Source organism: Elaeis guineensis, chromosome 5 (genome assembly GCF_000442705.2).
Source record: "Elaeis guineensis isolate ETL-2024a chromosome 5, EG11, whole genome shotgun sequence".
NCBI classification, from domain to species: domain Eukaryota; kingdom Viridiplantae; phylum Streptophyta; class Magnoliopsida; order Arecales; family Arecaceae; genus Elaeis; species Elaeis guineensis.
In genome coordinates, this window is record NC_025997.2 from 82,606,748 (window position 1) to 82,678,836 (window position 72,089).

Sequence of the window (72,089 nt, forward strand, 5' to 3'; positions counted from 1 at the left end):
CAATTAGAATCTTTTCTAATTTATGATCGAATTAAACTCTTTAATTTGATTAAACTTACAAGTCAAGATTGATGTCTAGCAATGTATCATAACTATCCAGAAGATGTAAAATTTGATAGAACTACCAAATATATCCTTCAGTGGTAAGTTACTATGCAATTCAATCCTGCACCCTAAATATGTTCATGAGTATGGATTTATGTCAAACTCAAACACATATTCATATTGATTCTCAATCAACTAATGATGACTCTGATAAAGAAGCATTAGAAACTCTTTCTAATCTCCTTTCTGCTTTTTGTCAAAAGATTTTTTTCGAGTCATCTAAGAATGAGAATACACAGGATGCGATCTCCTCTTACTAGGAATGATCGATTCCATGTTGACCTACTCACAATCTTCATACACACTCTACCATATCCAAAATATCCCATACATATCTTAATGCCATGCCTGAATATGAACTAAAATATGGGTTCATGTGCATAAGATTCCATGGTGATCTCAGGTCTAAGGATCACTTGCACCACTCTCACTTAGAGAACCATCTTTAACATGCAAGTAAGGCTTCCATAAGATGTTCCCTTTCATCGAGTCAATTCAATAGACTCATCTCCAAATGAGTACCCACATTCTTGTATTAGTGTCCCACATAAGTGGCTAGTGAGATCTGTCATCCTTTTTGTCGAGCATATATAGGATGTACCGGTCTGTCTGGAATATTGATCTCCGACTCAATACTCCTACGATTAGGAATATTTAAGATTAAGATTTTAGGATTTTATGTCTCACTAGCATGACCCATTCATGTCTCCTCAAACCATTATCCTAATTTTTGAGATTTATTATAATCTTAAACATAATAAGATACAGCTAAAATGATGAATCAATATCTTATTTTATTATCAAATAATAAATATCATTACATGAGTTAAAAAATTATAAAAAAAAGTTTCATCGCAACATACTTGCGATTGGCTTATAGGGCACTCTTCTTTCAATCTCCTACTTGCACTAAAGCCAATCACCTTTGTATCTCATACAATCTAGATGACGATCAAATAGTTGCGGTAGTATGGCCTTAGTAAATGGATCTGCTATATCATTCTTTGTGTCTACTCATTCAAAGACAACATCTTGTCTCTCTACAATTTTTTGAATAAAATGAAAGTGTCTGAGGATGTGCTTGGATCTTTGATGAGACCTAGGTTCCTTAACGGTCCCAGTGTTATCACAATAGAGTGACACCAGTCCTTCAATCTCAGGAATGATTTCTAACTCCATGATGAATTTTTTCATCCAGATAACTTTCTTAGCGGCTTTACTGGCAGCGATGTATTCTGCCTCAGTAGTTGAGTCAGCTACTGTCTGCTACTTGAAACTCTTCCAACTGACTGTTCAACTATTTAGGATAAATATGTATCCTAATATTGACTTACTATCATCCAGATCAAATTGAAAACTAGAATATGTATATCCCTCTAGTTTCAACTCTGACCCTCCTCCACATAAGAGAAAAATATCCTTAGTCTTCTTATGTACTTCAGAATATTTTTCACAGCTTTTCAATAATCCTCTCCTAGATCAGCCTGAAATCTACTAGCTACGCCCAAAGCATAAGCTACATCAGGCCTGGTACATAGCATGGCATACATAATTGATCTCACAACCGAAGCATAAGGGATTTTATTTATCCTCTTCCTCTCTTCTGGTGTCTTAGGACATATTTTCTTAGAGAGTCGTATACTATGACTTACAGGCAGGTAATCTCTCTTACTTGCCTCCATATTAAATCTCTTTAATATGAGATTTATATACTGTGACTGGGTTAAGCATAACATCCTTTTAGATCTATCTCTATTGATCTTTATACTTAGTATATAGGATGCTTCATCCAAGTCTTTCATGGAAAACTTATTTGATAGCCAAGTCTTGACCGATTGCATCATTGGGATATCATTTTCAATGAGCAGTATGTCATCAACATACAGAATCAAGAAGATAATAGCACTCCCACTTATCTTCTTATATACATATGGTTCATCCTTATTTTTGATTAAGCGAAACTCTTTGACTGTCATATCAAATCGAATATTCCAGCTCCTCGAAGCCTGCTTCAATCCATAGATAGATCTCTTTAGCTTGCATACTTGATTTGTCCTCCTACTTGAGATAAATCCCTCTGGCTGAGTCATATAGACCTCTTCCTCTAGATTACCATTGAGAAAAATGGTCTTGACATCTATCTGCTAACTCTCATAATCGTAGTATGCCACTATAGCAAGCAAAATCCTGATGGATTTGAATATAGCCACTGGTGAGAAGATTTTATCATAGTTAATTTCTGACCTTTGTTTGAAATTCTTTACCACCAACCTAGCTTTATAAATTTCTATTTGGCCATCTGCTTCAATCTTCTTTTTGAAGATCCACTTGTACCCTATTAGGGTCACACCCTCAGGCACATCAACCAAAGTCCACATTTGGTTAGTATACATCGAGTCCATCTCTGATTCATGGCTTCCAGCCATTTGTCTGAGTCTCTACTCATAACAGCTTCCAAATAGATCAGTGGATCATCATTCTGAATGATGTTGATTGAATTATCATTCTCAATAACAAAACCATATCTCAGAGATGCTTGACGCACTCTATCTGATCTTTAGAGAGAAAGTGTGTGATATGGATGTACCTCATCTTTGGGTACTTCTGATTGAGGATCTTCTTGTGGTTCAACCATAGGTATTTCTAGATTGATTTGTAGATCTTGAACTTTCATAAGTTCAATATTCTTTCCACTGCCTCCTTCTTGGATGAATTTATTTTCCAAGAGAGTGGCATGCCTACTAACAAAAAATTTTTTGTTCAGTAGAGTGGTAGAAGTAGTATCCATTAGTTTTCTTAGGATACCCTACAAATCTACACTTGTCTGATCTAGCACTAGGCTTATGTCCAAAAATATTTTTGACATGAGCAAGATAGCCCCAAATCTTAAGATATTTAAGATTAGGCTTCCTTCCCTTCCATATCTCATATGGAGTACTTGCAACAGACTTTGAAGGCACCTTGTTTAAAATATATACGGTAGTATCTAGGGTATATCCCCAGAAAGATATTGAGAGATCAGTGAAACACATCATGGACCGCACCATATCCATTAAAGTGTGATTCCTCCTTTTTGCTACACTATTTAACTAGAGTGTATAAGGAGAGGTCCATTCAGAGAGAATACCTTTACTTTTAAGATGATCAAGAAATTCATTGGATAAGTATTCTCCTCCTCGATCAGATCGAAGAATCTTGATACTTTTTTCAGTTTATTTCTCGATCATACTTTGATACTCCTTGAACTTATCAAAGGCTTCGGATTTATATTTCATAAGATACATATTTTCGAACCTTAATAGATCATCTGTAAAGGTGATAAAATAGAAATATCTTCCTCTGACCTAAGTTGTCATCGGTCCATATACATCCGTATGTACTAGGGCTAACAACTCATTTGCCCTCTCTCTATGTCCAAAAAATGGAGTCTTGGTCATCTTACCCATAAGATAAGATTCATAAGTTCCCAATGATTCGTAATCATATGGGTCAAAAAATTCTTCTTTGTATAACTTGTTTATCCTTGACTCACTAATATGATCAAGACGAAAATATCAAAGATATGTGATATTCACATCTTCTTTCTTTTTTTTTATATTTCTTTCAATATGAAAAATATTTTCGTTGAGTGCAAGAATTAAAAGATTATTATCAATATAACCATTGTCATAAAATTTATTAAAAAAGAAAATGGAGCATCCATTTCCTATCAACCTTATTTTATAACCTTGTTTTAACAACAAAAGTATAGAAATAATGTTTCTAATGACCTTTGGCATGTAATAACAATCTTTCTATTTAAAATTTTGTCCGAAGACAAATCAAGCACACAGGTTCCCACAGCCTCTGTACTAATAGAATCTCCATTTGTGTCATAAAGCTTAAGGTCATCTCTTTTCAGACCTTTGATATTCTGTAGTCACTGTAATGAATTACAAATTTGCGATCCACTGACGATATCTAATATCCAAGTATCAGAGTCTGAGCCACTCAATGAAAAATAGATCTGTATCATATACACATCTTTTGGTGCTATACTTGCACCCTACTTCAATCTTACAAGATAATTCTTGCAATTATTTTTTCAATATCCAAATTTACCATAAATAATATCCATGGGGACTTCTTTTGCCTTCTTATTATTGCTAACTGATCTAGGATCAAAAATATCCAGAACATCAGAATTTTTCTCCAATATGAGCCTAATTTGCATATTCCTCAACCAATCTACATAGTTTGGATCGGTCAACATAGTTTCATGCAGTGAAAATAAAGAAGCCGTAATACAGATTTAAAGAATAATAGTATAAGCAGATCACTCATATTTGACATGCATAACTAGATGAGGTCTTTTAGATAGTTATATCTCCCACTATTTTATCGGATACTATAGCCCTCTCCTATGATAAACGAGAAATCTTAATCTAATTTTTTAATGGAGTTGAGATCCTAATCCCTCAATGAAGTCTTATGGATATCACAATAAATCTCAATGAGTTTAAAAGTAGGAAAACCTATCCAATTTTATCTCATGCAATTCTCAACATAAACCTTACCTCTAAAAATACTCATAACCTTGTGGATATCATAATAAATTATAGTATTTTTAGTTAAATTAGACCCTTTATTTTCATACAGCCATATCTGAAAAATACTACTCTTGTGGATATCACAACAAAGCAACATATCTAAATATATCATAAAGCATCTAGTATGCACTAAGACAAACCCACATCAATCCCCATAGCAAGCTTTGTAGATATCACAACAAACCTACTATGATTTTTGATAAGATATTAACTAGGCATAAAAAAAAGCAAATGTAGTATTCAAAATATTGAGCAACCTTTATTCAAGATTTGAACTAATCTAATTGGCCAGAAAAGTGTTAAGATTGGTGGGGGTCCCTCGTTGCTTTTCTTAGACATCAATAAATATTGGTCAGGCTAGCAAACGGAACTAATTAAATAACCACCACACTTGAAATACTCCTTAGATATCAAATGATTAATCGATTCAAAAAATAAGTCAGCTGTTGGTTCATAACACTATGACTTAATATAATTTTTATGAGGGCTTTAATGGTCTCATGCACATCCTAATTCAATCAATTACAATGATGCACTATTATAGTTGTATCTTAATAAACATAACAACTAATCATGGCATCTAATCATATCTCTAAGATATAAAATCATAATCATACAATATGATTATATCATAGCATATCATATGCATGAATATAAAATACTTTTTTTATGGTTCTTCTTCTTGGGACATCACAGTGGCACTCCTACACGCCATAAGAGTACCCAATGGAATAGGAAGAGAGGGTCTTTAAACTCTACTTGCTCTTATGACCGGACGGCCTAGTGATGAACTCTAATTTGATTACTAAGCTACTAAAAAAGATTCTATACATACATCATGTATTTAATATTATGTATCTAAAATCTATCTCTAAGTCATGTTAGGGTTTGGATGTTCAATTGGGTTCAACCCTTGATCCATCTTGAGCCTAACCAAAAATTTATGCTTGATCACAATCAAGATAATAATTTAACTTTTGATTGTATAAATCAAGATAGACTCTGATACCACTGTTGGATTTCGGAGGCATAGCAGAAGGGTTAGATGTTTAAAATTTTTATTCAAAATACCGATGCTTTGGCAACCCTAATACCCAGAAACCCTTGACTATAATAATCAAAGCATAATTAAATTAAATTTGGATAAGAAGAATATCTATAGCACTAATCTAATTTTTACAAGGTGTCTAAGTGTCCGCCTTTCAACAGTGATCCACATAAAAATTAGACTAAAGATAGTGCTCTTTCTTCACCTTGCTTCAAGAGTTCTAGCCCCTAAAACTCGACTAGCCCTGTATCAGTCAGGTTTTTCTAAAAATCTGACTCGATCCTCTTAGAACTTCCTCTGAACTTCTGATTCTCCTTCTTTAGGATCCTCACAACCTTTGTTTGGATCAGATAAGGCTTTGTCTTAAATCTCAAAGCCTTGTCCTAAAACTAAGATAGGTTGTAAGAAAGAAGGGAGAGCAACAGAGAGAAATTGGAAAGTCAATCTGAATACCTCAAACACCCAATGCCCATGCCTTTTTATAGCCACTAGAGGGATGCCAAAAGGGAGGGACAAGCCCCATAAAAAATTCTTATCTAATCCGATTATCAGAGATAAGAGTTCCTTCAAGCAGAAGGACTCTTATCAATGATATGTTGATCAACACCTTCACCTGTGTGCGCGACCAGAGAAGGGATATTTTCGTGTCTCTTCTCAAATTAAAAAAATCCAAAAAAATCCATGTGGATAGGGAACTTGTTTTTGATTCTAGAAAACTTGATAAGATGATAAAAATCTCATGAAAGGATGTTATCCTTGCACCTCTTCATGCAAGTTCTGATCACTGCATGCACGCACGTGAGAGAAGTTTTGGCATCCATTTGACCCCCTGATAAATTTGAAAAAATTCTAGGTAATTCACCAAAAATAGCTGATCAAATGTAGAACATTATTAAAAAAAATCATTCCAATTTGAATGAGTTTGTCTAGGAGAAGAACTCTCCAAAATATGAGAAAATGCGATGCTTCAACGCACGCACGATAGACCCTTCTCGTTTCCAATTTTTCTCCACCCCATATTAATCCAGAAAAATCCATCCCATACTTTAAGATGTGCAGAGAAAGGAGGGTGATTAGGGCTACCACACGTATCTTAATCCCATGCCAGAAAGACTCCTCCTTCTGCTCATGCCAACATGCGTATGCAAAATCTGTTTTGCACCAAGAGTCCTCCATAATTTGGACTCTTCATTTTTGGCGTTAATTTGAGATGTGGCACCTCACTTTGGGTTGCTTCCAGGTAGCATGACCTGACCCAATTGTTCACCAAATTGGACTAGCTAATTAGTAAGGGATGAGACCAAATTGAACTCCCAAAGAGCTAAGGTTTTCATATGTGCTAGCATGCTTATCGAAAACCCTGATTGAATCTAAAATTCTAATCAACCTTATCAAAAAGATCTTTGGCCAATTTTTATATGTGTGTAATCCATTGGGTTCCATATCTAGCTAGCAGTAGATTCGGATGCAAGTTGATTGAATTTGATTAGATTTCAATCTAACCGATTTAGGTCGAATCGAGCTAACTCGAGTTTAACAATTAGAATTCTGTTTAATTTATGATCAAATTAAATTCTTTAATTCAATCTAACTTACAAGTCAAAATTGACATCTAGCAACGTATCATGACGATCTAGAAGATGTGAAATTTGATGAAAATACTAAATATATCCTTCAATGAAAGTTACCATGTAATTCAATCCTTCGATCATCCCTGCATCCTGAATATGTTCATGAGTATGGAATTATGTCAAACTCAAATATATATTCATATCGATTCTAAATCAACTAATGATGACTCTGATAAAGAAGTATTAGAAATTTTTTTTAATCTCCTTCCTGCTTTTGACCAAAAATTTTTTTTTGAGTCATCTAAAAATGAGAATACATAGGATGCAATCTCTTCTTACTATGAGTGATCGATTCTATATTGATCTACTCACAACCTTCATACACACTTCACCATATCTAGAATACCCTATACATATCTTAATGCCATACCTAGGTATAAACCAAAATATGAGTTCATGTGCACAAGATTTCATGGTGATCTCAGGTCTAAGGATCACTTATACCACTCCCACTTAGAGAACCATCTTTGACATACAAGTAAGGATTCCATAAGATGTTTCCTTTCATCGAGTCAATTCAGTGGACTCATCTCTAAATGAGTATCCACATCTTTGTATTAGTGCCCACACAAGTGGCTAGTGAGATCTGCCATCCTCTTCATCGAGCATACATAGAATGTACCAGTCTATCCAGAATATTAATCTCCGACTCAATGCTCCTACGATCAAAAATATTTAAGATTAGAGTTTTAGAGTTTTAGGTCTCACTAGCATAATCCATTCATATCTCCTAAAATCATTGTCCTAATCTTTGAGATTCATCATAATCTTAAACATAATAAGATGTAGCTAAAATGATGAATCAATATCTCATTTTATTATCAAATAATAAATATCATTATATGAGTTGAAAAATTATAAAGAAAAGTCCCATCGCAACATACTTGCGATTGGCTTATAGGACATTCTTCTTTCACTTCTTTTCTACCATGATCGATGATTCCATCTAAATGCATCCTACTCTAACAGCAAACCTGAACATACTATAGCCAACATACACAGTAAGGATCCGAATGGCTAGGGACCAAGAGAATGTACAGTTAAACTCAGTAGTCTCGCTGTAAATAGCCAATGACACTATAGGTAAAGGACCACTCAAACCACTGTAGTATCGAGAAGATCACTGATAAGTAAGTAGATATCCAAGTGATTTCTCATGTTGGTCATGCTTAGTGTAAGTTATTCTCTAACAACCACCTGCACTCTCATCCTAGTGTCACCACACCATAGACTTAAGACTCGTCTGCCCATAAGGAAGGTGATCCATGCATCGATCTTAAATAGATTGATCACTATCCTCCGTGAGGATCCTACAATCAGAATTATTTAGAAATTAACCACTAATAATATATGTCTCAAATTCTCAATACTTTGAGAATATAGAATATCATCTTTATTAATTTTTAGGATAAATCATAGACACATAAATATGATTGAAAATGAAAATATCTTTTTATGAATAATAAAGTTTTATAAGTATAAGAAAAGATCTTGGAAATATAAATATATCAGCCAACAATTGACTTCTAAGGCACACATCTAACATTGATAAGGGCAGAGCACCGGAGGCCAAGGGGCTAGTCGCGTAGAGGCTGAGTGCAGACCGCTAGAGCCCGAGGGAGAGGGGACGGCTGTTGGGGCCAAGGATGGAGGACCAGTTGACACTGGTATCAACCCGTGATCAATTGGACATGCCATTTCTCGACTGATACCCCCAATAAGCAGCAGTAGAACTACCCTGAAAATACTCCATATCACTGCCTCACTGAATGCTTGCATTATTGGCATTCACCAATGGGCTCGCTCTAGTAGTAGAAGGCTCCACCTGCAAAGTCCCATGGCCCCTCCTAAAGCATCTAGCTTGATTCAAGTTATTGGTTTTATGGCCTGGATTAATAACAGGCACCTCAGCAACAAAACCTCTTCCCCTGCCACTGCTACCCCAACTAGAACCAGCACCTCTCCACGTTACTTGGGTAGGCTTCAGCTGAGTCACATCTTCCAATTTAGTTGCTTATCTTTGCTAGCTGTTACTCAAATTTATACAAGTTAGTATTGAAAAATTAACTAGAGTTCTCAATAGTAATATGTACATAGCATTGTATAATTTCATCATGAGAGAGATCAGCAAGATGGAGAGAGGAGGGTGAGTTATATAGAAGAAGCAAACATACTAGTATATCTGTGGTTGTCGCGAACTCTTATATTCATGCCACAGCTTTCTTTCCACAATATCTACTTCTTTGGATTTTAGGTTTCAACCTAAAATCTGAACTCGATTTGCTTCATTAGGTTATGTTTAGTCCCTATTGTTTCATGCATGTTGCTTTTGCTTGTTATAATTTAATATTTTTGCTTATTTAGTCCTTGTATTTTATTGTGATTATGATTTAATGTTTTAACTAGCATTAGCCAAATCCTTCAGTGAATTTTTAATGCATATGAACTGTTGTTATTGATGAATTTATTTGAACTATTGTTATTGATGAATTTATATTTTATAATTATAGTATGATAATGTTGAGCTTAGATCCCAGCTTGCAGTATTTAGGGTAAAGCTCGACGAGTTAGTTGTTGAAAAATATATCTCAAAGCCAATTGTTAGATGATTGTACTCATGTTGTAAATTGTATATAAATTTTTATTAACAAAAGTTACTTGATATTTTTATTACAAATTATCCATCTTTGAACTCCTGTGTTGTAATGAAGTCCTTAGGACTATAATTAATTGACAAAGGAGAATTTATCATTAAGTCCTTAAAAATATTCGCGACCAAACGATATGCTATTATTAGGACGATAGCGATATCAAGTATAGGTCATTATGTGCCATATGAGTCGATTGTCCTCTTAACCAAGGAGTATGGAGACACTGTTATGGCATGTAGATGAAATATAGAAGTACATTCGCATTGAACGTGATCATGTATCGAGCACTCTGCGGTCAAGAGTAGCTCATGAAGGGTATGGGTATAAGTATCCCACCGATCTGAGACCACCACGGTGACTTGTAAGCAACTCACTATACTTTAGTACCAGACCATCTGAGTTTTTAACTCAATAATGAAAGACTACTGGATGCAGTCAAGTACTTGTCAAGTCAGTGTGTGAGTCAAGATGGAATTGACCCCTCTGAATTAGTAAGAGATATACATCTGTGTATTTCAATTCAGTAAAACTTTGGTCAGGATAATTCATGAGATGGATTTGAAAAGTTAAAATATAATATGGTCGATTAAATTAGGATTGACAGTTAAACCCTAGGTCACCTTGAGCATTTGGGTCAAAGGGATGAATTATATGGTAACCATACGCCAGTAGGTTCTAGAATATTGCTTTGCAATACTTCGACCTATCTGGTCATCGGGTCATCATTACTAGATGGTTACATCGATTGGTATGAAAAATTATTTCTATACTATCGACTTAGGTTCGAACCTATTGGATCACACATATTAGAAGATTTGATTAGATCAGATGGCTGAAGAGTCCAATTGAATTGTGATTTTGATGAAAATTCTTACTCGAACTAAGACTCTGGAGAAGAGTCTCAATGAAACTAGGACTCTACTATTTTTGAAGAATTTATTAGTAATTAGATTATTAATTGACTCAATTTGATTGAGTAAAGAGCTTTGAAATAAGTCTAATTAAATTAGATTCAATTCGACTCTGATTGGGTTTGATATGATTGAGTCCGATTATAAGAAAATTTTGATCTTGATTCGATCAAGATTTTGACTCAACTAATTCTTAATTAGATTAAAAATTTGATGAGATATTTGAGTTTCTAATTGAATTAGGTTCATTTCTATTAGTGGGCTTAATCCAAATTTGATTTGGATTAGAATCATAATTGAAAATGAAGAGTACTTATCAACTAGGACTCTATCCTTATCTTTTGCGCCACACCTAGATCCATGCCAATTTTTTCATGCTAAATTGTGATTTTTGGTATCATGATAGTGGATCTAATAAGGGTGGACAGCAATAGCTGATGAGTCATAATATTATCTCTTGTCTAATTCAAACGCGATCCGAATTAGAGATAAGAGGTAAACTAGAAAAAAGATTTTTCGTATATAAAATATTATTGATACCATATTATTTTTTTTATTTTTCTTAAAGAATTCTTTGGCATGTGAGACTTCAGAATCCTTCTCCACATTATAATGATTTTTCTAAAATTTTTTGGAATGCCAAAAAGGATGTTTTGGCATTGACTCTTGGTGCCCTTCTTTGGAAAACCCTAATTCCTAGTCTATAAAAAGGGGTCCTCTCTCTTGGATGTCCAATGATCATTTTCTTTGGTGTTTTTATTTTTTAGAGCTTCTTCTCCTCCTTCTCTATTCCTTCTCTTGATCGTCTCTTGCTTTGGAGTATCCAAGGTATTTGAAGAAGGAAAAACAAATCAGCTATCGAAGTTGCTTGCAGGCTAGCACCTCCAAATCTCTAATCTACATCTGTCTTCACATGGATCTTTTTGTAGAGGCCAAATGACTCCATATGGCTGTGAGTGACCTGAAGAACACCTTTTCCAACTATTGGATTAGAGGAGATCAAGATCAAATTTGTTTGGTAACGATCTCTTACTTATTTTGATTCCTATGGTAGATCTAATAATTAGATCTAGAATTTCAGCATTGATGAGATCGATGTAATTTTTTATTTTTAGTTCTATAGTACATATTTTCATATCAAAGATTATGATGTGGTAATCTAAGATAGAATCTTATATATATGATTAGGATTAAATCATTTAATCTATTATTTTTGCTGCACAGAATTTTAAAATTACATGTACTGCACTACCGCATATTTCTTTCATTAGTTCGCCGCATGCCTCCCAATATACCTCCCCCATAGGCTCCCGACATCCCTGCTGATGCTTATGATGATGATTCCACCGATGATGATGATGGGTGTCCTCCTGCGATCGATATTATTTTATATTATTTTTAATCTATATATTTTCATCATTTAGTTAAATAATTAGTTTACTAACTTAATTTTTTTAATCTATTATAGGTCTGTGATATGGCTTGGCATGTGTAGTTTTATTTTGTATGGATGTATATATTTTTATATGATATTTTATACAGTTACATATATATTTATTTTGCTATATGTGTGGTTGTAAAAATGAACACAATATTTTGATATATATATATATATATATATATATATATATATATATATATATTGTTGTTGTTGTTGTTGTTGTTAAAGTAAAATGAATTTGATTCTGGCATATGTGTGAATGAAAAAGGTAGTGTATATATTATGTATATATTATATATATTTGTTTGTCTACAGATTTACAAGAAAAATTATAAAAAATTATCATGAAAGTAATTTTTTTTTTGTTAAAAGGATAATTAGCGACATAAAATAAGCATAGATAAAAATTTTTAACGATGCTAATGAGCATCGACAAATAATATGCAGTATCGTCAAAGGGTGTGCCGGGGTGCCGACATGCCACCATTAGCGATGCTATGCTCTATTTACCAATGCTACTTAACGTCGCTAAAAATTTTTACCTATGTTTGTTTTCTATCGTCAAACAACCTAATTGGTGATGCCAAATAAGTATAGGCAAAACCTAAATTTTTTATGATAAAAATTTAGCATCGCTAATTATTTTTTCAATAAAAACTTAACATCACAAAAATTAAATTATTTTTTCAATAAAAATTTAGCATCGCAAAAAATTAATTTTTGCGATGCTTATTTTAGTGTAGGTAAACCATTGGTGTTGCTAAATAGAGTTACTGACGCTTTTGAAGCATAGGTAAATTACTATTTTCGATACTAATTGTGCATCACTAAAAAGTGTCAATGCTTGTTTTAAACGTAGGTAAATAATCAACGACGCTTAAAAAAGCATCGATAAATGTTAAGATTTACCAACGAAAATTTCTTTCCATCAACAGAAGGGATCAACAACCCCCTTTTTGCTGATGCATATTTGCCAACATATTTTACGTCGTATTTAGCTATGCTTTTTTGATATTTAGCTATGCTTTTTTTGTGTAGCTAATTGTCTTATTTCTTGCAGTATTTCTTTCTACTTTATCTCTTTAAAAATTTTGTCTCTGTAGATTTCTTCTCTCTCTTCATGATTTTTCCTCTCTAGGGATCTTATGGACCAATGGAGGGTCCAGATACTTAGACAAATCTAGATCTTAGTTGATTCTAAGAGAGGTTCTAAATTTTTATTATATTAGGGGCATTTACTGTAATTTTTTTATCATTCCAAATCATCCATAATTTTTATATTTGATCCTGATCATGTAGAGGTGCAATTGTTTGTACAAGGTGTCAAGTGGAATATCTTATTCCAGAGTTCATCGATTTATGTATATAAGACGATCATTGATAGAGATAAGAATTCTTAGACATAAACACTGGTGTGTGTGTGTATCTAGTTTTGTACTATATGATCTGGTTTCTCATGGCTGATATTTATTTTATATTTGTCGGTATGATTATCTGTATATTCTGTATCATATGTTTGTATCAAATAATGATGATTTTTTGGATAGTTTGGATTATGATACCGATTATTGAGAATTTTGAAAAAAATATAATATGATATAATATTTTTTCTTACATAATTAAGACTTAATAAATTGATGATCAAAAAAGAATATTTGAACTAACCATGTTAAACTGAGAATAGCCCCACCTTGAGCAGAAACATAGTACTTGAGATTGCCACCGTAGGCTAAAGCGCAGCTAGTATGGTTCGCCACCACATGCTAGAGCATGGCTAGTATGGTTCACCACCTTGGGCTGGATCGCGGATATTCTGAGATTGCCACCATGGATGGAAGCATGGCTAGTATGGTTTGCCACCATAAGCGGGGTCGCAAATATTCTAATTTGCTAGTTATGGGCTGGAACGTGACCGTGACTAGTCCATGATCCTAAAGACAACTATTAATTGATTTGAATTATGTTAATAAGACATGGATGATAAGATATGAAACTATAATTAAGTATGAAGTTTTGCTCGATAATATATGTATAGTATATGACTTTTGAAAAAAATGGACATTCGATGGAATATGACATATGTTTTTACATATATCAATAGTTGTATTAGATACTTGACATGAGGTTTTGCAGCTTATGTTTTCTTTCGATACTATCCATATATTATTTTCAAATTGTATTATTATTATGCTGATGTGAGTATGTAGGGATTCTTACTGGACTGTAAAACTTAGCATCCCTTTTTTTTTTCTTTTCTTTTTCAGAGTTGTAGGGTATTTATACTTAGCTAAGGTTGGAATCACAATTGAAAGGATCGATTAAATAAAGCATCATTGATACCTAATCGGATGATTGAAAAAATTAAATTTATAATTATAGAAGTTTTATCAATTATTATAAAAATTAGATTAGTATGGATGTTGAGATATATAAGGAATTTTATAGGCCTTGTATATTCTTTAAGGCTTGCCCTAGGAGTGTGCGGTCAATACTATCCATATGTTATTTTCAAATTATATTATTATTATGTTGGTGTGAGTATGTGAGGATTCTTATTAGGCTGTAAAGTTCACCACCCCTCTTTTTTCTCTTTTCTTTTTCAGAATTGCAGAGTACTTGTATTTGGTTAAGATTGGAATCACGACTGAAAGGATCAATTAGATAAACTGTTATTAATATATGATCGGATGATTGAAGGAATTGAATTTGTAATTATACAAATTTTATCAATTGTTATAAAAATTAGATCATTATGGATGTTGAAATATGTAAGAGATTTTATAGGCCTTATATATTTCTTAGGATTTGTCCTAAAAAATATGCGGCCATCATGTATCCTATCCATTTGCTAGGTTTAAGGTGTGACAGATCTATTTAGCTACTCTAACAATAAAGTGGCTCCCCTCATATTTTGCCTTGAAAATAGTGGTGCAAAAGGGAATAGCGCCGCTTCTTCTCTTCATGCAAAGATATGAAGAGTACCAACAATATGAAGTTCTTCTTTTGTCAATCCACAATCCACAAGCCAACGCTTATCAGGATCCTATCATCGCCTCTGCCTCATATCCACTCTTTTTTCTTTCTTAACTTTTGCCTAGCTTTTCTTCCTCCTTCTCTCCTCCTCCACCATCACCTCACTACCAAACCTCTTTACCTCTGCCTCCCATCCTCTTCCCCTATTATCCTCTTTTTTTAGTGTGCTTCTCTTCTATGACACCTCATCCTCCACCATCATACTACATGATCGACTTGTGTACGGTCACTACTATCTTTTATTGCCATACCCCATGGAAGCTCCTTGTCTTCGACCTCAGCCACGAGTCTTTCCTCTAGCTCGCCCTCAACTATGATGGTTATACTATCTTTCTCAACCAAAACAGCATCCATACCTCCTAGTTCAAGGATAAGGGCTCTAGCTACTTGGGCCTCAAGGTCCATGTTGTAGCCTTCCCCACCTATGTCACCAAACCCCATCCCATCTCATTACTGCTCACACTGAGGAGGCACATTGCCACCCCATTCAGGACCTCCTCTTCTATGATTGTCCCTTCACACTCACCAATCTCCTAGCTACCTCTATTGCCTGTCTAAAATATTGTCCTCATCAGCATGTCCAGAGACACCACCCGGACACATTAGGGAGTGCTGCTACCATCTTCTCAATAGCGATGCTAGTAAAGTTGGCTAGCAAGGAGGAAACTATGGAAGCATTGGTCCATGATCATGATAATGAGGTGGAGAGGATGTTCAACTAAGAGTTCTTTTACCTAAACAATATGATGGGCTCTACCAAGTAGTTCACCAACATGGTGGTGATGCAAGTCACAATAGAAACTTTTGTGAGAACCACAACTCCATCTCTTTGGCGATCTTAAAGAGCCAGCAACACAAGATGGACTAGAGGTGGATGAGGCAGAGCCATTTGATAATAGAAGGGATGGATATTGTAGAAGAATGCTAAACAACTGTTCATCGGACAAGGGTTGCCAAATAATGACCTCAATAGAGAATGATACTAGTTGATGATGGATGGGATATATGAGGCAGATGGGGAAGTGGACTTAGGGATTTTGCTATCTCTATCGATCCTCATCATCTTGAGAGCAATTCCATTGTTCAGCATCCCCAATTAACAGCTTTGTTGATCAAACAAATAAATGAGCCACATTGACAAAAATCGAAAAGTAAGGCGCTTAACTGAAACCTTTCAAAGTCCATGGGATGTATGTGCAAAATGGTGAAAGTCAATGGGTGTAAGTGTAATTTGTCCAAAAACTAGAAAAAGAAACACTTCCCGTAGTTTCTATCTTTGCGCTTCCAATCTTCGCATCTTTCTTCGTCAGACGTAGTCGACGTGGCCGTCTCCGACCGTCGCCAACGTCACCGTCCTCCCGATTCTGGTGAGACTGTAGCGGCCTTTTCTTGATTTTTTTTTTAAAAAAAAAATTAGTGCTGTCATGTTTTTTCCGCAATTTCTCCGACGGTTTCTGACGGTGATTCCATCTCTTCCTGTGTTTATTCTTGTCTCCTTAACAGCACATGATCTCTCTTTTGTTTTTGCTAGATCTCATCGGCTGGCCAATCAAACTTTGCATCACCATTACCATCTTTTAACAATATGCATCATCAGCGTTCGAAGAAATGCCTAACCCTATTTGTTATCACTAGCTTGTCCTATAATAGCTACGATTCTGCGAAGCTGTTCTCCCGACCTTTTTCATATTCCAATCTTATTCTAATGTTCTTCAGAAATTCTTTCACCTCTTTAAATAAAATCGTTGGAATTCATTGACTGACTTAGCATTGTAAAATGGCAGGACTGGTCTGTAACCTGTCAATTTTTCTAGGGCATAACATGCATTCTGCCTGTTTGGAGAAATGCCTTACTAACTCTACCCGTTCTACTGGCTTTGTTCATTTAAATTTTTAGTTTTAGTGATCAATGACTCGCATCACTTTTTGTATCTTTGCTGCCTCATGCCTGAATTGGCTACCAATTTGCTCCACTCTCATAGATTTGTGTACTTGTTTAATGAATGGAATAGTTATGCTCCTAATTTGAATTTCAACATCCAAGACATGTTCAAACATCAGTATATCCTTGTTATTTAGGGTGTAATTTAGTCTTAAAGCTAATCAGATTGTCTTACATTCAATCTTTGGACTTTTAAACAAAATGAATAAGACATTTATATGGTTAAAAATCCTTGCAATTTTACAAAGAAATTTTTTGAGAATAATTATGTCTTAATGTTTCCTTAGGATTTTATCTATCCATTTATTATATCACATTCAAACATAGTTGAACAGACATTTTGTGCTTTCTGAAATCAGTTCCTTAAACCAGTTCTTTACTAGTTTTCTCTTGTTTTTTCTCATCAGGCGGTCTATTTTTCTTTTATTTGATTCAGAGTTTTGATTTGGTTCAGCAGTTATGCAAGTTGCTGCAAGAAGAGCTTTGAAGGCCTTCCAATTGCTATCTGAAAGAGGCTGCACTTTGGGTCAGCTCGTGGTCTCTCGTTCTAATCACCGGCTCTTGGCCACAAGTCCTGGTATGTTTTGCCATTGGCCCCTTTAAACTAGCTTATGGAGTTAATATTATGCTATAGCTATTGCTCCAGATAGCTTGAAGGGACATACTGATTTTTTTTTTTTTTAAAAGCTTTTAGTTAATGTTGGTGGAATTCCGCTTGTATTGAAGCAGTGCTGAGCTTGCCATCTTATAAAGCTATAAATGTGATGGAGATGTATCAACATGTTTGAGTGTTCAACATTGGCATTACTGTATTTATCAAGCCTATTAGAATTCTTTACAATCAAGAATCTTTAGATCCTATCTCTAATGCCCACTCGTTTGTGGAAGCATAAGATAATTTGTTTTCCACTAGATTGACCCTCTGATTAGTTTTTATTATGCATTCAGAGCCAAATGCTGATACTTATTGAACATGAGTCAGTACCTCCTACCTAGATCATCTATCATGAATGTGACAGAAAATCATGTTGGTGAAGGAACTAATATCATCTAATCAAGGTAATTTTTGTTTGATCGATGAGGCAAGGCATAAGTGCAATCTGGATGAGGTTGTGAATGGAGAGCCAAGAGCATAGACTCATTGACGGTTGTTGATGGCCAATTGAACAAATGCATTTTAATAAAACAGGTAGAGTCCACAGACAATTTGAGTAGTAGGCTTCACCAGTGATGATGAAATATAAACTTAGCTCTTGGTATATAAAGTTAAAACATTTTTTTGGGCATCTAGAAAAAACAGAGAAGTTATTTTCCATCCATCAGGTGTTTTGTCTGCAGTGAAAGAACCTTTTTGTCGTCGTGAGACAAAAATGTCACTCTAGGTCAATGGAATTACTCCTTTTTTTGCATTGTTTATCATGCTGATGTTTACTTTTAATGTTACTTCAACCAGATGAAGGGACTTCTATGGATTCCTTGGAGTTTGTGCGATGGCATAATGGAGGTGGACTTTTTCACAAGTCTGCACACATTGATCCAACTGTACGTATAGAAACTGGTGCAGTAGTACATCCAGACTCTGTCCTTGATGCAGATGTTCATGTTGGATCTGGAACTATTGTTGGGCCTTCTGTGTCTATTGGGAAGTCAACAAAAGTAGGGTATGCTTTCTGCTTTCAACTGCAAAGGTTATAGCCCTTTGAATTTTGTTAATTGTGTTTCCATGGTTACTCTTTGAATTTTCTTGTGATTAAAAGTCTTGTGATGAGTAACTGAATAATTTTCAACCTTATGATGTATGTTGATTGGTAAGGAAGGAAGCAAGTTGCTGTTGTTGCTTACATGTTTTTGGCTTCATGCCTGGATGGTCAATGACCGTACAAAATTTTTTACACAGTCTGTTATGGAGAAAGAGCCAGAGTTGGGTGGAAAAATTGACAGACAGGATTTTTTTAAAATTTTTTTAAAAAAATCCTATTGTGGACTGCAAAAGAGAACTCATTTAGTGGATGATGAGGAAAGAACAGTGAAATGTGCTCAATTAGGCTTAAGAATAATGTCAAGGCCATTGTGTAGGGATGTAAATTTGCTGGCTTAAACAGAGTTGACCAAGCTAGAGCCAATCACAGTGGGCTGGAATGCTGGTTATTGAGGGCAGAGAGGAGAAGGAAAATGGGAAGTGTTGGGGTAGGAAAAGAATGAAGTTGATAGAGATGCACCTATTACTGTGAAAGATGGCAAAAAAGAGGTCTTTAGGTTTATTGATGGTCCATTGCTATGTTGAGAAGGGAAAATGGAAGATGGCCACATCTATGTGATAAGTGAGGAAAGGGAGAGAAAGACTGCAAGAAGAAGTTGTGAACTGGGTTTCTTCTTTAGATTATGAATTATTGATTAGAAGTTTTGTTTCATTTCCGGATTAGTTTAGATGGGGTAATTATGCAAAATAGTTAAACCCATGTTGTGTAAAAAGGAAAATCCATTATAACATGGATAGAAGGACCGGTTGGAATTCTAGTTGGTTGTGGTAACTTAGGCATATTTTGGAAATATTACAAGTGTGATGAACTGGATGTAGCTTGCTCTTGATTGATCAGGAAGTCTGAAAACAACACTTAGGTGGCTATATGATATTTAGACCACCTTGTCCTATTCTATTGAATAGGAGCACTATAATTTATGCTAACAACTCTTAGAGAAAAGTCTTCATTATGAACCTTAAGTGCTTAACTTGTTAGATGCACCTATTGATGATATTCATGTGGAGCATCGTGCTTCATACCATTCATAGATGATATAATATTGGCAAATGCTAGAATTGATTTTTGGAAGTTTAGAGAACTGAACAAATATTACAAAATAGTTAGAGGAGAATATAGCACATATATTGCAATTTTGTTCATTAAGTCTTTCTGGGTGCATGAGAGGTGTTGAGGAAAAAACCAAGGGTATATGAGATGTTCAAACTTCAAGCAAATGTTGTTTTATTAGACGTGTTTTGTTGTACATAAGGATGAAGTGATAGTCTGTGATGTTTAAATATTAAAGCAGCATGATAGAATAAATTGAAATATGCCTAAGCATGATAGAATAAATTGAAATATGCCTATCTAGGCTTAGAATTGGAGGAAATATTATGTGTTTACTACAGAATATTACCATCTCATCTTTATCATGTAGTTATAATTAGAACAATGAAAAGAGCCGATAAGCATAAGATGAGAACAACATAGATGAGGATATCAAGTGTATAGGTAAGAAGGATGGGTTGAAAATTGAGTGCCCTGTGGGAGAGGCACCATTCCAAGTTGTGGAGAAGGTTATAAATAACAGCAACAAGGATAAAGTAGGCAAAATCTTTTAAGCTATTTGATTTGATGAACGACAATTACTGGTAATTAATTTGGTAAGGTTGTTTATTTATGTTTGCGTTCTTCTAACCAAGGTTCATTATCTGGGTACTGGAACTGGTTTGGTACCGGGTCAATATAAAAGGATTTAATACCATAATGACCAAGGTTTGCTATGTTAGTACTAGACCCTACACGGTGCCTTCTTGTTACCATGTTGATACTCATATGCTTGGTATAGGGGCCGGTTTGGTGTGTCAACACTCGAACGCCCCCTATGCTACATACTGGTTAGGTACATGTATGCTATGGTTGGCATGCACTGGTATTGACTAGTATGGCAAACCATAGTACCCATGCCTGATACATGAAAGTGTACCAATATGGTACTTATTGAATTTTTCAATTTATGATTGTTATGGTTATAAGTTCTAAGAATCTTGGAAGTGTGATTTAAGAATGTTTTAATGTTATTTTATTTCATATTGATCCTAAAGATCATCTGATTGCTTGATGGATGCAATTGTAATGAATAAAAGTAGACAAGACATAGCTATTAGCTTAAATTATATATCAAATAAATTTGAATTATAAAATATTTATCTATATCTAGTAGGGGTGGTAAAATATGACCCGACCCGCCAACCTGACATATGTTCGACCCACTATAAATAGGTTTGGGTTTGGACTAAACAGGTTAAAGTTATAAATAGGTTGTCCCATTTAACCTATTTAATATTTCGATCAAATTCATATTTTAGGAGTCTATTCTGTTTAACCTGTTTAATATCTTGATCGGATCAGGTCCGATAAACGGGTTGACCTGTATATCATTTAAAAGGCAATGGGCTGGATGCCACTTGGGCCTGGGCTATTTCTAAATTATTTCTATTTAGAAATCGGGATGATTCAAATTTCAAAATTGCAACTATGCATTTATGCTCCCACATGAGGTTGTGACCCATCTTGATTAATGCCACGTTGCCTTCCCTTTTCCCATTCCCACCCAGGCGCACACCCCATCACAAATTCATGATTAAAACCGCTCAATCGCCCTTTTTGCCTATTCCCATAGTCCCACACACCCCCATTGCGATTAGGATTTTATTTGAGAGAAACAATTAGGGTTTTCCTTTCTCTCCTCTTGCTCTTGTGCCGCCGCCATCCTCGAGACAATGCCGAGGGTTGTTGAGCCCAACCTTAGGGGCGAGTGGTGGAGCAGTGGCGAATGGCCGTGATGAAGGTTGGTGAGTGGTCGGAATTTGTGGTCAAGGCCCAGTGGAAGACCATAATCCGGCGGTTCATTCGATGGAAGGCTTGCCATGCCGGTGGCACTTGCAAGGCCTTTGAGGAGGGATGTGGGCATACATGAAATGAGGAAGCTAAGATAGGTGGTAAGAGGGCCAAGGTTGGATGCATTAGTGGATTAGAGGATTTAGGACATCCTCGGTGAACTTGCCGCCGGTGCTCATGCAAATTAGCCATTTATGCTATGGATCGATTGCAAAGAAGAAACAATGGAGGTGATGACCACTCATTTTGGGCTCCTACCTTCTCTCCTCTTGGCATTCTGCATCCTCCCTTCCGCCACCCTTGCCTCCTCGATCGAGTGCTACAGTGAGTTCTTTGAGTCTCTTTCTATCTTCTATTCTTCTTCTTCCTCTACCATTTTATTGAGGATTTGGTGGTGTGGTTGCCTTTGATTTGTTCCAAAGAGAGGCATATTAGGTGGGATTCCATGACCTCTTCCTCCATTCACAATTCTTGGATGGATCTTAATGTCAATGCCAATTAATTCCATATTGTTGCCTATTGAAACCATTTCCTTTTGTATTTTCTAGATCTATACTGCACGACAATTTAAAGGGTTTTAATGAGTCGGGTTGGGTCAAGCTGCGTTGATAAATTACCCGTTAATTAAAAAGGTTAAACAGATCAGGTTAGATTATCTGTTTATTAAATATGGTAGGTTTGGCTTGCTGATTCGATCTATTTAATAAATAGGCCAAGTTTAGGTTTAACATTTTCTGACCCAACCGCCATCAAACTTGACCCAATTATGACCCGATCCAACTCGACTGCCACCCTAATATCTAGTCCCTCATAGAATGTCTATACCACTCGTAAACATCAAGATCACATTTCTAGTCGAGTCTTGGACTTGACTCCAACCTAGATAATATGCCTACCCCTGCATATGTTAATCTAGGTCTTTTGGATAGCCATCCTGATATGAATCATTTGTATGGTAATGGACTGGCCATGCCATCTAAGGGAAAACCACGACAATGGAATCTGACCAATAATCTAGTTGAGACCATGGAGGTAGTAGTCACTCGAATATGTTTTGGACATGGTTAGTTATACCGCCCCATACCGAACTGTATGGGGCGCACCATACTAGTGTACCATACCACCCCATACTGACATTATGGTACCGCACCATTTCGCATACCAACACTATAGTAAAATTTTACCAGTGCAGGATTCAGTATGGAGATGGCGAACCTTGATCTTGGATGAAGTATATGCATGCGGGTCATGTTTTGACCTTGCAGAATAGAATCCGATGTACAATGAGGATCCAAATATGTTCAGGGACCCTCCTTTACATGCTATATTATCAACTACAGTAGTGTGGGATCTTGAATTACCTTAAGAGGTTCATCTCTTGTGTGCCATGATCTCCTCATGGGCTTTATATTGCACATTGTGGTCCGCATCATGCATGACATGAGTGAAACGCAACACCAATGAATGGACTCGGACCATGTGGCTGCAAATTGTACACACTTGCACCATGTCCACAATTATCTTTCTAGCCATCAGGTGCATCATTGCTTAGGCTGTCATTGCTATCATCACTTGTACCATGAGATGATTAAGCAGTCAGTCATCTGAGGGCTCAATGATCTCAGAATATGAGTGAACAGGCTCCTCATCAACCATTTTCAATAGATCTTTGTCTTTCTTTCCTTTCTCTTTCTTGCTACTTCGATGAATTGCTTTCCTTTCCTAATTGCTCTTCCTAACTAGCTCTAGTGGATGGCTCACCTAGGCTCAACACCCTAACTGACACTACCTTTCTGACCAGATTGAGTGCCATGGTGATCTCTTCTCGACAAGTTAAAGGTATACCCTCAAACGTTCCATGATTTTTTTTCTAAATTTTTTGAATATTATTTTTTATTTTTTAAACCAAAAAATTATTTTTAGTTAAAAATTACAAGATCAATGAAAATCATGATTCTTCTTAGTTCTTAAATATGTAGATCATCCTTAAACCTACGACATATCATGAAATCATTCTAAATGCAAAATTTTGGCACGATTTCCCCTTATTTATTACTTTTAGCCTCTTTACTCTTTAGGTATTAAAAAGAAGAAAAAAATGAAGAGGGAGAAGATTATACTAATCTTTGCTTGGATTAGGGCTCAAAACCACAAAAAATCCCTTCTCTCCTATTCACTGTCCTGCCCTTAAAGGCATGGGGATACCTTCTCTATTTTGTACTCATGGGAGAGTCCAGAACTGACTTGAACTGAGTTGTACCAAGCAGAATTGTGCAGTTCTACTCAATTCAGACTAGTCCTAAACTGAACTAGCAAACTGACCAGTGGAGCTGATCATGGGCACAGAAAATATAATTTTTAAGTAAGCTTGGCTCAAAACCTGACTAAACATGAATATAGTTTAGGCCCAATGCTCAGCCCATGATCAGCTCTACCGATCAGGTTCCATGTGGGTTGGGTTTGGTACACCCCTAATTGGGTGGTTTTGGTTAGTTTTGCAATCCTTGATTCTGACATAGTTTATCATCAATTTCTTTTAAGAAGAAGTGGAAAAGATATTGTACTTCAAAAAGTAGGCATTTGATATATAATGAACTATTTTATCATCTTAGCATTATTCCTAACAAAGCAATATTACCATGTTTGCTAGTTGGTCTTGAAAAATGTTTGCCACAAGTTCATTTAGTCACCCCCCCCCACACAATCTTTCTTAGTTTGGTACAAATGTAAAGAATTGTGTAGGCAACCCTTTTTTTTCGGTCTTTCAGATTTCATCATCTTTTTGGTGCAAGGATGATCACGCCCCTTTGTGTTCGGTTAGTATATTAACTTGTGTATTAAGACCGTCGCCGGTTCATAATTTCATATTATATCTTCATCTGCTTCCTACTGCCCATGGTCTTTTTTTTCTTAGGCTGCTATCTATTATTAAACATCTGTTTCCTTTTTCTCTATTGGATGGCTTAGTCTACTGTTTAGGCACCTTGGAAAGTTTGTACATGCAGCTAGTTTTGCTGGGAATTTTTCCATACATTAAAAAAAAAATCCTGGTGATGCATAGAGTTATAGTGGACAATAAGGGAAAATATGTTCAAAGATTTGGTGTTTAAACAGTTTGCTGATAAGAGTAAGCATGCAAGAATTTTGAAAGATACTAAACTCTAGCTCTATTGTAGAAACCAAAGTGTAGGAAAGTTGGAATTAGAAATGAATATATGAGAAGAAGCTTAGGGAACATCAACATTGAAAGAATTGCTTCCCAGCAAAGGCCAGAGACAACAAGTAGAGTTCTGGAAATTGTTAAAATGTGTAGAAAGAGGATGGAAAGACTTGTTTAAAGATGCATGCTATATAGGAAGCAATTCTATGCAGGAGAAAATGGAGAAAGATGATTCACAATGCCCAGATGCGCAACTTGGTGTGCTAATAATTGCATCTACAGACCCCACACACGCACACGCACACGCACACACACATATATACATAGTAAAATAAATCAGTTCAGCTTTCTTTCTTCATGTCATATTAAATGGGTTAATGTAAGATCCAAGGTATGCTGAATGGGACCAAACTGCCCGATTCATCCCTTGCCAAACCAAACCAGCACAAGATCGGCACTCTTTGGATTGTTTTTTTCCAAGAAGACACCTACACAGCTCCAGACTAGTGCGAACCACTCGGTTCGCATGGGTTTGAATCGGTTTGGCCCCCACTCCCTTTATTTCAATGTTAGAAGGCCTCTCAAGCCTTCTCCAGCCATTCTTTCATTCTGTTCTTCAAAACAAACAATCCTGCTCCCCCCCCCCCAACCACCACATTAAAAAATGCTGGGATTTCAATGATCAAAGTAGGATCCAACCCAAAATAAGGCAAGGTGGTTCTCCCCCATCTTCATTCTTCCTCCTTTTTTTTTCAACGTCAAAAAATACCAAAAAAATGAAAAAATAAGGGAAGGGTCATGCTAAAATTTTTGATTTGAGCATGATTTCATGATATATTGTAGGTCTATGGAAGATCTACACAACAAGACCAAAATCTTTAGTTTTCATTAAATCTGTAACTTTTTAAATTAAAAAATATATTTTCAGATTAAAAATTAAAATTAAAAAATAATTGTAAAATTAGAATCTTGTTTAAGGGTATGCAAGCTATTTTTGACATAAATTTGGTGTCTATTTATTCAAGTTTGGAAGCAACTATGCGCATAGTGGTCTAGGCCTAAATTTGAATAAAATTGAGAATAAGTAGCCTTTGACGCTTGCCCACAGGTTTAGAAAAATATATGTAGCATCCATAACAGTGTTGTATATGGATCTGAGCTTAGATTAATTTTTAGAATTTTTAGAATTTAATTTTTTTTAATTTTAAAATTATTAAATATATTAGATAATTCAGAAGTATTTTTTTGGAGTAGAAAATATATGTTTCTGAATTTATGATATTCTAAATTATTTTTTTACTAAAATTTTATTAAAAAATTAAATAACATAAAAAAATAAAAAAATTAGAAGTATGTATTACAAATTCAGAAATATTTTCAAAAATAAAAATATTTTTTCATGAATGTAAAATTTTATTATTTTTAAATAATTAATAAACTGATGTGCTTATTAAACCCTCTAGAATAGATCCATTGAGGAAAAAGGACCTATAGTGTAACATTGGTTAGGCCTCTAGGCAAATGCACTCCGATCGGCACCTCTAGAGGTTCAACTGGTGCAACAAAACAGTTCAAGTAAGGAGCGGTAGCTGATCGAAATAGCACTTAGTTGGTGGCTATCCCAACATATCTATATGCTAGAAATGCCCACAGAAGGTCTAGCAACTACTGAAGAAGCGCTTTGTTGATTTCAAAGTAACAAAGAAGAGTATTGCCAAGAAGAAGGCGGAGTGGTCTGTCGAGCTGCAAAGGCACCTTTCTATCACTTTAGGAATTTAGAGGCCTCCGCTCCAAATGATGAGGAGGCACAGATCCAATCTGCCATTCAGACAAGTCTGGATGATCAATGGCAGGAAGATGAGATGGACAGGCATAGGACTTGATTTGGGCCGTCATACTACAAGTCGAACTCTAGTTCTACGACCAATGAGGGAGAGTTAGAATTCAAGAGGGCCTCCTCAGTTAGGGAGGCCACCAATAGAGGTGGTGGCCTATGTTCTAGACTTTGGGCGGTAGGAAGAAATCCTCTAGAGAGATTTCATTAAGAGCCACCATCCATGACTTAGAACCACATACCGTTCCCAGCAGAGATTCAAAGCAGTGGAGAATTAATAGCATGCTGAAGAAGGATAAAAAGAAGGATATCTGGTGAGCTATTGAATCCTAATTCCACTTCAATCACATCCAAACGGATGCAATAAGTAACACATATTACAGATATGTCATTTCCTCCATATAGGCTGCTGGCATGGGTGTAGACCTAGAACTAAAAGACATATATAGTGAGCTTTTTAACAACAATAAGGAGGACCTACAGAAGTGGATTTCATCAAACTAGAGCTAGTGGCCCATATTTGCACTGATCGGATAGGAGAGGAAAATGTCATGTAGGTCATCGCTGATAATGGGGCATAGTTTAAAGCCATCGAGGAGATCCTGATGAAGTGGTGACCATATATTTTTCGGATCTCATGTGCTGTACATTGTACAACCTCATGTTAATGGATATTAGGGAGCTTTGTAAGGTGCAACATGTAGTGGACAGTTCACTGCATTTATCTATAATCACAAATGGGTCCTGCCACTGATGAGGAGATACACAAAGCAAGAGATTCTGGGACCAAGTATGACACAGTTCATTACAAACTACATTGTAGTTAATAGCCTCCTTGATAGAAGAGTAGGCCTACATCTAATGTTTGTCGATGCGAAGTGGTAGGAGAGCAAATATACAAGGATCGATACTGATAGGGGTAATATCGAGAACTTGGTAATGAGATAGACATTCTAGCAACAGGTCGAGAAGATAATGAATGCTATCAAGGCATTGTACGAAGTGCTTTGGACCATGGACAGCGAGAGATACCCCTAGATGGGCCTCCTATATTACATGATGGAGAGGGCAACAAATTGGATCAGGAAGGTAGATCCAAAGCATGCCCAGGAGTACATCAGCATCATTGAAAACTAGTGGGATTACTAGATGGGTAGAGACTTGCATGTGGTAGGTAAGCAAGAAGTTGAGAACCATTTAAAAATTTGACTACTCTTGTATATGCAAAAGTAAACTAAAATAATTACGAACTTTTTGTAGCTTACTATTTGAACCTGAGGTTTCAGTACACCATACATAAGATCGACATGGATGATGACTTTCTAATCATCTTGCGTAATGTGATATACAAGATAGAGCCTAATCCAAAAATTATGGCCCTATATCTGTAAGAGGTAAGTTAACTTAAACGGCATGCTTTTGTTAACTCTATCTTCAATCAGTAATATATTATAATAAGTATAGTTTTCACTGACAAAAATATTTGAGGGCACTAACAATTTTGGAGTCCCAACAGCTGTTGTAAGCTAGAAAAGTATGAATCCAGGGATATTAGATATCAATGATGATAACTATTACTTGACGTCATACAGCTTCTAATATGATACTATCTTATATGTAATTTTATTTAATGCTTTTGAGTTGAATGGTCGATTCATTTTGGTTTGTCGGTAAAGAATCTTAAGTAGCTTGCCATTGGATCCTCTTCCAGATAGTGACCTCCAGTAGCCATGAGTGCAACTGGTCCATCTTCACCCTCTACACAGTAGGCAAAGGAACTATCTAACATAAAAGTGCCTCAACAACCTTGTATATGTTTACCATCATTTGAGATTGAGGCTAAAATGCATTCAAGATGAAGTGGAGCTGAAGTACTCAGATCCAATCTAGGATGCTTTTTCTTAGGATGAGGATGATCCAATAATCAGATGGCTCGTGTGCCAGCATCAGGAGCCAAAGCTTGATGAACCAGAATCGCCTCCATGATTGGCCAGTTTTTGTAGCTAGCAAGTTTCGGGTAGATGCAGAGAAATGGGCAAATCACGATATTCCGTGCATTCTTCGAACTAATCAGCCGCAGCCAAAGGGGTCACTAGGAATCGATAATCACGACTGATGACTCTATGTTTGAGACATCCTTCTAAAGGTGATTGAGAGTTGCTTAGATGAGGCCAACATGCTACTCGATCATCTCAGACAATAAGGCAACATCCATCGTCCCAGCATAGCTAGACAGAGGGGCACGAGGAGAAAGCAAGCAGCTGCTCAGTGCAGCCTTAAAGAAAAAGGAAGATAGCTGCAGCCCTGATGAAGAGAGTGGAGAAGTCAATTTACTTAGATTTCGAGATCAGGGAGCGTAGCGATGACAATTCCAATGGTCATGGATCTGCTGACTGGGAGGGAGTAGAGGAATGAGACCATTATTTATAAGATAGTCATAAGATGGTCTTCAATTCATCGGTTAGTCCCATTTTATGCATACCACATAAGATAGGGATCATGATACACCAACTGGTAGAGTCCACGAGGATATGATTACATATAGGAGATGATGTAACTACAGATGACCCCGCATGTTGAGTAGGATCCATAGATGTATCAGATTTCGAATCGTATATTGAATCCTATTACTTGCAAGCATATGCAACTTATGATCCATACAGATATAAGTATAGTGCATCTGAGACATCGTCTTCCAGTGACCACTATCCTATGCAATCCAAAGTTTCTTATAGGTGGAATTTTGCTACTGGCATATGCAGATAGCCCCTCCACAGCCATATTATCAGCTAGCAAATACCTTTTAGAGCAAGAGCTTTCGCGAGAGATCCGAGACCAGTTATAATCCAAAGAAGGTACCTTATAGGATGAGTATACAGGACTACAATGCTGCTTGCTTAGAGAGGTGCGCTAATTTTCTTCCTAATTAAGATTTTAAATCCTATGGGATGGAGCTATCTCGGGTTTTCTATGGAATGAGATATGTTGCTATCCCATCTCATCTTGACATTTGAGATAGGGGATGTTCGAAAATGTGCCGACCAAGAGCCAGGATGATGGCGAGATAGTCCTATCCTGATACATAGGATGGTACCCTATTCTGGTGTCCCACTAGACATCCCACCAGACTTAAATCCTTGCTTCTAATTATGCAAATGATTTGGAGATCTACGAGCAACTTCGGCACTTGATGAGATTCTAGATGTTGGTATATTTGTTGTACTTTAAATACATGCAATTGATTATATCATTTTATGTTTTGTATCTCACTAATTGATTTGAGAATGTTTTACTTAACGAGATTGCAGACATTGGAGTTATCATCAAGTCATCCTTAATAGTATAGGTCACGGCACCCTTCACAAACCTACCACCACCACCATTGACTTCCACCTTCCTAGACTTGGGATCCATGTGGGGCATCTATTTTGATTTGTTTGTGCAATGCCATAGTGATACAGAAAAATCACTCCAAAATGTCAAGAAGCATCATTTAGGATGTATCGGAGTGATAGAAACATATGAAAACATCAAAAAACATAAAATTAGGCTTAAAATCATTCAAAAAACTAAAAAAATGATCAACCTTCATTAAACCCTAAAACAATAAAAAAATTGTGTGCTAGTTCAAAATTGGAACACCATTGCATAGCTGGTGGCTGACTGGTACAAGTCCTAGTACCGGTTTGGCCAACCTTGGTAACATGTATAACCAAAGATTCAGTTGCTGAAGCAAATTTTCCTAGTGAAAAGCTTTATGAGGTTTTGCGTTAATGCCAAGTGCGAAAGGTGTCTCTCAAAGTTTAGTATTTTAGTGGGTTTCTCACTATTCATCCAAATGTAGATGCAAAGCTTTCTTTCTTCCTCTATCGTTCCTTCTTCATGAACCTCTGTCGTCTCCTTTTCTTTCTTTTTTGTGATAGGCAAGTATGCAAATGTTCCCAAAGAATATGAATAGGCCTTATTGCTGATTTATTGATAGGTGCTGAGGACTAGTGGACTGGCTTCTTTTTGCTTAAATAGCTAAAATAAGGAAGGCTGATGTCCATTCCTTTCCTACTTAAAAATTAGAATTTTGAACATATCTTTGTCCACTCTTTCTAGGAGAAAAACGTAATTTGAGTTTTTTCTGAAGAAATTAGTTCCAATCAGGACTAGTTACCTTCAAATTCAAGGCACGGACCTATATCGCTCCTTGTATATATATCAATTAATTTGTGCATATTGTTGCGTTCTTGGGGAGATGGATTTTTGGGATGCAAAAAGTAGTGGCAACATGGTTTCCCGAACCGTATCGGCGCCAACCGATGCATTATGGGCATTTGATTGGGAACGCCAGTGAAAATGGAGTGAGGGAGAAGGAAAGAGAGGAGATAGAGAAAGAGAGGGAAGGAGATGGAAAAGCCGGTGGTGGCATGTTGGAGGGCCGCCGAGGCCTCTGAGGCTTTGCAGTCCTCTACGAGAGAGATTAGAGAGAGTAATAAAAAGAGGGGGAAGGGAGAGAAATGGAGGGAGAGGAAGGTGGTGGGGAGGCCGCTGGATGGTAGAAATCCACCTCGCGGACATCGTGGATTCAAAATAGGGGCAACTTGAAAGTGAAGCCGATAGATCCATTGCCGACTTAGTGAAAATCACATTTGTTTAAAAAAAAACATGATGAACAGGGGACCTGTCCCTATTTCGAACCCTCCATGCCCACGGGGTGGATTTCCACCATCTAACGGCCACAGCAACCTCCCCACCGCCTTTCCCTCCCTCTATTTCTCTCCCTTCCCCTCTCTAAATATCTCTCGTGGAGGACCGCAGAGCCCTAAAGGCCTCAATGGGCCTTCCAAGCCCTCCGGTGGCCACCGCCGGCATATTTACCAGCCTCTCTCTCCCTCCTCCCCCCCCTCTCTCTTCCTCCCCAATTCTCCCTCGTTTTCATGTCGGTTTGGGCCCGATACAGTCCAGTACAGGGGTATACTGACTTGTACCATCTGTCAACTGGCATGAGCTTCGGTTCTGAGTTAGCAAACCTGGAGTGGCACCTTGTCTTCTTAGAAATGTGAGATTGCGGAATTCTTTAGTTTTTCATGAGGGGGTTACCTTTTATTATTGGGATAGCCTCCTGGTTCAATAGTTAACCATCCAGTATGAAAGCAGAAAAATCAGAAACCAGATGTCATTCATCGAGCAGGATTTACATAAAAGTTGTTGTTTCTACATCCTCTTGTGAGGCCTCTCTGTTTCTTGATGACTATAGCATGTCATAGTTTATAATTGAAGCATCTCATTCAAATAACTGCCTCTTTATTAGAGCATATTGGTCTGGATTATGCTTTAGCATCCTTCTTATTGTTATCTTTTTACTTCTTTCTCTTTTGTTAATAATTTGGCTATTTTAAGTCATACTTCTTAGCAATGTGCCATGCTTAACCTTGATTTGATTTTATAAATACAATGTTTAGTGCTCATTTAAAAGAAATTGTAGCAATTGTCATGAGGGGTGGAGGAATCTCCTGGGGGCAACAAAAATTATTTTCCAGAATGGACCAATATATATGGGTCTAATATTTAATTCATATTTTGTCGCAGCAAGAAATTTTTTTTTCAGATGTCTTCATATTACCTATATCGGTAGTTCACAATTTTATCTTAGTCAAATAACATTGAACCATTTCTTTTGGTAAGTTCAGTTGAAAGAAATTTATGCTGGATAAATATAATCATGGTTCAACCTTCCATCTGCTCTTTGGTGCTTTGCTTATCAAAAATTTTTATCTGCAGGTACAATGTTGTCTTAAGCAATTGTACTGTGGGCTTGTTCTGCATAATCCACAATGGTGTCTGCATTGGTCAAGATGGTAAGATTCAGTTCATGTTCAGTTTTTCTATATATCTTTGAAAGATCGTGTATTAAACAAACTAATGCATCTTATATGCATTATCCTCTTCTTTTTTCCCTAGCAAGCAGATTTCATATTCACAACCCTGTTTTAGTTTCTCTTTTTTATAATTTGATTATCAAATTGTGATTTCTTGCGACCAATAATCTTCATGTATTTGTGTTCATTCATCAGTGATTGCAAACTAATACCAGTTTGTCATCATGGACAGTACTAGAGATGAAGTTTATGTGAGGTATACATACTTATCAATTCCTGTGTGCCACCTTATGTATATTACAATCTGAATACGGTTACTTGTTTTCTTTCAGCAGACTTTTTGACGGTCTACCACATAGAAGATCTGATTCATTTCATATTGAAATTTTCTGAACTAGTTTGCCGGTGGAATATCTCTATATTTGACGATTAGTACCTGATATTGCAGAAAGAGGTTTCTCAGTCCACAGCTATGAATCATAAGAATATTTATAGCAATATCATATTTTCCTGAAGTCTAAAATTAATATATTCTGGACCTTAATTCTTTGCTGCTAGGTGGTGCACATCATATATAGATTGCTTAGTGTTGGGGGTGATTTTGTGCTAGCCGAAAATATGAAGCATATGGGAACATGAAGGAAAGATTGACCTTTAGCCCCCACGCAAATCTTCAAATCCCGTGATCATCGAAAATAACTGATGACAAGCGGATAAGGAAGAAATAACAAACATATCCCCCTAGATAAAGAAGGAGATAATAAGCGTATCTCGCCAGATAAAGTAAGGCTAACTGTCTATTCTCCTTCCTTCTCATGGTTCTTCAACCTCTGCCTATAAATAAAGTCCCATACGGGACCACCAAGATATGAAACCTCTTTTCTTTCAAAACGCTCACTCCTTCCCATTTGTTCTTCATAGATCTAACTTGAGCGTTAGAGGGTCTCCATTAGAGTCAACTTCGGTCGGAGACTTTTCTTGCAGGTCCTGCCGCCGCTGTCCAGCAGTCACAGTCCTGTTGTCGCCGTCCGACTCCAGTCAATCCGACCCAAAGATGGATTTCTGCCACAACAGATTAGTACTAGAGGAAGGGATCAGGCCCGTTTGCGGGAAGGAGCAAGCATCTAGTCAAAGAAACTTCATCACATTATCCCAATGCCATCGAGATCCTGGTGATCAAATCTGCCGGACGCTGACGAGATCCAAATTGGCTATCTCCAAATCGGCCCACACCTACCAAATCTAATTGCCTCTAGACCGATCAATGCCCTCCAAACTATCCTAATCAGGCTCGAAATCGAGGAGCTTGCGATCCAAATAAGGAAGGAGATATGAGAATCTCTCAATTCCCAAGTCATTCTTGCTCCCCCATCCATGATTTGAAATTTAAATTCTTGGCAAAATCTAAATAAGGGGATTACGAGAATCCTTCGATTTTCGAATCATTTTTGCTCTCCTATCTATATTCAAAATTTAATTTGAATTCTTAATAGGATCCAGATAAGGAAGAAATCGTGACATCCAATTCGGGATCCAAATGAGGAAGGACATCACAATATCCGGATTGAAAAAGATGATCCAAACAAGAAAGGATGCCACAGGACCCAACTGAATAGAATCAATGATGTTCCATGAGAACAAGCTCGAGAGGGAGAAACTCTATCGACTCAGAGACCTTTATGATAAAAAGTCCTCGGGCCCTCATTTATTATTCCATTTTAGCTCCTTTTCACAAGATGATGGGTTTTTGAGCACCCAAGCCGAGGTCAACGGTGCGTCGAGTTGAGGCAAAGAACATTCAGATCGAAATGAAGATTTGTGCAGAGCTGAAGTTAATATAAATAACATATTTGCACGGTGAGGCCGAGTCCTCAAGGACCTCTACTTTCATCACATGGGAAGCCGAGTAAAGGAGACCACCGGGATCATGCCGAGCTCTCCAAAGGTCGACCTTCAGAAGAGCAGATCATGCGGAAGTTGGTGGTGAATGCTCGAGGTCTCCAAAGAAAAGCCTTTCTTCCACCACCAAACTCAAAAGCTGGGATCACTTTGGCTAGACCTGAACCTAGGTACCTAACTCCGTCGCTGCGATGGGGACCTTGTCTGCTTCCCCTTGAAAGGTCGGAACCTCCTTGGTTGGATCTGCGATAAGATCAGCCTCCAGTCTTCTACAATGGTTCCATCGAGGAGGATAAGCCCAAGTAACGGCAGTCGATGGACCCTCTACAGCAACTCCAAGGGCTTCGTCGAACTCATTTCATCCTCCCCCTTCGTTGGCATGGTACTTTCTTCTCGATGGAGGGAGAGAGATTAAGTTCAAGATCTCTTAATTTTTGCCGGCATCTGTGATCGTCTTCGTTTTCGATGACCGTTGATCTGATGGGCTACTTGAAGATGGACGACCAGATGGCGATCCAGGAGGCGGCCACCACCAGGCTTCAAAGCATGGAGCATCTCATCTTCCAGATCTCTCTCACAAGTCCTAACAGCTCGACTGCTGCAAGGTCACTGATCTCACCATCTCCCAATTCAAAGTCTTCTCCATCCTCAACTACATCGGCCACGCCCGCTTCCGCTGTGACCCAACGGCGGCACCTTCGCTGGCCGCCTCGCCACCTCCCTAGACCTTGATGCTGGACTTCACCAAGCCGAATTCAGGCCCATGCTCCATCATCGTTGGAGGCAGCAAGATGCCACCAGTCAGTACACCAAGAAGAGCTTCAGCATCTCGACCCTGATGTCTTCGACGAACTCGTCATTCCTATCATCATCGGCGACGATAGTGTCTCCAATGACAAGCAGGGATCGTCCCTTCTCCTCCCTCCAGTCGCCCTCTTTGCTGCTATCTCCGCCGGCAAGCCACCCCTCTCATCCTCTTACAAGAAGTGTCACAAGCATGCCCACTCTGAGCTTGTCTCCAGCGGCCGCTGCCACTGCTCCAACAGGAGGAAAAGACCAAGCAATGGCAGCTGATGGACCCACCACAGCAACTCTAAGGGCTTCATCGAACTCCTCGCCTAGCTCACCCCCTGCCCCCCTCTCTCCAATGCCAACTTTCTCACCCATTTTGCCGATCCCGCCACCATCGATGATGACCACATCATCTGTGTCATGGAGGATCTCCGCTTCGGCCGGATCATCGCCATCAACAGTATCTTCATCGGGAGGAAGTTCCTTCGGGGCTACGCTAAGATCAGTCATAAAAAGGACGTCATTGTCGACACCACCATCCGCGGCCACCACCTTGGTCGGTTGGTGGTTCGATACCTTGTAGGAGCACGCTAGGGCCGTCGATTGCTATAAAGTCATCCTCGATTACGAATCGGATTGGAGGGTATTCTACGCAAAGTGCGACCTTATGGAAAAAAGTATCCTAATGGTGCTGTGCTTTTAATATGGAGGGGCCAAGGGTTTTCCTCGTTTAAGTTCATTCTATGAGAGAGAGAGAGAGAGAGAAGGAGCCGACCTCTTGAAGGCCAGGCTCCCGAAGCCGACCTCAAAAGATCAATGTCATTAGAAGACTCAGATCAAAGTTGATCCGAAGCCAAATCAAAGCCAATCCGAAGCCCAGATCAAGGCCAACTTAAAGTCCAAGTCAGGCCAATCCGAAGTCAAAATGAAGCCAATCCGAAGCCCAAATTAAGGCCAATTTGAAGTCAAAGTCAAGCCCATCCGAAGCCAAAATGAAGTCTGATCCAAAGTCAGAATCAAAATCCAATTCAAAGTCAGAATCAAGACCAATCTGAAGCCAAACTGAAGGCAAATCCAAAGCCCAAAATCAAGCCGATCCGAAGCCAAAATAAAGTCCAATCTGAAGTCAGAATCAGGCCCATCTGAAGTCAAAATGAGTCCCATCCGAAGCCAAAATGAAGGCCAATCCAAAGTCCAGATCAAGAGCAATCCGAAGTCAAGATCAGATCAATCCAAAGTCAAAATCAAACCAATCCAAAGCAAAAATCAAGGCAAAATCGAAGAAAAAATAAGGTCAAGCTAAAGCAAAGATCAAATCTAAGTCAAGGCAAATAACAAGAAAGAGCCAAGCAAAACCTAAGGGCTCTCAAACAAAACTCACAACTCTCACGGTACGAAACTCTCAAGCCTCCATTATTCTATTTCCTTCTTGTAAGGCAATAGATCCTTGAGCATATGAGCCGAGGCAAAAATTAAATAAGGCCATGGTGAAAATCAAACCCAAAGATGAGACGAAGACTAAGCTGAGGTAAAGACAGTCCAAGGCCTAGGTCACCAGAAGGCCAGCCTCAAAAGGTCAACATCACTAGAAGGCCGAAGTCATCAAAAGACAAATCTGAGCAAATCAAGGTCAGGCTATAAAGCAAAAGGTCAACAGCTAAGATGAAGGACCAAGGTTGAAGTGAAACTCAATGCCAAGATAAAGCCCAAGAAGGTCGAGCTTCCGATGCGGACCGCCCAAAAATTGACCTCCAAAGGTTGACCCCTCAAAAGTGAGCTCCTGAATGCCGAACTCCCAAAGACCAACCTCCCGAAGTTGAGCTCCCGAAAGCCAAAGTGAAGTGATTTAAGAATGCTGACCAATGAAGGCCAATTATAGGCAAATCGACTAAAGCAGGATAACATAAATCTAATCATCTGTCATTTCTTTTACCCCAAATCTCAACTTGACTTAAAAATTGGAAGGTCTAGCCAGAGCTGATTCAACGAGTTCTCTCATCCTTTGTGTAGATCCACAACTCAACGACCCAATGACATTCCTCGCCTACGGGCTGAAGACCTCAACAGATAAGCAGCAGGGCCTAACCTATAAAGACCCCCAAAGGCCGATGAAGACCTTAGTCATGTGGGAAGCGGGGGCTAATTTATAAGGACCCCCAATGCCCACCGATCTAACCTACATGGGCAGAAGACTTCGGTGACTAAGCAGTGGGGGCTAACCTATAAGGACTCCAGAAGGCTGCTTGCTTTTTAGTGAGTCAATGCCCATAAAGATCTTAGTCATGCGAGAAGCGAAGGCTAATCTAAAAGGACCTTCGAAGGACTAACATATAAGGACTCTCAGCCCATCGACTTTAGCTATGCGAGAAACAAAGGTCCCTCACTTTTCAGCGAACAAAGCTGACAAAGATTGAAGGCCCCTCGCTTCTCAGCGAGCAGAGCCTACGAAGCCCGAAAGTCCCTCATTTTTCAGCGAACAGAGCCGACGAGGCCCAAAGATCCCTCATTTTTCAGTGAGTAGAGCCAACGAAGACCGAAGATTCCTTGCTTTTCAGCAAGCAGAACTGATCCGACCTCAACGACCAAACTAAAGCAAAAGAATGCGTCCCATATCTTCAATAACTTCGGCTTGATATACTCCCTTCGTCTGAACCAACTCTGGCTCGAACTCAGGAGCAGGAGGGCTTATGTTGGGGGTGATTTTGTGCTAGCTGAAGACATAAAGTATACGAAAACACGAAGAAAATGTTGACCTTCAGCCCCCACGTAGATCTTCAGATCCTGTAATCATCGAAAATAACTAATGACGAGCGGATAAGGAAGAAATAATAAACATATCCCCCCAGATAAGGAAGGAGATAACAAGCGTATCTCGCTAGAGAAAGTAAGGCTAACCGTCTGATTTTTCTTTCTTCTCACGGTTCTTCAATGTCTGCCTATAAATAAAGACCCATAGGGGCCTCGAAGGTATGAATCCTCTTCTCTCTCAAAACACTCCCTCCCTCTCATCTGTTCTCCAAAGATCTAACTTAAGTGTCGGAGAGTCCCCACCGGAGCCAACTCCAGTCAAAGACTTTTTTTTGCAAGTCCAGCCGCCACAATCCTGCTATCGCCGTCCAACTCTAGCCAATCCGACCCAAGGACTGATTTCTGTCGCGACACTTAGATTCCTTTATTTCTTTTTGAGGGAATTTGATGTGTAAAATCCATTGCTTACAGTATGATTGATGCACTAGAGATTTATGGGTGTGTGTTATCATAACCTATTTTGGAAGTCCATTGCCTTCCCAAATACCGGGTTTGATTGTGTGTTGGAAGTTTTTCATTTAAATCATCACTTCCTAAGATCATGACTTTTGGTAAATAGATTTTATTTTCATTTTTTTATTATAGTTTGTTTATGTAGACTGCTTAATAATAGTAAATTACAGAAGTCCATGAATTTAGGTAAGGGAATTTGTATTTGTATATCTTTCTAACCATTAATCTTATGAAAATTTTTAGTCCTCATGAAATATTCATTTAAGTTTTCTAGACCATGTAGTTTCTTAATAATTACCAAAATAAGTTCTGTTGCATTATATAGTAGAATCTAATTTTTTACTTTCAATAATTTCATAACATTTTTCATTCTAGTTCCTTTTTAGATGATCATATTGGTTTAATTAAGAAAATAATTTTTATGTCAACTTTGACAATTAAGCTTTAAAGATCTTAATAATAAAGAATTAAATTATCATTAGAAGTGAATTAGCATTTCTATTCAAATTCAACTAGCCATCTAATCTTATAGTAATTTATATTTCAAAAAAAAAAAAATCGTAAAGGTCAACTCTAGTGGTACTGGGTGAAACTATATAAGGTGTGGTTAGGGCTGTTGTAGTCTCATACACACCAATCCACCCCACTATAAGGGTATGGGCTAGGTTTGGAATGCTCCAAGGCATTACCTGCGATCTTGATACCCGATACCATGTGCGTATGTTACTAGTTTGGTATGTTACGATCGGCATAGTATAGTATGCACCCCATACCGAGACCAACTTCCAGTCCATTTTTCTCATATTTTATTGTGGTATTGCCTAAAACCTAGCAGTACAGGTCGATACAACATGATTCACACCCTAATGTTGGGTAGTACCGTGCAGTACGATATGGTTTAGCTCAGTATGGCCTGGTATGGTAGTTTGGGCTTGTACCAGCTCGAATAGTATTTTCATGTGGGTTCCGATATAGTATGGATAAATATGCCCCCAACCAGGCAACACGACAAACATTGCTCCAAGGTTGTTGGCCCATCCCATATTGGCCATGAGCTGGTTCGATATGTAACATCCAATGCATGACCAATGTGCTCCACTTTTCCAACCTTGGGTAAACGTGCATGATGTCAGCTGAGGGACCTCATCGCTATGGAGGAAAATGCATTTTGTAATGGGATTGAAGATTGCATTCCTTGATGGCATGCCTATGGTGGGTTACCATTTTCTACACTTTATATGATTTTTTTTTTTTTGGTTAGCTGAAAACACATAACATCTCAATAGGATATGCTTCTTTCATTTGGTATCTTTATTTTCTTTGCTCCATGTGGACATTGAAATCTTCACGTGGAGTCATGCTTATCAGTAAGGCTCTAACAGTACTTTTCAAGTAGGAATAGGGGACTTGAGTTCTTAATCAAGAATTCTTGACTTCAATAGCTCAAATGTGAGGTTCTAGAATTTAAGTGCCAGCAAAATGGGCAAGCCAGCAGCAAGGTATCTGCCATTAATTGGCTGGTATAGTACATGTCATGCCAACATGTGTCTTTTTGTCACGAAACCAAAAAAAGGGTCCTTGTCTCAAATCTTCCCAGCATCTATTTGTGCCGAGCCGTACCAGCTCATGTTAATGGCATGGTTGGTATGGGCTGGAAATGGTTACCACAGTCTGGCAAGCCTGGCATTACCATGCCACTGGCCCGTGCCATGTACTGGAACAGATCGGCATGGACCAGCACCTTAATGCTTGGTGAGGTGCAGAGTCTTAAATTACTAGAGTGAAAGAAACAATTTCAAATCTCTACTTTAGTTTAAATTCTCTCTGGGATGTGACTGTTTTATGTTGCTTTTAAGCTTTTTATTAGCTTTATTTCATAAATAAACCACTGGCTGACTTTTTCTGTACGTAATAATTTATAGTTTGGTTTCCTAGATAATTCGATAATCTCTTGCCATAAAAAAATTTCTATATATATTCAATATCAAAAGGCTTGCACTCTCTGTATTGTTTATTGCAGTGGGAGTAATGCTTTGCAGTGCACTTCATTGTTTTGTTTAACAGGGTTTGGATTTCTTGTTGATGAACAAGGACATGTAGTGAAGAAGCCCCAAGTTAGTCCCCCCCCCCCCCCACCCCACTCTGCTTGAATCTAACTCAATGTTTCTAATATAATACTTGTTTTCATCAATTTAAAAAATAGAGATTAACTAACTTTCAAAGAATTTATGAGACACATTCTTACGCTATCAAATTTCACGTACCACCCTGTAAATGTTGGTTCAAGCAAACAAATCCTAATTTATTCATTGTCTCGAGCAGTTAGATCATAGGGCTGAACCTATTATTTCATTAAACTTATATAAAATCCTTCTAAAAAACCTCTAGAATGATCATGTCTTAGACTTTTGACTTTGACATGTTTAGATCATAACCTCCAATCTGGGAAGGATCATATACTAGGATTTGCAGATTAAAGTGTTGCAGACAGTGCTAGCAGTTTTTATGGCATTTCTCATAAGCTGTTTAGAAAAATTGATAGAATGTTATTTACTAATTTTTCTCCCATTTTATTTGTCTTTCCGACATAAATGGCACAAGTAGCAACAATCATCCAAATCTTCGACATTGTTTTGAAGGACAAACAATTCAGAGAAGAAATGTATTATTGCCCTTGTCGGGCATGAGATGTCTACTTGATGGGAGAGTTATAAGGACACAAGCCTAACTAAGTGGTTGTCACAGTATTTCTCTTTGTAGATTAACTATTGCTGAATACACTTAGCTTATACTCCATGTTTGCCCACATCTCATACTCAGTTTTCAAATGATGCACTCAAGAAATGAGCTTTCGACATGCAATCCCCCAATTTTTCTGATTCATCTGATTATGCCTTCTCAAATAGATAGCCATACTAAAGAGCTCTGCAATTTGGTTGCCATTTTCTTGCTCGCCCAATGTTCATTTAAAACTAATAGCTGTAGAAATCTTAGACAAGTGAAAGACAGTGCCAAATGATGTTTAATGGGGAGTTCCAATTAAGGTCCTGATCAACAAGACTTAGAAATATTGAGATTCTAAAATTGTTTTGACAACCTTTAAATATTGAAATTCTAAAATCATTTTGACAACCTTTATTCTAATGTTCTTTTCCTAGGTTAACAAAACATAAGTTTTAAAACTCTCTGTAATTCTGTATATATTACTATACATATATTATGAATCATTCACAAGTAACTCTTTAATTATTTCTCACTTGTAAAATTGTTGTCTCATTTTATTTCCATTTCACACATATTCTGTGCAAATTGTCTGAATTTGGTCTTATGTTGTTGCATATGAATTATTGCTGTTCACAAAGGTATATTTAAGGCAACGATGCTGTAATTTGTTATGTTTAACCATTTACAAGACTTCATTAACAAAAACAACTTTTAGAAATCTGTTAAACCTTACATTATGTAAATGGGATTTTCTTTTAGGTTCTGCATGTAAGGATTGGGGACCATGTGGAGATTGGTGCCAATACATGCATAGATAGGGGCAGGTGAGATAGTTTACTTTCGACTTTATATATGCATCATCTTGAGTAGTTTGTGTATCTGCAGATGTTCTTTGCTTCCTCTTTGGTCAAATCTTTTTGTCAAATACATGAACTTAAATTATAGTAAATGGAACTATTTGATTACTATATGAATAATTATATAATCACTGATTAGTCAGTTTTATTTGCATGTACACTGCAGCTGGAGAGATACAGTTATTGGAGATCATACCAAAATAGACAATCTTGTTCAGGTGGTTTATAATTCCTTTATGCATAAACAAATCTGTCAAGATGTGGGCTAGATCTTTTTCTTTTCCACAAATGAACCTTGATGTAATTTGAGATGTTAGTTTCTGACTAATAACTAATCCATGTTGCAGATAGGTCACAATGTAGTCATTGGGAAATGTTGCATGCTGTGTGGACAAGTTGGCATTGCTGGTTCTGTGACGTACGTAACTTGTATAATTCCTTTGCTTTCTGCAATATTTATGTACCTAATAATAATGCATGAAAAGAAATTTGGTGCATGAATTTTTAAAGATTTATTGCATTTCTTATTTTCTTGTCTATAGTATGGGAGATTATGTCACTTTGGGAGGGAGAGTAGCTGTGCGAGATCATGTTTCCATTGCTTCAAAGGTATTCCACCAAACCCGACAATGTGGTTTTAGTGTACTAATACATTTGCTGGCCCAATAAGAATAACTATAAGTTTGTTGTGATTGGTAGTTTCCTTCATACCTCCTTATTATCTACCTGGACTCTAAATATTCCATTGATCTTTTATGATTGGTTGGGAGTCCACTCGTTTTGGTTGGGAGATTGTTTGCAATTTGACCAGATATTTGTCGCATGAGTTGTTAAGGAGAAAAAAGATTTGGCTTGACAGTTACAGCTGGTGACTCTCAAAGTAAAAACTCCTTTGAAATGCAAAATACCTCTGTTATTAAGCAAATCTAAAACACCACTAAGATGGATGCTTGGATGGGCATAGTTTTTGATGCATTACTTGATTAGAAGGATATAACTTAAGGAAGATATAAGAGAATGTAATTTGGGCTGGTTTTGTTCGTGTTTGGCATGACTTGGCCTCATGCATCTGTTTTCGCCCATGGAATTTTAAAACTGTGTTCACGAGATTGTGGGTTTGATACCTGAGAAAAAATAATGGGCATGCATGGCTTTGCTGACCCTGATGCAAATTAAGTTTTAAACTCGAGATCAGATTCTACCTCACTCATTTAGTTAAGTCTGCATCCATCAGATTACTAGCAAGCCTCCACAGCTTCGCTATTAGCACCTTTATAAATGTTTTCCGTCTTCGGTGACACTGTAATCTGATTACCCATAGGGAGGTTGATGGGTTCTTAATTCATGGACGTGATACATGAGGGGCCACTGCAAATTCCATAAAACACATCCAGTATACATTTCTAATCAGTGTGTTTCATCTTATGCCGGGAATTTGTAAGTTTTGTTACGTTGCCCTTGCTACAATTCTCTGACAGTTTTAACTGATTTATTCACGATTCCCTCACTCGGGTATCAGGTTCGACTGGCAGCAAATAGCTCTGTCACAAAGGATATCATGGAATCGGGTGACTATGGTGGTTTTCCAGCAGTAAGAATCATTTTTTTGTTTCTCTCTTGTTCACCTTCCTTTTTTGTTTTGCTTCTTTTATTTTGCCTTTAATCAAAATGCTTACAAGTGTCTTCTGTGATCTACCTTGTAGGTCCCAATCCATGAATGGCGCAGACAATCTGCAAAACTGCACAGATTTTACAGGAGCGATGTGTCTTAGAGAATAGCACGCTTGATTTAGAACTCATGCCTTGACTTCGTATGAACAAATTCGAAGTGTCAGTGCAAATTGGGCTAAGATCAGCTTTGCCACTAGGCTTGGATGAAGAAGAAAACAGATAGCATATATGCAAAACATGGAGTGATTCATCTTTTCAGTTTTCCTCCAACCGCACATGGCAAATATCCCAGATCAATTGTTGCACTGTAACTCGAAGTCCAGTTGGCTGAGTCATTAAAATAATCTGAAGTAGGAAGATTATACCATAGATGGTGTATCAGGATCACTTTTATTCTGCTTCTCCAGCTATTTGCTGTTCTAAGCCAATTTATCTTATGGCTCTCCAAGCAGCCAACTTTTGATCCCATCACTATTTTAAAAAAAAAGAACAATGGAAACATGTATATTTCCTATGACATTTTGGGGTCCTTTGAATCACATAGAGTTAGCTATCATGATAACGAGAAAGGTCCGTCATCTTAATACCAAACTCTATATTAGTATCATCTTATTATAGTATTAATATGCGGTATGGTATGAGGTGACAAGATGTACCGAATGTTGGTATGCTATGAGATTCTATGTTAGCATGGGATGGTATATTTGGTACAGTACAGTATCATAAGTAAGGGGATTGCTGAGTAGAGACCATAAGGGGACATGTCCATGCAGCCTTGCCAAAAGATCAAAAAGAGCAAGGCTGGTAATTGCAGTAGGTTCAAAGAGGATATAATAAGGCCTCTTTTCTCGAAGCTACTCTACAATCAGGGGAGCGTTCCCAAGATCTCTGAGTCTCTCTGGAAACTTGACCAGCTTATTCATGTGACATTTCCCCCATGAATGGAAAGGTCTGAAAAGAGGCGGCGGCAGGAGGAATCCAAGTTGCCAGTGGAGCTCATAGGTCTTACAACCCAATAAGATTGGAAGTGACCACGACCATAGGTGGATTCTTGAGTTCCTCGAGTGCAGGGGAGGAGAGAGACATCAGCTTCTTCAAGTCCCTCATGCTTCACTGTTTCTCCCCTTCATTGGTTAACAGATTTGAAACTTTATCCCGGTGTTCCAATTAAATGAAAAAAATGTGTAAGCTACTATATGAGCATCTGTTGCGAAAGTTTATCTACTTTATTATGAAATTTCAATTTTCAGATTATGCTGATGCTGGATTTTGGACTACCATTTTATTAGAGACCTCCAGATTGGCCGGAACTGCACGAAACTCTGGCCCTGATGGTCATATGGATTACTGCAAATCTAGATCTTTCAAACATTGGGAGTTCAAGTATCGCACAGCCAATCAGAAGAACTAAGGGGGTGTTTAGTTGGAAGGAGTGGGGGTCTGGAATCGAAATCATAATGGATGACTCTCATTCCAACTATTTGGTTGGAAGGAGTTTCATTTTGATTTCGATTCCGAGGTGGAATGGAAATAGCTCAATTTATATAGAACTCAATCCCTATTCTCCTCTATGGATTCAAATTTTCATTTCAATTTCGATTTCGGTCACGAACCAAACGCTTTGAGGGATTTGGCCATTCCAATTCCGATTCTCAACCATTCAAATTCTCATTTTCATTTTGATTTCGGTTGCGAACCAAATACCCCCTAAAGCTCTTGATTTCAGCCTCACCATCAGTTAATGTTAATGCTAATACAATCTGGTCATCAATCATCGGACTTTCACGTATAAAGCATGAAGTCCATTATCAAAAACGAAGCAAAGTTCAAGAGCAGAAGTTAACCTAGCATCTGGCGGCATTCAGGTTTGCATCACAGAACCTTGCCCTCTCAGATTAAGTAAAAGGGAAAAAAAAAATCTACAAAGAGTACATGCTCTTCTTATCACCTGGCTGCAGCTCTTGCACTCACAGAAGAATGGTAGTTGGTACTCCTCTGCTTAGTGCTTACGCTATGAAGTATGGACATCACATCATCATATTGGCTCACTTCACTAGGATTTGCAGAAGCCCCAAGTCCTAACCGGCCTAAGCTGCTGGATCCTGGTTTGTGATCCATGCTCCCATCTGCATTTCCAGTCTCTGGGTGGACCTGCAAGTTGGGAGGTGGAGGAATGCAAGCCCTTCCCTTGTGAACAGGAGACTCACGTTCATATTCATCATTTGACTCAGCTGGTCTCATGGGCCCTTCTGATGGGTTTACCTCACCAATTTCCTTGAAGAATTTTGAGACTGTCAAAGAATCTCTGATGGCAGAATCACAGTAGGTATGTCTCGCAGGCTCATGGGAGAGTAGGGGACACCACTACCATTCCGCATCTTTCTGACCAGGGGGAAACAGTGGATATGGTGGAGGGGTTTGGTCAGTTATTTTGGCTGCAGAATTGGGTTGCAAGTGAGAGGCATTGGTGGTTGGGCAACCGCAGGGGCATTTGCTTGGATTGGTACAGGCACTGGAAATGAATTCGGAGCAGCATATGGGTAAATGCCAATCGGTAATTGGTTTGTTAGGAATGGCCGAGCCAAAGGCAGTGTAAATTGGGATAGGGGGGCTGATGGAGAAGGCAGTTCACCTGTTGTAGGGAACCTGGTGAAGAGTTCTGCATATCTGGATGCCATTGTTGAGGTGTACGTTATAATCCTGTAGCATTATGACAACATAAAATGTTAACCACCGTGGAACTCCTCAGAGTCAATAAATACACTACTACAAGAAAAAAATCAAGAGTAAACGTCAGAGGTATTTATGCTTCTGTAGGTCTCGTGGGCTCAAAACAGTTGTAGTAATCTAAATTTGCGTGGGAAGTGAATAACCCATTTTAGGAGGAAAGAAGACCATTTCGCGCAAAAAGGCAAGAAAAAGGATTATGCATGAGCCAAGGGAGTGTCAAAGAAGAGGATTGCATTAGTTTTAAAATTTTTCAAGGCTATGAGACGGTGGCATGATTGGCTAAAAACTAAAATCCTCTATAACACCATGATAATTATTTTGCATGTTATACATAAGATCATAAAAAGTGACCACTGGATGACTACCCCTTGGCACATCCCCGAAGGACTTTTGGTCCTCTGGGTGGCACGTCTCTCTTCAGCAGTCGTGCTGAGGATAGAATCTGAGTTAGAGCTTGGAATGCACATTCTCACATGATGATTATAACCAGCATTACCACTTAGCACAAAATATGCCCTTGATATAAGTAAACAAAATGTTCAAGGAAAGATTGGGGAAGCCTGCAACCATTCTAACTAATAGCTTCTCTGAACTTGTGTGAGGGTCAAGCAATGCCTTAGAATCTGAGGCAAAGGAAAGTTCTCCAGGTCCAAGAAGGTCGTTTGACAGTACTAACAAATGCAGCAGGGTGTTAAAGCGAGAAGCTACATAGACACCACCAGTGATACATGGAACTTGGAAAAACAAAATGCTTTTGCACTTGAATTGTCATCAGGTCAATTTTGATTTTGCTTGCTATATAAAAACCTCACTCAAGCCACCTCCCTTAAATTGTGTACTTCCCATCATATGACTCGCCTATACATGTTGCAAAAACATGATTTTGCATGAAAATTTACAGAAGTTTGAGGTGCAAAGACCATAGTGTTCTAAGTAATTATTGCTAATGGAGGTACTTAATGGGGAATCAATTCCTGAGGTAGCCCATCAAAAAGTCAGCAAATTAAAGAAAACATCATAAAAAAAATATTAGAGAATCCACAAAGATGCTTAAGCTTTGGTTCATTAGAGGGTTGATTAAATCGAAGAAACTTAAAATTTTTGAAAAGCTTGTAGATGTTTTGCGTGCAGAAACATGCTAAGCAAGCGCATGAATTACGGACATGAATTGTGTTTCATTACATCAAAAAATATGTTATGTATCAGTTCCACTGCTCTTGAATCTGATTATGATCACACGAATTCAAGATTTAGTCTTCTTGGTACCTCTACTGGGGCGATCACTAGCATATGATCGACGGACAGCATGTTCTAGTCAGGAGCTAGTTTTCTTTCGGACCTAGCTAGATAGAGCTAATCACTGGTATATAATGTTAAGAGCATGTAACTCCATATGATATTAGAGCTAGTTTTTCTTTCATACCTCTAGTGGCGCGATCACTCATGCATGACCGACGGACGGCATATTGTAATCAGAAAATAGTTTTCTTTCAGACCTAATTAAACGGGGCTGATCACATATATTGTTAAGTGCATATAACTTCAAGTAATATTAAAATTAGTTTCTCTTCCAAACCTCCAGTGGAGTGATTACTGGTGCATGATCAACGGACAGCATGTTGTAGTCAAGATCTAGTCTATTTCAGAGCCAGCCATGGATCGATTGTGGCCATAATTAAATAGTCTAGGAGAGTGAGAGTGGAAGGTTGACCCTTGATTGTTTAAAAAATTTATTTCGAGCAAATGAGGTATCTTTTTTTGTTCTATATCTCTCTTCGATTGAAAGCTAATAATATTATTAAATTGTTTGATCAAAGTCTTCAATGCCAAATAAGCATCAAATCTAAAGATCGAGCCTCGAGTTGAATGTTGTGATTTTTGGATTTGATTGACTATAAATTGCCTTTTATCTCTAGATTTTTAGTGCATATTCATGTGTTTCAAAATTGGATTTTGTATAAAAAATGATTAAAATATTTAGAAATTAAAATATTTGGAAAATATGTATCTTGTGCATAAAAAGTAATTTAAAATTATGGATCAAGCATAATGGCACCTTAGCATGATTACAAAATTTAAAATAAGATGATTTTCTTTGTTTTAATATTGTATGGTCTTTAGAAACAAGATTATACATATTTATCATTGCACAAATTTTTAATAAAAATTATTCTATTGTTTCTGAAAATGACTTGCGAAAAACTTGAATTGATATTATTCTCAAAATAAGTATGATTATTTATAAAGATTGGTTAGGGTGAAATTATGAAAAAAATTCTCTAGTCAGACTATAATATGGGTCTAACCAATGAGATTAATTATTAGTCATATATTAAAAATTAATTTTTTTTGGACCTAGCCGGTCAGGACTGATCACTAATAGAGTTAGTCCTTTTGGGCCTAATTAATCGGGGTTGATTGTTCGTACTGTTGATGCGTTGCATATTTATTTTCAGAACTAATCTCTTTATCCTATCAAGAGGATAATTTTGGCCATGTAAATCAAAGCTAGTTTCCTTCTGAGCCTAGCCACTGAGACTGATCATTAGTACACGCTGATGGATCACACATTTTATAGTCAAGAACTAGTCTCTTCAGAACCTTGTCATAGGACAGATCGTGGTCATAATCACAAAAGATTGAGAGAAGATTTTATATTATATTTAATACATTACATATTTTGAAAATTAAAACTATATTAGCTTATATATCTATTATGTTAATTACTATATTTAAAAAAAAAATTTAATTATGCTTGATCCCTCAAAGATTATTAGAAACTTATTGAGCCTATAAAGCTCACCATCTTTTTCTATTTTTCTTTCAGATCCAAAAAAATATATGGGACTTGGGATCGAGTAGTGAGGAGCATAGGACTTTAGTTGCCATTTGCTTAGTGTTGGCTTTGAATATAAATTTGCTTTGGACTTTCTATTTATTCATTGTTATTAGTTTTTGTAAACTATCATTATATTGAATAAATGTTTTAGAGGATTTTCTTTTATTACCACTGTTTGAGTTTGTTTGATGTAAATATGTATGAGTAAAAAATGGTAAGCCTTGCATAATTGTGGGGTCAAACCCTAGTATTATGCGATCGTCTGTCGCGCATCCGGCTCGGACTGTCGGGTCGGGACATAACAGATTTAGTGGTATTAGAGTCAGATTTTAAGACCCTATGGCTTAAATTAGTTAGCGAGAGTGGGGTAGAGTTTAGGTTGTAATTAGATGATTCTAATCGTTAGTAATAAAATAATCAATGATTGTACTATATCTAATTCTTTCTTGTGATATAGGTTGTAATGGCTCAAACCTGATTCAAAAGGTTGTTTCACATTGTAGGGATTCTCACATGGCAAATATGTGCCACACTTCTCATAATGCTTATGCCTCCAAACCAATGGTGCCTCTTGAACAACTAGTGCTTCACTAGAGTAGGGTGAGGGTTAAGCAGTAGCCCTCCTGGTCAGCAAGATGATGTCTTCAATGTTTCAGACAATAATCAAAAGACTACTAATCCTTCAGGGACTGAGGGTCAAATGACAAATCTTATATAAGTCCTAACTAGACTCTTACAATAGATGGAGTTGTTAGATGTATTTCCTAGAACTCAATCTGACTGATGTATTATATTTTTTTAGAACATAAATTTGTAATGACTCATTTATTTATTAATAAAATTGGATAATTTTCTATACCATTCTTATGTTATGTATTCTTTAATCATCCAAAAAATTAATAAGATAATAACACATATTCTCAAGAGTTGAGAATTTGAGATATATATTATTGATGGTTAATTTTTAAATTACTTTCGATCGATGGATTATCACAGAGATGGTGATTGATCCGATGAAGTTGGTGCATGGATCGCTTCCTTTTAGATAAACGAGTTCTGCGTCTACAGTATGGAGACACTGAGCGAGAGTGTAGGTGGTTGTTAGAGAACATCGATACCGAGCAAGATTAGTATAAGAAGTCATTTGGATGTCTACTCACTCGTTAGTAATTTTCTTAATGCTGTAGTTATATGAATAGTTCTTTGACCTGCGGTGCTTCGACTATTCATAATAAGATTACTGTAGTTTGACTGTACATTCACTTGATCTCCTAGTCATATGGGTCCTCACGGTATATGTTAGCTACAGTAGGTTCGCTGTAAGAGTAGGGTGCACACCTAGATGTGATCTATTGATTTTAGTAGTTAAGGGATAGTCTTGTGTGATTTATGAAGCTGAGTTTTTAAGATCGTGGCCATGACAATATGATTAATGAAAAAAGATTTTCATGAGAAATCATGATTTAAACTTGAGCTAATTAAGTCTTACATATGATAGATGATGAAATTTGACGAGTTTTTCATAACCTTCATCTTGTCAAGACTCATAATAGAAGAACTAAATCACATGTTAATTACACCTAGAGTTTTAGACTCTTCCATTCTGTTAGATTTCCACTATATGCTGCAAGGCATCACTGGTGGATTGTGAGACTTCGAGAATTAATTGATGATCAATAATTCTTATTAGGTGAGTTAAAATTATTTCAATCCATTAAAAGAAGTTTCAATGATTGATATTTATGATAAAAATCATGATATATCTCACTACCAGACAGAATAAAATCTACAAGATCACACACAAAAGGAGTTTTGACTTGATCGAATAATTGAATTGTAAATTCGATTCACAAATGGACCCAATTATCAATTTGATTGATGATTGGACTAAGTTGTAAAAGTTACAAGAGAAGACTTACTGAAGGTTAGTAAGTTTGAGAAAAAATAATTAGTAATTATTATTGAATTAATCATTAATTATTTAATTTGATCATTTAATTAAAGATTGGGCTTAACATAAATTAAATTAGATTTAATTTGGTTCACTTTGGGTCTACTCTTAGTCAGATTTGAATTTGACTAAATCTAATTGAATTTAAAATTGAATTAGATTCAAACCAAATTTAATTTGGGCTAGAAATTGGAATTCTTTCTCATCCCAAATGCAGGAAAAGGAGGGCGCACAAGAGGGGCCATGCCTCCTCTTATGCCATGCATGAAAAATAAGAAGGGAAAGAGAGGGCGTGTCCAAATGTTGGCACGTGCCCTTGAGGATCTCTCTCCTCTCACTCTCTTATCTCGCTATCCTAATCTGTTTTAAAGTTTGAATTTAATTCAAACATTTAAAATCTAAATTTGGTTCAAATTGAAATGATAGATGGATAAAGGTATGGGGTCTATAAATAAGGCTAGGATGAGAGGATGCCCTAACTATTAGATCCATCCATCTTCTCCGCTTGTTGCCGCCCAACACCATCCTCCTTTTTCTTGTTGCCGCCCAAGAGGAAGATCTATCTTTCTTTCTTCTTCCTTCCTCTCCAAAAAGTTTTTCTTCTTAGTTTCTTGAGAAGTAAAGAAAGAGAAATCAGATTCGGTTTGAAAAGAGAAAGATCTGCAAGAGAGCTAGCACTCAGATGATCTTTGAATTCTCCTGATCAAGATCAGTCTTATGTGGATATCTGTAGAGGTCAGATGCATTTGCGGCTTCAAAAAATCTCAAAAAATATTCATGGATTATAGATCGCGATAAAAATCTATCTCCGTAAAAATAAAAATCAAATCTTTAATAGATTACATCTTAATCTTGTCTATGTAATGATTTCAGGTTATGAGATATGATCTCTATACATGCTAGCTTAGATTAGATCTAATTAGATTCAAAGAGTTTAGATCTAAAATTTTCTTTCTGCTACATAATTTTTCTAATTTCTACATACATGCGTATCGCCATGTGATGGCGTCTCCTTCAAGTAGTATCAGAGCAGTCATTATATTGCAAGATTAAGATCAAAATTTTAAATCTAAAAATTTGTTTTCAAATCCAAAATTCTAAATTTTATTCTTTAAAGGATTGATTTCAGATCTGAAAAATAGTTTTCAAGATCTAAAATCAAGAACGATTCTTGATCGTGCAATTATTTTTAGATCTAAAAATCTATTTTTAGATCTGAAATTTAGATTTCTAATGATCAGGAGATGGATTTTAAGATCTAAAAATCTATTTTTAGAACTATAATTTAGATGTTTGATGTTCATGTTATTGCTTTTTAGATCTAAAAATTTATTTTCAGGTCTGAAAAATCTGATACTCTTATGTTTATACATCTAAAATTTTTATCTAATCTTCATATGACTTGAATTTTATCTTTATTATATGTTTATGCATGAGATGATGTTCATAGATAGAGATCAATCTTGATATGATCTATGATGGCATGGATATTTTCAAATTAATGTAATTTGATTGAACATAAGATAATGTCTTGTAAGTCAATCTTAGATCATCCTAAAATAAGATTATCTTGGCATAACGATTAAAATCCATTATGCTGTCAGGTTATCCTAGGATGAAAAATGATTGATGAAATAAAATATCATAAGAAATTAAACATGAACATAAAATCATTCAATCTAGATTATGAGATAATCGTAAGGATATTTTAATGGATACATGTAGTGATCTCCTTGAATCACAACGACTCTTGAAGTAGGGTCTATCATGAACACACACTAAATTGATTTGTAATTTGCAATCTGTGGTGGCGGAAATCAATGGACTGAACCAATTTGGAATTGATTAATCAATTGGTGTCTAAGACAAGTGATAGAATGGTGGTTACTTAATTAGGACTGTTGCTTATGCACAAAGAACCTCCCATCAATCTTGAAGTTATTGACCAATTTGATTGATTAAGTTCCTTTGGTGCCTGGTGTTGAGTTTACCACATATGTTGCATTTGCACCATGGTTCCGATCTTGCTGAACCAAGTCAAGATCTCTCAAATAGATCCTTGGTAATTGTGGATTTACATAGGATATAAATTTAAATAATTAAAATCAAGAGACCTAAATTAAATCTCCTTACATCTATTAAGTCTAGCTATTTTCTACCATTTTAGATGTGCGGGCATTTTTTTAGTGTTGATTGTTCTCGACTGGATATAGTGGTTCAGTTGCACTGGAGGGTGCAATCACTCTATTATCATGAGATGTTGTAAGGTAAAGATGGAGTTGGGCCTAATATCTGTCAAGTGATAGACCTAATGACGGCTTTGCACTAGTATTGAACGGTGGATCTGACTTAACTAAGGAATGGGGCCAATATCTGTTAAGTGAGGCCTTCATGACTTAAATATTAGATGTGTACCTTAGAAGCCAGATTGACTGGCACACGTACACTTTTGGAGCATAATTTTGTCATTAAATTTTGAAATAAATAAAATTTGGATTACTTTTTTATTCATGTTATGTGTACTTTAATTGTGTCTATGAATCATTCAAAGAATTAATAAATTATGATACGTATTTTTAGAGTTGAAAATTTGAAGTACGTGTCATTAGTGGTTAATTCCTAAATTACTTTCGATCACAGAATCACCATGGGGACGATGATTGATCTAAATAGACTGGTGCATAGATCACTTTTTTTGGACAGATGAGTCTCGAGTCTGCAGTATAGGGATACTGAAGTAAAAGTACAAGTAGTTATTAAAAAATAACTGATACTGAGCATGACCAATATGAGAAGTCACTAGGATGGCTACCCTCTCATCAATGACTTACTCATAGCTATAGTAGTGTAAAATAGTTCTTTGACTTAAGGTGCCTCGGCTGTTCATAATGAGATTGCTGTAGTTTGACTGCATAATTATTTGGTTACCTAGTCATTCAAAATCTTGCAGTATATATTGGCTATAGTAGATCTATTGTAGGAATAGGATGTGCATCAAGATGGAATCTGTCGATCCTGATAGACAAGAAGAGGTCCTATGCGGATCATGAGACTGAGTTCTAAAATTCATAGCCATGATAGGTGAATGATGGAAAAGATTTTCCACAAATTTTCATATGGACTCAAGTCAATTGAATCTGGCATATAACGGACAAATGGATTTGACGAATTATCCTTGACCTACATCCTATCAGGACTCACGACAGAAGAATCAAACTATACGGCAACTGCATCTAGAGGTTCAATACTTTTATTCTGCTAGGTTGTCACTATATACTGCTAGGTGTTATTGGTAGATTATGAGACTCATCGAACATGATCTTGATGATCGATAACTCTTGAAAGACAAAATTAGAATTATTTCAATCTATCGAAAAGAGTTTTGATAATATTATGATAGGGATCATAATATATCTTACTACCAAATAGAATAGAACCTACGAGATCATATATAAAAAAGATTCTTATCTGATCAGATAGCTGATTAACGATTATGAATCGTTGATGGGTAAAATCATCAATTTGATTGATGATTATCCTATGCAAAAGTTGTAATAAAATAATTTACTAATAATTAGTGAATTATAAGAGAATTAATTAGTAATTAGATTACTAATTGGCTCAATTTGATTGAGCAATAAAGTTTGGATCAAGTCTAATTGAATGGGATTCAGTTTGACTTGAATTGGGTTTAGCCCGATTGCAAGGGAGATTAGTTCCTGATTTGATCAAGACTTGAAATTAATTAAATTCTGATTAGATTAGAATTTGATTAAGATAATTAGGTGCCTAATTGAATGGGATTGATCTATCTATTTGGGCCTAACAAGATGTGATTTGGTTAGGGATCAAATAAGGAAACCTAGAGTGTAGAAAAGGATGGACTCTTCCTCCCTTGCGCCACCTCTTCATGACACCAACCCTTCTCCATGCAAAAAATATTTTTTGTGTGAAGTTTTTAGTGCACATATCTTTTTGTGCGCATCCCATATCAGTTCTCCACGCCCCATATATAGATAAGAATGGAAGCTTTTTAAATTTGATTTGAAAACTATCCTTATCTAGATGGGATTTGATCTCATCTTAACCTCTTGATCGCATACCATAAAAATCCTTCCTTTTAGCCATGTAATCTGATTTTTCACGATGAAAAATTTAGAGTGGGTGTGTGTGAAACAAAGAGGGGGGTGGGAACCATGAGAGGGATGTGAGGAATTATTTGTGCGTGAAATAGAGAAGCGGTGACTCCTCTTATGGTGTGGTGTTAGATCTAGGGTTTCTAGATCTAAGTTTTGGGAAGAGAGAAAATATAAGGAAAGGATTTCTTTTATTTCCTTCTTCCTCCACCTCTACCTTCTCTAGTCCTTCTTCTAATCCAGGAGTGCTCGTGAGATCTGAAGAAGGCATCGGATTAGCCGTCAAGAGAAGAAGTCTGTAAGGGAGCTAGCACCCCGATGACTTTGACAACCTCTGATCGGACAAAGGACCTCGTGTGGATACCTGTAAAGGTCGGATGCATGTGCGGCTCGATAAGGACCTTATCAGATTATTCGGATCATCGATCATGGTGGATTGCTATTTGCGCAAAGGTATCGAGATCTGATCTCGATTTTGTGCTTAGGTAAAAATCTGATTTAATTTCTGCATTACAAGTATGTGATCGATCTTGTTTTAGGAGTAGATTAGATCTACTACATGCATGCTACATAGATTAAATAGTTTGATCTGTATCTAATTTCAATTCTACTGTATTTCTAATTTTTAAATGATAAAAATCTGCATATCAAAATTTTTGCATGCATGACATCGGATGTGCGACATCCTTCATTAAAGACCAAATATCACTACAACATGCTTAAGAAGCATTAGACAAGAGTTATCTATGTTGGATTCTGGTGGTGCAGTGGAAGGATTAGGTGTTTAAAATTTTCATTCAAAACATCTGATGCACCGAAAATCCAAATGCTCAGAAACCCTTGACTATAATAATCAAAGTACAATAAATATAAATTTAGGATAAGAAAAATACCTATAGTGCTTATCCTAATTTCTATAAGGCATCCAAGTGTTCGCCCTCCAATGATGATCCACATAAAAATTGAACCAAAGACAGCGCTCCTTCTTCTTTTTGCTTCAAGAGTTCTAGCTCCTAGAACTCGACTAGTCCTGTACCGATCAGGTTTCTCCAAGAACCTGACTCCACCCTCTCAGAACCTCCTCTGAACTTTTGATTCTCCTTCTTTAAGACTCTCACAACCCTTGTTAGAATCAGATAAAGCTTTGTCTTAAATCTCAAAGCTTTGTCCTAAAACTAAGATAGGTTGTAAGAAAGAAAGGAGAGCAACAGGAGAGAAATTGGAAATCCGATCTGAATGCCTCGGACACCCAGTGCCCCAGCCATTTTATAGCCACTAGAGGGACGTCAATAGAGAGAGACACATCTCATCCAAGAGGCCTATCTGATCTGATTATCAGAGATAAGAGTTCCTTCAAGTAGAAGGACTCTTATCAATGATACATTGATCAGCACCCCCATCTGCACGTGCGACCAGAGAAGGGATATTTTTGCATACCTTCTCAAATCAAAAAAATCCACAAAAATTCACATGGATAGAGGATTCAATCTTGATCTTAGAAAACCTAAAATGGTGATCAAAAAATCTACGAAGAGATGTGATCTCGCATCCTTTCACGCAAAGTTTGATCACCACGCGCGCGCACGAGGAAGATTCTAGCATCCATTTGGCCATCTGATAAGTTTGAAAAAATTCCAAAAAAATCACCAAAAATATCTTATCAAATGTGAAATATTATCACAAAAAAATATTTTAATTTAAAAGTATTTTATTAGGAGAAAGACTCTCCAAATTATGGAGAGACACGATGCTTCAGCACGTGCCCGCCAGACATCCTTCTTTTTCCAATTTTTTCTCCACCCCAAAAGATCCAGAAAAAATATATCTCATGCTTTGAGATATGCATCAGTGGATGGAGGGTGATGTGGGCTACCACACATATCTTAATCCCATACTAGAAGGACTCCTCCTTCTGCCCATGCCAACATGCACGTGCAAAACCTATTTTGCACCAAGAGTCCTTCACAACTTGGACTCTTCATACTTGGCGTTAACATAGGATGTGGTGCCTCAATTTGAGATGCTTCTAGGTGGCACGACCTAACCCAAATGCTCACCAAATTGGGCTAGCTAATTAGCAAGGGATGAGACCAGATTGATCTCCAAAAGAGCAAGGGTTTTCACACGTGCTAGCATGCTTACCGAAACTCTGATTGAATCCAAAATTCCAATCAACCTTTTTGAAAAGGATCCTTGGTCAATTTTTATATATGTGTGACCCATTGGGTTCTACATCTAGCCAGCAGTAGGTTCGGGTGTAGATTGACCAAATTTGATTAGATTCTAATCTAATTAATTAAGATCTAATCGAGCTAACCTAAGTTCAACAATTAGAATCTTTTCTAATTGACGATCGAATTAAACTCTTTAATTTGATCAAAAATTTATAAATTAAGATTGACGTCTAGCAATGTATCATAACTATCCAGAAGATATAAAATTTGATGAAAATATCAAATATTTCCTTCAGTGGCAAGTTACCATGCAATTCAATCCTTCGATCATCCCTGCACCCTGAATATGTTCATGAGTATGAAATCATATCAAACTTAAACACATATTCATATCGATTCTCAATTAACCAATGATGGCTCTAATAAAAAAATATTAGAAACTTTTTGTAATCTCTTTTCTGCTTTTGGCCAAAAGACTTTTTCTTAATCATCTAGGATTGAGAATACACAGGATGTGATCTCCTCTTACTAGGAGTGATCAATTCCATATTGACCTACTCACAACCTCCATACACACTCCACCATATTCAAAACATCCCATAATATCTTAATGCCATACCTGGGTATGAACCAAAATATGGGTTCATGTGCACAAGATTCTATGATGGTCTCAGGTCTAAGGATCACTTGCACAACTCCCACTTAGAGAACCATCTTTGACATGTACGTAAAGCTTTTATAAAATATTCTCTTTCATCGAATCAATTCAGTGGACTCATTTTTCAAATGAGCACCCACATCCTTGTATTAATATCCCACACAAGTGGCTAGTGAGATCTGCCACCCTCTCTATCGAGCATACATAGGATGTACCAATCTATCCAGAACATTGATCTCTAACTCAATGCTCCTACGATCAGAAATATTTAAGATTAAGATTTTAGAGTTTTAGGTCTCACCAGTATGACCCATTCATGTCTCCTAAAACCATTATCCTAATCTTTAGGGTTCATCATAATCTTAGACATAATAAGATGCAGCTAAAATGATGAATCAATACCTCAAATAATAAATGTCATTACATGAGTTAGAAAATCATAAAGAAAAGTCTCATCACAACACACTTGCGATTGACTTATAGGACACTCTTCTTTCAATCTCCTACTTGCACTAAAGCCAATCGCCTTTGTATCCCATACAATCAAGATGGCGATTATATAGCTGCTATGGTATGGCCTTAGCAAATGTGTTTGCTATATTGTTCTTTGTATGTACTCGTTCAAGGACAACATCTTGTCTCTAATGAGATGAAAGCATCTGAGGATGTGCTTGGATCTATAATGAGATCTAGGTTCCTTAGATTTAATAACGGCCCCAGTGTTATCACAATAGAGTGGCACCTATCCTTCAATCTTAGAAATGATTTCTAAATCCGTTATGAATTTCTTCATCCAGATAGCTTCCTTAATGGCTTCACTAGTAGCGATATACTCTACCTCAGTAACTGAATCAGTTACTGTCTGTTGCTTGAAACTCTTTCAACTCACTACCCCACCATTTAGGATAAATACATACCTTGATATTGACTTGCTATCATCTGGATCAGATTAAAAACTAATTTCAACTCTGATCCTCCACTATATATGAAAAAAAATATCTTTAGTCCTTCTTTGGTACTTCAGAATATTTTTCATAGCTTTCCAATGATCCTCCTCTGGATCAGTCTGAAATCTACTAGCTATGCCTAAGACATAAGCTACATCAGGTCTGGTACATAGCATGGCATACATAATTAATCCCACAGCCGAAGCATAGGAGATTTCATTCATCCTCTTTCTCTCTTCTGATGTCTTAGGACATAATTTCTTAGAGAGACGTATACCATGACTTGCAGGCAAGTAACCTCTCTTACTTACCTCCATATTAAACCTCTTTAATATGAGATCTATGTACTGTACTGGGATAAGCCTAATATCTTTTTAAATCTATCTCTATAGATCTTTATACCCAGTATATAGGATGTTTCACTCAAGTCTTTTATGAAAAGCTTATTCGATAGTCAAGTCTTGATCGATTACATCATTGGGATATCATTCCCAATGAGCAGTATGTCATCCACATACAGAATCAAGAAGACAATAGTACTTTCACTTATCTTCTTATACACACATGGTTCATCCTTATTTTTGATAAAGCCAAACTCTTTGACCGTCATATCAAATCGGATGTTCCAGCTCCTCGAAGCCTGCTTCAATCCATAGATGGATTTTTTTAGCTTGAATACATGATTTGCCCTCTTACTTGAGATAAATCTTTCTGACTGAGTAATATAGACCTCTTCCTCTAGATTACCATTGAGGAATACGATCTTGACATCCATCTGCCAGATCTCATAATCATAATATGCCACTATAGTAAGCAAAATCTGGATAGACTTGAGTATAGCCACTGGTAAGAAAATTTCATCACAGTCAATTCCTTATCTTTGTCTGAAATTCTTCGCCACCAACCTAGCTTTATAGGTTTCTATTTGGCCATCTACTCCGATCTTCTTTTTGAAGACCTACTTGTATCCTATTGGGGTCACACCCTCAGGTGCATCAACCAAGATCCACACTTGGTTGGTATACATCGAGTCCATTTCAGATTTCATGGCTTCCTGCTATCTATCTGAGTCTCTACTTATGATAGCTTTCGAATAGGTCAATGGATCATGATCCTTAATGATATTAATTGAATTGTCATTCTCAATGACAAAATCATATTTCAGAGGTGCTTGATGCACTCTATCTGACCTTCGAAGAGGAGGTGTGTATTGTGGATGTACCTCATCCTTGGGTACTTCTGATTGAGGATCTTCTTGTGGTCCAACCACAGGTATTTCTGGATCGATTTGTAGATCCTGAACTTTCATAAGTTTAATATTCTTCCTACTGCCTCCTTCTTGAAAGAATTTATTTTTCAAAAAAGTGGCATGCCTACTAACAAATATCTTTTGTTCAGTAAGGTGGTAGGAGTAGTATCCATTAGTTTTCTTAGGATACCCTACAAACCTACACTTGTCTGATCTAGCACTAAGCTTATGTTCAAAAATATTTTTGATATAAGCAGGACAGTCCCAAGTCTTAAGATGTTTAAGATTAGACTTCCTTCTCTTCCATATCTCATATGGTGTGCTTGCAACAGACTTTGAAGGTACTTTGTTTAAAATATATGTGGCAGTCTCTAGATGCTCTCTCCAGAAAGATATTGGAAGATCAGTGAAGCACATCATGAACCACACCATATCCATCAAAGTGCGATTCCTCTTTTTTGCTACATCATTTAACCAGGATGTATAAGAAGGAGTCCATTCAGAGAGAATATCTTTACTTTTAAGATGATCAAGAAATTCATTGGATAAGTATTCTTCTCTTTGATCAGATCGAAGAGTCTCGATATTTTTTTCAGTTTGTTTCTCGATCATACATTGATACTCCTTGAACTTATCAAAGGCTTCGAATTTATGTTTCATAAGATATACATATCCGAACCTTGATAAATCTTCCGTAAAGGTGATAATATAGGAGTATCCTCCTCTGACTTGAGTTGTCATTGGTGTATATACATCTGTATGTACTATGGCTAACAACTCATTTGCCCTCTCTCTATGTCCAAAAAATGGAATCTTGGTCATCTTGCCTATGAGATAAGATTCATAAGTTCCCAATGATTCATAATTATATAGGTCAAAGAATTCTTTTTTATCTAACTTGTTTATCCTTGACTCACTAGTATGACCAAGACGGCAATGCCAGATATATGTGATATTCACATCTTTTCTCTTTTTTTTCATATTTCTTTCAATATAAAAAATATTTTTATTGAGTGCAAGAATTAAAAGATTGTTATCAATATAACCACTGCCATAAAATTTATTAGAAAAGAAAATGGAGCATCCATTTTTCATTTATCTTATTTCATAATCTTGTTTTAACAACAAAGGTATAGAAATAATATTTCTAATGACCTTTGGTACGTAATAATAGTCTTTTAATTCTAAAGTTTTACTCGAAGGCAAATCAAGCATATAGGTTCTCACAATCTCTGCGCTAATGGACTCTCCACTTACACCATAAAGCTCGAGGTCATCTCTTTTCAGACCTTTGATATTCTGTAGTCACTGTAATGAATTACAAATATGCGATCCACAAGCGGTATCTAATATCCAAATATCAGAGTTTGAATCACTCAATGAAAAATAGATCTGTATCATATACACACCTTTTGGTGCTATACTTGCACCCTGCTTCAACCTTGCAAAATAATTCTTGTAATTATACTCTCAATATCCAAATTTATCATAAAATGAACAGATGATATCCATATGGACATCATTGCCTTCTCACTATTACTGACCATTCTAAGGTTAGGAATATCCAGAACATCAGAGTTCTTTTCCGATACGAACCTTATTTGCAAGTTTCTCAACCAATCCACATAGTTAGATTGGTCAACATAATTTTATCTATGATATCATGTAGTGAAAATAAAGAAGCCATAATGTAGACTTAAATCTATATAAAGAATAATAGTATAAGCTGACCACTCATATTTGATATGCATAACTAGACGAAGATTTTTAAACTAGTTACGTCTCTCACTATTTTATCAGATACCATAGCCCTCTCCTATGGTAAACGAGAAATCCTAATCTGATTTCTTAATGGGGTTGAGATCCTAATCCCTCAATGAAGTCTTGTGGATATCACAACAAACTTCAATGAGTTCAAAGGTCAAAAAACCTATCCAATTGTATCTCATACAACTCTCAACATAACCTGCCTCTAAAAATACTCACAGCCTTATAAATATCACAACAAACTATAGTATTTTTGGTTAAGTCAGATTCTTCATTTTCATATAGTCATATCTGAAAAATACTGTCCTTGTGGATATCACAACAAAGCAACATATCCAAATATACCATAAAGCATATAATATGCATCAAGACAAACCCACATCAATCCTCATAGCAAGTCTTGTGGATATCACAACAAACCTACTATGGTTTTTGACAGGATATTAACTAGGCATGAAGGAAGGCATATATAGTGTTCAAAATACTGAGCTACTTTCATTCAAGATTTGAACTAATCTAATTGATCAGAAAAGTGTTAAGATTGGTGGGATCCCCCCGTTGCTTTTCTTAGACACCAATAAAATTGGCTAGGTCAGCAACGGAACTAATTAAATAACCACCGTATTTGAAATACTTCTTAGACACCAATTGATTAATCAATTCAAAAAATAGGTCAGCTACTGGTTCATAATACTACGACTTAATATAATTTTTATGAGGGCTTTAATGGTCTCAAGCACATCCTAATTCAATCATTCATAATGATGCACTATTATAGTTATATCTTAAATATCATAACAACTAATCATGGTATGCAATCATATCTCTAAGATATGAAAATATAATTATATACCATGATTATAACTAAGCATCTCAAGCATATCACATATGCATGAAGTTCTAATAACATGCATGAATACAAAATAGTCTTTTCACGGTTTTTTTTCTTGAGACATCACAGTGGCACCCCTGCACGCCATAAGAGTACCCTATGGAATAGGAAAAGAGGGTCTATGAACCCTACTAAGAAAAGATAGTCTGATGATGAACTCAAATTAGAGTATTAAGGTACTAAGAAAGATTCTATACATACATCATGCATTTTATATTTAAAACATATCTTTAAGACATGCTAGGGTTTGGATGTTCAATTGGGTTCAACTCTTGACCCGACTTGAACCAAACCAAAAATCTATGCTTGATCATAATTTAGATAATAATTTAATCTTTGATTATATAGATCAAGGTAGGCTCTGATACCACTATTGGATTTCGATGGTACAGCAGAAAGACTAGGTGTTTAAAATTTTCATTCAAAACACCCAATGCACTGGAAACCCAAATACCCAGAAATTTTTGACTATAATAATCAAAGTATAATAAATATAAATTTAGGATAAGAAGAATATCTATAGCACTAATCTTAATTTTTATGAGACATCCAAGTGTTCGCCCTCCAATGGTGATCCATACAAAAATTGAACCAAAGAAGCACTCCTTCTTCTCCTTGCTTCAAGAATTTTAGCCCCTAGAATTCGACTAGTCCTATACCGATCAGATTTCTCCAAGAATCTGACTCCATCCTCTTAGAACCTTCTCTGAACTTCTGATTTTTCTTCTTTAGGACCCTTATAACCCTTGTTAGGACCAGATAAGGCTTTGTCTTAAATCCCAAAACCTTGTCCTAAAACTAAGATAGGTTGTAAGAAAGAAAGGAGAGCAATCAGAGAGAAATTGAAAATCCAATCTGAATACCTCGGACACCCAGCATCCTAGCCATTTTATAGCCACCAGAGGGATACCAAAAGAGATGGATACACCTCATCCAAGAGGCCTATTTGATCTAATTATCAGAGATAAAAGTTCCTTCAAGCAGAAGGACTCTTGTCAATGATACGTCGATCAGCACCCTCATTTGTGCGCGCGACCAAAGGAGGGATATTTTTGCATCCCTTCTCAAATCAAAAAAATCTACATGGATAGAAAATTCAATCCTGATCTTAGAAAACCTAAAATGGTGATCAAAAATTCACAAAGAGATGTGATCTCGCATCCTTTCATGCAAAGTCTGATCACCATGTACGCGTGCATGTAAGGAAGATTCCAGCATCCATTTGGCCATCTGATAGGTCTGAAAAAATTTTAAAAAAATCACAAAAATAGCTTATCAAATGTGAAATATTATCATAAAAAATTATTTCAATTTGAAAGCATTTGATTAAAAGAAAGACTCTCCAAATTGTGGAGAGATGTGATACTTCTGCGCACGCCTGCCAGACATCCTTCTTTTTCTAATTTTTTCTCCACCCCAAAAAATTTTAAAAAAATATATCTCATACTTTGAGATGTACACCAGAGGATGAAGGATGATATGGGCTACCACATGCATCTTAATCCCATACTAGAAGGACTCCTCCTTTTGCCCATGCCAACATGCACGCGCAAAACCTGTTTTGCGCCAAGAGTCCTTCACAACTTGGACTCTTCATAATTGATGTTAACATGAGATGTGGGTACCCGAATTTAGGCTTCTTCTAGGTGGCATGATCTACCCAAATTCTCACCAAATTGAGCTAGCTAATTAGCAAGGGATGAGATCAAATTGATCTCCAAAAGAGCAAGGGTTTTCACACGTGCTAGCATGCTTACCGAAACCCTGATTGAATCCAAAATTTTAATCAATCTTTTTCAAAAGGATCCTTGGCTAATTTTTATATGTGTGTAACTCATTGGGTTCCACATCTAACTAGCAGTATGTTCAGATGTAAGTTGATCAAATTTGATTAGATTCTAATCTAATCGATTAAGGTCAATTGAGCTAACTCGAGTTCAACAATTAGAATCCTTTCTAATTAGCGATTGAATTAAACTCTTTAATTTGATCAAAAATTTACAAGTCAAGATTGATGTCTAGCAACATATCATGACTATTCATAAGATATAAAAATTGATAGAAATACCAAATATACCCTTCAGTGGTAAGTTATCGTGTAATTCAATCCTTCGATCATCCCTACATCCTGAATATGTTCATGAATACAGAATCATATCAAACTCAAACACATATTCATATCAATTCTCAATTAACCAATGATGACTCTGATAAAGAAGCATTAGAAACTCTTTCTAATCTCTTTTCAAATTTTGGCCAAAAGATTTTTTCTTAGTCATCTAGGATTAAGAATACACAGGATGCGATCTCCTCTTACTAGGAGTAATCAATTCCATGTTGACCTACTTACAACCTCGATACACACTCCACCATATCCAGAATACTCCGTACATATCTTAATATCATGCCTAGGTATGAACCAAAATATGGGTTCATGTGCACAAGATTCTATGGTGGTCTCAGATCTAAGGATCACTTGCACAACTCTCACTTAGTGAACCATCTTTAACATGCAAGTAAGGCTTCCATAAAATATTCTTTTTCATCGAGTCAATTCGGTGGACTCATTTTCTAAATGAGCACCCACATCCTTATATTAGTATCCCACACAAGTGGCTAATGAGATCGCCATCCTCTCCATCGAGCATACATAGGATATGCCAGTCTATCCAGAACATTGATCCCTGACTCAATACTCTTACGATCAGAAATATTTAAGATTAGAGTTTTAGAATTTTAGGTCTCACCAGCATGACCCATTCATATCTTCTAAAATTATTGCCCTAATCTTTGGGGTTCATCATAATCTTAAACATAATAAGATGCAGCTAAAATGATGAATCAATACCTCAAATAATAAATATCATTACATGAGTTGAAAAATCACAAAAAAAAGTTCCATCATAATACACTTGTGATTGACTTATAGGGCACTCTTTTTTCAGTCCACTCATTGGTATGCATGTTACCAATATCTGTCAGATGAGATGCATGTATATCGGTGGGATCATAGTATCCACTTAAAATTTTAGTCGCGAAGGACTTTCGTTTCTCTACTAGAGGGGTGTAGAAGATTTGAAAAAATAGTGAAAGGAATGTTTGTTTTAAAAGATTCTAAAATAAATTAAAAATCAAATACAAAAGTCTAATTAGAATCTCTTCTCTCTGTAGTTCACAATGTCAGCTTCCAATCCTTTAGCCCGAATTCTTGAAACTAATCGATTAACCGAAAATAAATATAAAGACTAGCTTAGAAATTTTAGAATAGTTATGAACTCAGAAAAAATAGACTATGTACTCGATCAAGACCCTCTTATTTTGTCAAACCATCTATCTGCTGAACGATAAGCAGTATTTGACAAATGGACGGATGATGACAATAAGGTTAAGTGCTGTATCTTGGCATCCATGTCTAATGAACTCCAACACTAGCATGAGGACATAAAGACTATCAGGGCTATAATAACTCAACTATAAAAGTTGTATAGTGAGCAGAGCCAGACTGTGATCTATGAAGTATCCAAAAGACTCTTCAACACTAAAATGCATGAAGGGCAGTCAGTCCATGATTATTGTTTGATAATGATTAAGGACTTGAAAGAGCTTGAAAAGCTCGGGATGATCATGCATAAGGAATTGCAAATAGATTTGATCCTGCAACCCCTTCCTAGTTTATATGGACAGTTTATAGCAAACTATCATATGAACAAGATCGACAGTATTTTATCTGAATTACTGAATATGTTAGTAACCACTGAGGGGACCTTGAAAAATTTAAGGAGCACTGTTCCTACTGTGGAGAGGACATCTACTTTCAAAAGAAAGTCTATTTGGAAGAAGAAGAAGCTTGCAAAGAAGCAAAAGCAAAAAAGCAAGTTAAAGAAGGATGCTCTCAAGAAGGCAGCTGATAAGGAAAAATATTTCTACTATAATGTTGACAGCCACTGAAGGAGAAACTGTCCAACATATCTGGAGAGCCTGAAGAAAAAGAAAAGGAACACACCTTCTGAAGGTATGTCAGATTTGCTCGTGATTGAATCAAATCTAATAATTTTTTCTACTTCTAATTGGATCACAGACTCTGGTTCTAGTGTTCATTTATGTACTTTTATTCAGGATTTGGTAGAAAGTAGAAGACTGAGGGAAGGTGAAATTATCCTTCAAATCAGTAATAGAGTAAGAGTTGCTGCTATAGCCGTTGGCATCTACTCTCTATGATTATTATTAGAATTTAGATTAGTTCCTAAAGACTGTTATTATTATTGAGAATTATGTCTCAAAGTCAATCATCAGTCTGTTGATGGTTGAGCTCTTATTTATAATTATATATAAATTTTTAATAATAAAAATTATTTGATTTTTTTATCATAAAATTTTTGTATATCTTTTATATGAACTCCTGTATTGTGATAAAATCTTTAGGACTATTTAAATTAATAAAAGAGAATTTATCATTTAGTCTTTAAACTTGTTCACGACCAAACGATATGCTATTAATAGGACGATAGTGATATCAAGTATAGATCGTTGTGTACTATATAGATTAGTTATCTTCTTAATTAAAGAGTGTGGAGACACTGGTATAGCATACAGATGAAATATAAGAGTATATTTATACTTAACGTGACCAACTACAGAGTACTCCATTGTCAAGAGTAGCTCGCGAAAGGTATAGATATGTGTTCCTCCAATTTGAGATCACTACAGTAACTTGTAAGTAACTTATTGTACTTTGATGTCGGACTATCTGAATTTTTAATTCAGTAATGAAAAGTTTCTAGATGCAGTAAAGTACTTGTTAAGTCGATGTGTGAGTCAAGATAGAATTGACCCCTCCAGATTATAAGAGTAAATACATCATTGTATTTCAATTTAGTAAAAACTTGATCAGAGTAATCCATGTAATGGATTTGAAAGGTTGAGATACAATGTGGTTGACTATTTCAAAGTTGATAGTTAAATCCTAGGTCATCTAGAGCATTAGGGTCAAAGAGATGAATTATACAGTAATCATACACCAGTAGGTTCTTAGATATTATTTTGCAATCATTCAACCTATCCGGATGTCGGATTCTATTACTAGATGGTTATATCAATTAGTTTAGAAAATTATTCTTATGCTATTGTCTTAGATTCGAACCTATAGGGTTACACTCAAAAAAAATTTCTATCTGATTAAATGGTTGTCAACGATTGAGAATCATTCTAGGACTTAATCGTCAATTGATTAATGATTAATCTGATGCAAAAGTTGTAATGAATTAATTCGCTAATGGTTAGTGAATTAAAAGAGGATTGATAAGCAATTGGATTACTATTTAGCTTAATTTGATTGAGCAATATAATTTGGTTCAAGTCTAATTGAATTGGATTCAATTTGATTTGATCCGATTAGGCTATGAGATGACCTAATTGCTAAGGATGATTGATTTCTAATTTGATCAGAAATTAGACTTGATTAAATTCTAATTTAATCAGATTTAGAACCTAATTAGATTGGGTTCAAGTTATTCAATTGGATCTACCTAATTTGATTAGGTTGGAGACTTATTGGATAAATCCTACGAGTCCAAATCAGCATGAACTCCACCCTACCGACGACCACCCTTGTGCGTACGCCAACTTCCCAAAGCAATTTTAGATTTGTATGAGAAATATGCATGCCAAAAGCTCTTTATTACCCCATCTCAACACCTAAGAGGATAAGATAAGTTCTAGTTTGGTTTGAATTCAATTTGGATTGAGTTTAACTTGAAACTAAACTCTAATCTAAGTTCGAATTTGATTCAAACTTCATCCTTATCTCTCCATCCATGCCATCTATAAAATGACCTAATTTTTATGCGATAGAGACCAGATCCAATTCATCGTAAGTTAGGGTTTTTGGGCATGAGGTGTTGGGATGGGTGGCCATCTTTGGTATGTGAGTATAGAGGAGTTCTTTCTCCTCTTGGGTGAGCGAAAATCTAGATCTGATCTAGGGTTTATTGATGAGGAAAAAGTAAAGAGAGAAGAAAGTTCTCTTCTATCTTTTCTTCTACCATATCATTCTTCTCCATCTTCAAATTCAAAGGAGTTTGGGAGATCTGAAGAAAGGAGTAGATCAGCCATCCAGCAGGTCTTCATATGAACTAGCATTCCTAAGGAGATTGATCAGTGTAAGACTTCGAGTGGACCAACCATAGAGGTCGAACATCCTGTACAGCTGCGAGCATCCTTTGAGTCCTTGTAATTCAAATGTAGAGATCTTCTACCCATGCTCAGGTATCAAGTTCTAAACTTGATCTATATGTAGTTGTGATCTATTAGTGTATGTTTAGATGAGATCTTGCATGCTGATTTTATTTTCAGATCCTTGTATGCATATATGTAATGTTATAGATCCGATGGTAGGCATCAAGATTAGATCTTAAGCATGTTTTATAGATTAAAATATTTAATCTCATATTTTCACAGCATAAAAATTTTTAAAAATACATGCTATGCGCTTATCGATTTTCCTACCTTAGTATCAGAGCCTAGGCTCGATATAATGTGATTATATATGCATGTTAGATCCGATTTCCTATTATTTAGATTAGATCTAAATAATAATAGTTATGCTTATGATCTAATTTTGATTAGATCTGGTATGATTTAGGTTAGATCTAAATTTTATCATATGTGATATGATTAGATTAGATGCTTAGTAGCATAGTAATCGGATTGAACTTTTTTTACCATTCGGTTATAGGAGAAAGTGGAGTTTCATGACCTTCTCTTTCCATTCTATTATTAAAAATTGTGTCTCAAAGCCAATCGTTAGCCTGTTGACGGTTGAGCTTATCATTGTAATTATATATAAATTATTAAATTAATAAATATTATTTAATTTTTTCATCACTGTGTACATCTTATTTTGAACTCCTATCATGTGATGAAGTTTTTAGGATTATTTGATTCGATATAGAAGAATATATTATTTAGTCCTTAAAACTTAAGTTCATGACCAAATGATATACTATTATTAGGATGATAGCTATATCAAGTATAGATCGTTGTGTGCCACATACGTTGGTTGTCCTCTTAATCAAGAAGTGTAGAGACACTGGCATACCATGCAAATGAGATGTAGGAGTACATCTCACTGAACATGACTTACTGCTGAGCACTCTGCTGTCAAGAGTAGCTCATGAAGTATATGGGTATAAGTATCCCTCCGATATGAGATCACCACAGTGACTTGCAAGTAACTCACTATGCTTTGGTATCAGACTACCTGAATTTCTAATTCAGTGATGAAAAATTTTTGGACATAGTCAAGTACTTGCAAAGTTGGTGTGTGAGTCAAGATGGAATTGATCCCTCCGAATAAGTAGGAACTAATATATCAATATATTTTAATTCAGTAAAATCTCGGTCGGGATAATTTATGTGATAAATTTAAAAAATTGAAATACAATGTCGATGACCATATCAAGATTGATAATTAAACCCTAGGTCACCTTGAGTATTTGGGTCAAAAGGATGAATTATACGGTAATCATATGCCAATAGGTTCTTGAATGATGCTTTGCAATCTTTCGACCTATCTGGATATTTGGTATCATTGCTAGATGGTCACTTTGATTGGTATAGAAAGATTATCTCTATACTACCAGCTTAGATTTGAATCTATGGGGTCATACTCAAAAAAATTTCTGACTGATCATATGGCTGATCAATGATTAAGAATCGTTCTAAGGTAAAATAATCAATTCAATGAATGATTAACCCTGTGCAAAAGTTGTAATAAATCAATTCACTAATTGTTGGTAAATTATAGAAGGATGGATTAGTAATTAGATTACTAATTAACTCAATTTGATTGAGCATTGAGATTTGGATCAAATCTAATTGAATTGGATTCAATTTAGTTTGACCCGATTAGGTTATGAGATGATCTAACCGCTAAGGATGTTCGATTTCTGATTTAATTAGGACTTGAGCTTGATTAATTTTTGATTTGATTAAAATTTAATTAAAATTATTTATTATCTAATTAAATTATGTTTAGTGATCCAATTGGGTCTAACCTGATTGGGTTAGGTTAAGAACCTAATTGGATGAGAAATCAATTCGAATTTAAATCCCTCGCGCCTCCTTCCTCTGTGCCCTCTTTTTCTTCACGCAAAAAATTTTTTGTGTAAATTTTTTCTCATACTTAAAAGTTATTTCACACCCACATCTAATTTCTTTTTGAATTAGAAATTGGTTGGTTTAAATTTGAGTTCAAATGGGTTTGAATTTGAATGAAAATCTAGAGTCCAAATTGAGTTGGACTCTTCTCTTCATGCCACCACCTTTCTCCACATACAAAGTATTTTTGCATGAGATTTTTTATGTCATTCTGATGCTAGTTACCCCCTCTCTAAGTTTCTAAGATGAGAATAAAGTTTGATTCAAAGTTCAATTCAAATTTGATTTGAATTGGTGATAAGAATCAACGAATGTTTGAACTTGAACCAAACTACCTAAATCTTATCCTCATCTTTTCATGGGATGCCACCGTTAAGAAGGGATGAGTTCTATGTGACAAAATAAGTGATTTTTGGTATGAGAAATCTCTAAGTTGGGATATAAAAATCTGAGAGTGGGTTAGGCTTCTATGCATGAGAAATAGAGGAGGAGATCTTCCTCTTAGGTGTGAGCTCTAGGGTGGATTTTAG

The 72,089-nt window shown here is 36.4% G+C and overlaps 1 protein-coding gene and 1 pseudogene across 4 annotated transcripts; one reads left to right on the plus strand and one right to left on the minus strand.

Moving 5' to 3' along the window:
• Positions 1–16,618: 16,618 nt before the first annotated feature.
• Positions 16,619–44,578, plus strand: LOC105035186 (probable UDP-3-O-acylglucosamine N-acyltransferase 2, mitochondrial). Of its 4 annotated transcripts, XR_003799245.2 has the most exons (12): positions 16,619–16,776; positions 17,806–17,928; positions 18,805–19,012; positions 32,758–32,834; positions 40,872–40,921; positions 42,291–42,355; positions 42,555–42,606; positions 42,736–42,806; positions 42,931–42,997; positions 43,710–43,825; positions 43,908–43,979; positions 44,092–44,160. XR_003799245.2 is itself a non-coding variant. In XM_010910630.3 (11 exons), exons 2-11 carry the CDS (start codon positions 17,811–17,813, stop codon positions 44,158–44,160), a joined length of 849 nt encoding a protein of 282 aa, XP_010908932.1. In that variant the 5' UTR covers positions 16,620–16,776; positions 17,806–17,810; the 3' UTR covers positions 44,161–44,578. The 4 variants fall into 4 exon arrangements, 3 of the variants coding, with proteins under 3 accessions (XP_010908932.1, XP_010908933.1, XP_029117703.1); XM_010910630.3 differs by lacking the exon at positions 43,710–43,825 and having other exon boundaries at positions 16,620–16,776; positions 44,092–44,578; XM_010910631.3 differs by lacking the exon at positions 43,710–43,825 and having other exon boundaries at positions 16,621–16,776; positions 17,809–17,928; positions 44,092–44,578.
• Positions 44,579–44,978: 400 nt separating this feature from the next.
• Positions 44,979–46,737, minus strand: LOC105035187 (uncharacterized; annotated as a pseudogene).
• Positions 46,738–72,089: the final 25,352 nt, after the last annotated feature.

What these genes read in the sequence shown, in the direction of transcription:
- LOC105035186 (XM_010910630.3), top strand. Translation starts at nt 17,811, where the DNA reads ATGCAAGTTGCTGCAAGAAGAGCTTTGAAGGCCTTCCAATTGCTATCT. An exon ending in AAATAGACAATCTTGTTCAG is followed by an intron (nt 42,607 to 42,735) that starts GTGGTTTATAAT and finishes TCCATGTTGCAG; the next exon opens with ATAGGTCACAATGTAGTCAT. An exon ending in GGCATTGCTGGTTCTGTGAC is followed by an intron (nt 42,807 to 42,930) that starts GTACGTAACTTG and finishes TCTTGTCTATAG; the next exon opens with TATGGGAGATTATGTCACTT.